The 72,089-nt window shown below is 38.1% G+C and overlaps 1 protein-coding gene across 1 annotated transcript; it reads left to right on the forward strand.

Annotated features, from left to right (window-relative positions):
* The first annotated feature begins 9,188 nt into the window (after positions 1-9,188).
* On the forward strand, positions 9,189-40,925 carry POLA1 (DNA polymerase alpha catalytic subunit). The gene is made up of 23 exons (XM_051211856.1): positions 9,189-9,260; positions 9,296-9,396; positions 9,428-9,524; positions 10,509-10,750; positions 13,747-14,122; positions 14,944-15,264; positions 18,028-18,146; positions 18,941-19,033; positions 19,939-20,087; positions 20,937-21,001; positions 27,252-27,472; positions 28,704-28,788; positions 30,137-30,531; positions 30,876-31,271; positions 31,843-32,116; positions 34,306-34,433; positions 35,205-35,597; positions 36,093-36,557; positions 36,827-37,058; positions 38,387-38,586; positions 38,663-38,812; positions 39,128-39,494; positions 40,405-40,925. Exons 1-23 carry the CDS (start codon positions 9,254-9,256, stop codon positions 40,551-40,553), a joined length of 5,025 nt encoding a protein of 1,674 aa, XP_051071965.1. The 5' UTR covers positions 9,189-9,253; the 3' UTR covers positions 40,554-40,925.
* The last annotated feature ends 31,164 nt before the right edge of the window (positions 40,926-72,089 follow it).

Below are 72,089 nucleotides of genomic sequence, written 5' to 3' on the forward strand. Positions count from 1 at the left end.
GTCTATATATTTTTGTTTTTATTTCAAAGAAAAAACAACACAGTAAAACATATCAGATGGGTTTTGTGGATGTATTATGAAAACCTTTTTATTACGCTATTACGTGTGCATAAGTTTATTTTCCTTTTATTCGCACGCTTTGTGTTTTTACGAGCGTACGAGTGTATTTCGACATGCACTTACATTTTTTTCTTTTCCAGGACGCTGGAAAAGACCAATATAGACAGAATGAGATGTTCTTCAACCACCTTAATTGTGTGCTACACGAACCCTCATATTTTCGGAATCAAAGTGTTGGGGCTGAGTTTGATTATGGAAGGGCTAAGTGTCTATTATAATTCTCCCGGAAACTCAGCACATCGTAGATTTAGAGTGTACCACAATTATCTCAAGATGCATGTGTCAGAAGTGGCAGTTATAGGTCGTAAGAGAGAAGGGACAATCAAATACGTTAGAGATCGACTCATTGCACGATCAAGAACAACATAGACGTACGATAGTAACACACGTAAGGCAGCTGTTTGTATAATCAAATTTAAATATTTATCAGGGACTACTGGAGGAATAAATTGTAGTCTGCATTTCCCTACTGATAACTTTGTCCTAAGTTTTATTCGGACATGGGGCAAGGTTAACTATTGTCTTATCATTGTAGATTTTAACGTGCCACAAACCAAGTGGACAGAGTTTACAACTTTGAGTGAATGTTTTGATCGCCTACCAATAACTATTATTCAGAGCACACATGCACAACATCAAACGAAATCGACACATATTGACTTAGAACATGTATCATAATTGCTAAACCATGACTTTATACACCAGAGGGATCGTGCGCAACTAACAGTTATCGTTAAATTCTGGTGAAAACCAAATTATGGGTACCTCTGAGAATTATTAACGGACTAATATTAAATATACGCGTGCGCTATTTAAAAGGAAAGTAGTATTTTTCCTCGCTGACTATATTTTATTGTTTTGATCGTTTATTACGTATCAAGACTACCGTTTACACTTCAATTGAGTTTATTTCAGTTAAAGTATTCGATAAAAGTATTGTTTTGTTTCTAAAGTAGTTTATCGTCGATAATTTTGAGTACTTCGTTTTCTCTTGTAATTGTTAGTACTTTTGGTTCCACATTTTTTCGTCACAGATCATTTTTTCTCAGGGTACCATTGTATTTAGTTTCTCTTTAGTAACCTCTGTTCAATGACTGGTCGGTGCAAGAAAAGCAATTGCCAAAATAGTTGAAAGCGGCATTCAGTGATATGAGTGCAAAGACAACTAGGTATGACCCGAACTCCGAATCATTCTTACTAGATCTTATATTGATGCATTATGAAGATGAGGTTACGAACCTCGATTACATGCCACCTCTAAGCAAGAAGTGATCATGAAGTTCTGAACTTTGACTTCTATATAACTGTCAAACACGATCACGCGTCGGATCAATCCAGACCTAACGTCTGGGAAGCAAATGTACAAGGCATAATACACTCAATATCGTTAGTAGATTGGACAAAAGAACCAGAGTCCTCAATGGAAACGGCTTGGGACGTATTTCAAAATTTATACTTAGAAGTTACTGCACCCCACATCCATTAGACTACACCAAGGGCGCAGAGAATTTGCCCACCATGGTTCAGTAGGGAAGTCCACATCCTTCTCCGTAAGAGAAGACAAATGTGGGGTAGATTTAGGTCACTGAGGACTGACGAAACAAAATCCCAGTATCCGAAAGCTCGGAATACATGTGCCTCGACCCTCCGTAAGTCTAGAAGGTTGTGTGAAGAGGAAATTTTCAAGGAATCCATAGAATATCCTAAACGCTTGTATTCCTATACAAACCAAAGGACAAAAAGAAGAGAAAATATTTCAGCACTGTGGGCAGACAATACTACTTCATCATTAGTAGAGGATGACTTTGATAAAGCTCAAGTATTCTCAAACTACTTTAGGCATGTACATACCATAGAAACACCCTTCCAGTCAGTCCACACAAACACTAGACAACGTGACCATTGAAGAACTCGATGTCTTTGGTCTGCTAAATAAGCTAGACATAGGCAAATCCACGGTACCCAATGAACGGCATTCTAGGTTATTAAAGGAATTAGCTAACTTCGTTGCTAACCCTTTAAGTATACGCTTTAATCTGTCTGCGACCCAGGGTTGTTTACCAAAAGACAGGAAGGACGCCATAGTAAGTCATGTTTTAAAACCAGGCATGGAACATAAACTTGAGAATTATAGACCCATTAGCCTAACTAGTGTGGTTGTTAAAATCCTAAATAAGATTATTCGGAGGGAGCTGTTTAAGTACCTCGATGAAAATCGGATCCTTTCGGGGAAGTAGCATGATTTCGGAATAAGCCACTACTGTCTCACGAACTTATTAGTCGCTCGTGAAGGCTGGTTTGCTCTTAAGAGCCAAAAGTTACCTGTAGATGTAGCCTATATATACTTCAGTAAAGCTTTTGACAAAGTCTCGCACAACCGGCTGTTGTATAAATTAAGAATTGTCGGGGTTGGGGGTAATCTATTGATGTGGATAAAAGACTTCCTATTTCAGCGCCTACAAAGAGTACGAGTGAAGTCCAGGTTGTCTAGTTGAGAAACTGTGCTTAGTGGAGTGCCAAAGGGCACAGTTTTGGGGCCAGTGTTATTCCTTTGTAATGTGTATAAACTTCCCTGTCTACTATCATCATCGGTCTTGCTATATGCTGACAATGTCAAGATGTGGAGAGCGATATGAAGTAAAGGTGATAGCTTAGAACTTCAAAATGAACTGGGGAAATTATCTGAATGGTTTCAAATCTGAATGTCACTGACAAATACTTCCAGGTGTATTATAATGCATATCAGTCATCAAGGTACAGAATAACCTTAAGCTACCTGTTTTCCAGACACACAGTAATTTAGAGGTCATCGTTAGCCAAGACTCAAAGACTACTGCCGTGCAATAGCCGCCAAAGGTTTTAGAACCTTATGGTCAATACGTACGGCTTTTAGTCATGTCGGCAATTTTGACTTTGTATTCAGTGTCCGTAGGTACTATACTTGAGTACTGCATGCAAGCGGCTAGCCCCTACCTAGGAAAAGACAGTGAGATTTTGGAAAAGGTTCAGAGGACAACAACTAAGTTGATTCCCGGAATAGCGAAGCTGCCGTAGGATGCTTGACTTGCCAAGCTGAATCTACTCCCGTTATAATATCGGAGAACTAGAGGCAACTTGATTACAGCCTTCAAAGTGCTTAGTGATAAATTTGCACCTGATATACCCTCATTTTTCTTGTCTTCCAAAACAGAGAATTTACGAGGACACTCAAAATTTCACAAGCCCAGAAGAAATTACTTGTCAGCTGACTATCGACTTACACATAGAATCATAAACGAGTGGAGTTCATTACCTGGGCACGCGGTTGAGGCTCCATCCGTCAACTCTTTCAAAAGAAAGTTGGATCAACTGACAGACCGTCATTGTCAGGACTAACACAGGCCATCAAGCCTACTCTCCTTTACATACTGAAACTATATACTTATTGTATAAGTATTAAGTGACCACATTGTGTTTATCTATATTCCTCTTATTATAAGCTTCGTTTTGACCTATAGATTATTATTATTATTATTATTATTATTATACTATTTACTGTTCTTAAACTATACTCAGTTTATTAACTTCAGTCTCCCACGTTCACAGCCACATTTTGACTTGATCTTGTATAGATGTTATTTCCTATTTTATGGTGTGATGTGGTCTGTTTGGCTGGTATATAGACCAAGTATGTTTGAAATAAATGATTCGCATGGTGGAATCTGTTATTGGTGTTCTGGACTCAGTTGGATGGGCATTGGTTTGCAACAGTGCTAAGATTGTATAAGTCGTATTTCGATTGACGAATAAATCATGTGATAATAAACCGGGCTTGAATCAGAACAGTTATCATGTTATACAGATTCGGACAATGTTGAGATCCCACCAGAATATTTCAGCGAGTTCTGCCATGTGAACATCGTTAACAATACTATTCACAACCACACCACTGAGATACCATCTATAGCATCACTACATGAGACTGGAAAATGTGTTATCCAGTTACGTGTTAACCTCAGACATGGTAAGTTTCCAGCTCCTAGTGTGTTACATCTGCGATTTCCGTCACCCCTCACGGACACTTTCAGAACTACTCACGATACTGCTTAACATGTTCCTTCGCTAAACTCAACACTCTTGGGATAAGAAGGACTATATTTGGCCCTATATTTACTTATGGGAACAGGTCATGTCTGGCTACCAAGCTGTCAGTCTAACAAGCATAGAGATTAAGTCGCTCCAAAAAATTATTAGGGCTAAATTACTAGGCCACTCAGAATTATACAGTATGTTAATGCTTGAGAAGCATGGGTTTTGAAGTCAGCATTCAAGCCTAATAAGCTTATTAATTGTGAGAAAAGATTAGAGGGTAGTGCAAGGTAACGGTTTGTCCGTCGATGTGATGTCCGTTGATTTTAGCATAGCATTTGATAATGCTTCCCACCCAAGGTGCATGCAGAACCTCTTGAGCTTTGGAATAACTGATGGTGTACAAGTGTGCATCAAGAGCTTCCTGTGTGACCAGAGACCGATGGTTAAGGTGGATTGGAGATTAACTGAATGGAAACCGATTAAAATCGGCTCTGTCTTAAGTCCCATATTTTCACTCCTCCACATCAACGAATTACTAAAACTACTTACGTCATCAGCACTGTTCTTTATAAACGACGACAAATTCTGGAAGACAATTAGTATTGAGGCTGATCATCTAGATTTCTCATTTCATCTGGATGAATTAGTTGGATGGTCCCGAATTTTTGGCCAAGAAACTAATTCTAGAAGGAGTGTACTAATTTCGTGCTGGTGGGTACACCTCGTCTAGGCGATAGAAGTGGTCGGACTAATGGTTCAATAGGTTCTCTTTATCAAATACATAAATCTTTCAACACTCAGTACCAAGCGATAAGAAATATAATGTCTGAGCAAAATGGGGAAATAAACTAATACTTGAGCTACGAAGTCTTGATATTGCCAAAATGTTTTCGGACAGCTCTTAAACAATCGAACTAAGGTGTTGTATCAGTTTTCTTCTAGGATCGATTTCCATATGAATGTCGGTCTGACCAACTTACGAAACAAGAATATATCAGCTCGGTTTCTGCAGCGTAATAAAAACTTCTGACTCTGTCAATGTTTAACTTTCAATCGATGTCGGCTGAATATCAGTCAATATTGTGAAATACTCCGTAGATGTCATATACTTTATTAGCTAGTTATCTTGTCTCGTAGCATTTAACTTCTTGCACAAATGATCGTTCATGACTTGTTGTATGTGTCCTCCGTACGAGGATCAAAACTTGTAATTATCGACCTAAACCGCGCTAGTGAACAACGGGAATTATATAAGTGAAATATGAGAACAGATTTTAAATACGCATATTTCATACACTCATTGATCTAGATAGACAATCAGGGAAACGAGGCGAAGGAGACGAAATGACGCACAGTGGAGAAGGCGAGTGAGCCAACTCGATTCATTCAAGCGTGACCCAATATTTCTAGTCAGATCAAAGTTAGTTACAAACACGCAACGAATAGGACAAGCAGTTGATACACACAAGATCATATAAAAAATAGTCAGGGTTAATAAGTGATAAGATAAAAATGAAACTTCAAATGAATGAATGAACTGGTCTGTCCATATACTAGAATAACCTTTATGGAGTTGACATAGTTCCAGCCACTGCAGCAGATTACAAGGGTGGATGTTCTGTTGGTCATAAATATCGCTAATAATCGATCAATGTAAAATAATATTGCAGTTTGGCCTGCTGTGAGCTGGTGTGATCCAGTGTTCAAGTACGTAACCTGGTACCCAGAAGGATGATAGTTCGAGTACAGGCAAGGGCAGTTCTTTCGTTCGTGAAGCTCACACTCATACGATGTTCGTTGATTTTAAGTCACTCAGACATGAGAAATCAGAAGGATGGGTTGGTACACCAAATCGCCATAACAAACCACAATAGAATGAATAGTGTAAACTGGTGGTTAGCATTTTAAGGTGTGCACATCGGACACAGTGATAGTTACCAATGTAACATCAACAGTGCACAACTTCCACGCATGTAGAAACAAAAGAACTGCGGAGTAGCAGTAAGACATGACTCAGTAGTAAACGCGAATTGCTGATCAGCAGCTGTCGAAGTTTTCTGAGTACTCTGGTCGCTTCATCAAGCATTCAAATGCTTTAACGAAAATACTTTCAGGGCTGCTATTAAACGCAACTCAATTTCGTAAATGTGGCCTTCAGCTTAGCAACCAATCAGAATGAGGCGGGAATTATTATATCCGCCATCTTTGTAAGCAATGTCGGTCGACTTTCTTCGTTCTGTGTTTTTTCAGCTATTTCTTTTGTGTAGCTATGTAATTTAATGTTGCAGTGTGCTAAAATGCCGCAGTTAGTGTAATGTTTTACATGTTGGTGTGAAATTTGTTTCGAATCATCATTGTTTTTTGGGTTTTTGCTGCTTCTACTCAAGTCAATGTATTTCTTCAGCCAAGCTGGCTAGTCTTATGTTTTAAAATGGTAATCAGTTTTGTTTTGACTTGTTTTCTAGATATCCAAAGCCGAAGTTCGTGTTTTTAGCTGAAATAATTGTTGCTGCCGCCTGTGACTAACTGTCCGCATGTTCGTTCCTAACTGTCCTTTATGATGTTATCGGCAAAACGAAAGGAAACAATCTCCGGTTTTCAATTTTCTTCAGTACCACGAACAACACTATCCCATCAATGAGTCAAACTAATACAGAATGCGAAGCAGTAGGGAATATCAGTTTTGTTTTCGAAAGGACTCAGACTTCCGATAACCATAAATGAAGTCCCAAATGCTACCAATCTATTGCATAGGTTTTGTTATTAAAAATATGCCATATAGCAGTAATAAGGGGGTTGTACTTATTACGTCGTGCGTTAAAGCAAGCTTAACATTGAAAAGCCGGAAATGTGCTATCAGTGTGTAGTCTATGTTTTCTGTTTTGGCCATAAAAGCAAGCCGAAGAGTCATGATGAGTGAGTGAAAAGGTAATTAGCTGTTATTAAGCTCACTTTTTTATAGGTCATATTACACCACTCGCAAATTTGTGTTTTTTTACGGTATGATGTCAACCGGTACCTAATATGTTCACCTTTACGATGGAAAGTACCTGCAAATTTTCACCTTCATATTCGAATTATTTTTGAACAACTGTCTTCCAGTTTGAGTGCTTCGTACGCCCTGTGAGACTAGATTCCTACATTATTCGTAGTTCCAGTATAACTTTATCACGCAGCAAGTTCAAAGTAGACACTAGTCTTTTTCAATAAGCCTGTCAAGCTAACGTCCGTATTCTCTATTTCAGTTAATCGATGAAGACATGTACCACCTGCATCTGCTGTATACTGCCATTTTACTCCAATTCTAACTGTTATATCTTCTGAAAAATAAAATTGCTATATGCAGCAAATACAGACTTATTTGTTTTGATGGAGATAGGGGGTTCATGGGATTTTTAGCAGGACTGTTGTAATATTCTCACTAAAGAGCTAAGCGAGTGCGTAAATCAATGTTAGGTACCATACAGGGTGCCTTTGAGTTACTAGTGTTCCATTAGTGCGGGTAGGGCCATTGCTTGCTTGTCACATGGCATTTAAATAAGGAGCTATAAGATTAGACGCAGGTACGGTTAGGATGTGTAACGTGTGTCCATCCATCAGCTGCCGTGACAACTCATAGTGGTTAGAATAAGTTATGAGAGGACCCGAGTCTGTAGGTTTCCCAAGAAAATGACGGAGATATGTACTAAATCAATTCAGTCTACTGCATATGAACTAGATGCTGAGAGGCTCGTATATCACAAGTTTCTTGCAACGATTAAGTAGATTAAAACAAAGTAGCATTAGATTTAAAAATTTATTCAGGAACTTTCATTAAGAATCGAATATCAAACAAAGGTTTAAACGAATTCCCCGTTTAAAAGTTGCACTGGTAATGTTAAGCTGCAGTCTTTGTTGTTTTTTCCCCAAACGAAAGGGTAAAAGGAGTAACTCAAAAAGTACTGGAAGTGGTTGTGAGACTAAAATGGACATCCAGCATCCTTTTTATAATCTGCTGTTGATTGAGTCTCCCATAAACAGTTTCATAGGCCATGGTTCTAAGGGCGAAACAGTTCTTGGGATCTGTGAAGGCTCACTCCTATTGCATTCTAAGTGAGAAAATAGTAATGAATTTAGTCAGAAATGTGGAATAGATAAATCTCCAAATTACATGTTTTTTAGCAAAGAATTTACGAAGTTGTGGCTTACCTTGAAAATTTACCTTAAAAATTAAAAACAGAGCAAAATTAACAACATAATCTAGTTATTTAATTAAAAATACATTATGAAATGACGAAATCTGTGGTTACTTGAACGCACAGATGACCGTTATTACACTGGGCGATACATTAAGTTTACATGGTTGCGTTGCGGATAAATTCACCCTACTTTCAGGATCTTATTTCCTACTTATATGAGAACTCCCCTGGAATGCGCATCCAGGTAGATAATCCATATATTATTGAGGATGATAGCACACACGAGCACGTTTAACGTGTAGGAATCACGTTAGTAATGAGTCTTTCCGAACTTCCTTACGATGAGCCCACCGATCGCCTAAAACTTCTATTCTTATCGTAGGACACGACGTGAACAGATATTAGGATCCCGCATCTTGGATGATAATTTGAGTGTTAAAATTTCTTCACTTCATGCTCCCTTTAGATTTAATCACTGAGGTCACAACAAAAAGGTTTCGAAGACATGATCAAATAAGCTCAGACTTTTCCTCATCGAGTGGTCAGTAGCTGGGACGCTTCATCAGTGAAAGCGGGACTTTCCTGGGAAACAAGCTGTAAGCATTAACAAAAGTCAAGTAACGTACTAACCTTAACAGTGAAGACTGAATACAATATATTCAAACTCACGTTAGTAACCGGTGTTTATTATGGAATTGAGGTATTATTCAAAATTCTTTGTGAATCTTAAGTAAATTAAAACTTATTCGTAGACGAATGTCATTGTTTGCTGAACGAAATACAGAATTCATCCAACACTGTAGCCTTGAAAAAGGTCGCGTTTTGTTTGCTTACACCGAGGTCAGTCACCAACAGCAGAGCCGGTGAATTGAGTCATTTTGAGAATGGACGGTAGGAGTTTTGTTGCTAATGTCACAATGTTATAGGAGTTAAAAATCCACGGAGAGCTAGTTCGGTTAAAGAGTCTAGATTGGCTCTACTGGCAAAGATGCGTGAGGCAAAAGAGAAAGGAGAACGTCTTCGCATTGTGAGTAAATATGCAGCTTATTTCCTTTTAGGAAAGAGATGAGCAACCAGTGTACGAAACTGTTGACGAAGCACAATATGCTGAATTGGTCAGGAAACGTCTGGAAGATGACTGGATTGTTGATGACGGTTAGTTTTTTTGAAAGTGTGATATAGGAAGTAAGGCAGTGCTTGTTTTTTATTTAGTTTAACAGAATGTGAATTCTAATTTAAAACTCATTGATGCCTGTTTTTCCTAGGAATCAATATTTCAATGAAAATTAGGGTGGCAAACTTTAGCATATCTTAATTTATGAATACAGTAGAGCCAGTGTAATCAGTGATGAAAGTAATTTATGCACTTTCACTATATACAGTTTGCCAACTTAACTTGTAATTGTAAACCTAAATACACTAGATTTTCGAGGTCAAGTCTCTGTTTTCCTTTATAAATGCGATTACCTGGGTGTTTGAGATAATTCATTCAAATATAAAGTAACTGTTGGGAAAAGTTGCGTCTAAAATCAACCCACAATAGCTTTTCTAGGATGAAACTTCAATTGTCAACGACTAAGACTCCAAGTCAGTTAGATACTATCTATACAAGGTTAATTTTCGTCTATTGATTAATAGTAACCATTCTTTTCGTACTGTCAGGAGTGCTGTATTCTGTAGTGGGATTTGCAGTCCTCACTTAGGGTAGCCAATGCACTTGTTGATCAGTTTATAGGTTACCCTTTTTTGTAGACAACTAAACGGTCGAAATTCATGTTTTAACATCACAACCCATGCACATCTCATAAAACACGACATAGGCTTTTTTTATTTCCCATTTTCATAAGTTACCTACTTCGTAATACATAGATGCTTTCGTCTGTACGGAATCATAGCAGCACTTACACCGTTACGTAGAAACGACGACAGGAATTTGAGTTGGCTCAACTTGTATTGTCTGAGTAGTAGTTATTTCGAATCGAATAAAATGAAATTGCTCACCAAAGTACTATGACCCACCTATTACTTTTGTCCATATGTTGTTAGGTCCTCTGACTCGACGCGTGTTTCTTTGTGACTTTAATATTTAATCTTAAGTCAGTAAATTAACACCAACTTTCATGTCTAATTGGTATGTAGAAGGTGGCGATTACGCGGAAGATGGGAGGGAAATATTTGACGATAACGATGAAGATGAAGAACAATATGATTTAAGACCGAAGGCGAAGAACAAAGTGTCATCTCAGTCAGCACCAAAGAAGAAACGGCTTAATCCTGATATTCGGGCTAGTGATTCAGCACCGCTGCGTCCTTCTGTTGGGCGTGATATTCGGAGTCTATTTGCTGCTTCCTCAGGTTCAAATTCTAGTAAGAAAAGAAAAGTGAGTTTCTTCGTGTAACATAATTGTAAATATCAGTTTTACTTTCCCTTCCATATTCTTATAGGATTGGTTCATTGTACTCCATACAGAATTCTCTATTGTACTTAAGTATTTTTCGTGTCGTATGCTTCTGTTCTTGCTTATTGTTTTATAATGCTTTGATAAATACATTTATTTGACAAACAGTCGAAGTCGTGACAGCGTTTTTAATATATGGCGGACAAATAATATAGTTGTCTCAACCAATTTCTAAGACTGTCTAAAATTAACCTAATGGAATAATAAAAAAGTTAAGTTTTTTATACACTTGTGCCGTACTGTTGAATTCAGTGTATTGTTCACTTTCTTTGGGTTGAACTTATTTGAACACATAGATATTGGTACAAGGGGGCATCAAACACATATGCGCCACAAAAATCTAATTTGATTTGTGTGAGGGCTATGGTACTGCCCGGGTGCTGAGACCGCAGCAGGTGATATTTTTAGGGGACCACACCAGGAGCCTTCGACCTGAAGGTCTGATCCACAAGGCAGTGGATCATCGTAGGGAGATGCCGTCCCATGGTAGCCGGTGACCAACGATTGGTTCATATTCCATTCGTTCCCTCAGGATACTGGAGCCCATGTGCATCATTGGTTTGGAATCAGGGTTTTCCAACTCCCATAAGTGAACTCTCCATGTCCAGTCAGTCAGTCAGCTACAACGTAGGACCAGGCACATATATGCATCGGTTCAAGTTGTCATACCTCATTAACACAAGATGGACACCGGATTCATAGCAGTGGTTAGGTCAAAGGTGGTAATATATAAGAGAAAGATTGCATATAGTACAAGAAGGAAGAATTGGTTCGTAGAAAAAAAGGTGTGAAGCGATTTTGATCTGTTAGTTTAAGGGAAGACAGAGGGTGAATACACCGACGCCATTGTGATCGATTCTGAGCCATGTCACCAAGAGTCTCCAACTAGTGGTTACGAAAGTCACGCGGACCCACACCAAGTAGTCTGCATCTACCAACATGGCTCAGACTAGAAGTTAGTGACTTCAAGCACTGATGCCACGTTTTGGTTTGGCCGCCCCTAACTTTCTTCCAACCATCTCCAATACCGGTTAGCATTACACATCGTGGTAATCGGTGTTCGGGCATACGTAACACGTGGCCCAACTATCTCAGTCGATGAAGATTCACAACCTCATGAACTGATTTACCATCATTCCCTAATACCCTGTGTCTAACCTCACTATTACTTCGTGTCCACCAACCCGGTTAAAGAGCCAGACATTTACTTTTCATCCTCTCAATTTCGTAAGCAACACCCCGCCACGAGAAGGTAGTGAGTAGGACTTCCCTGGCAGTGGTTGTATGCACGTGGCCATGTGAGAGCATTACGAGATGGAGAGCAAACTCTCCCTACTCCCAGCCGTACCAGGGCATATGGGAGCTTCCTCAGGTCCAAATTCTAGTAAGAAAATAACAGTGAGTTTCGTAGAAGAAGAAGGCCAAAACTGGTCACGAAGCTGTATTTTTAGTGGTTGAATAATGATACAACTCATCAACAGACGATCAGACAAACATTTGGACGATCACCTCAGTATGGTGAGTAATTCTTTCAGGTTAGCTTACTCAAACTCGTTCCACTTTGTCGTTTTGCAACTGCACGTAATTTGTATTCCGAATAGTACAACAATTGGGGACAGAAATCAAGTCGACGGGACAGGAAAATGGGAAATTTGTGAATGGAGCACACATCTAAACTATTTGAAGATTTTTCACTAAGTCTCAAAGTTGTCTAACTTTATCAAATGTTCTTCCAAGTCCACTTTCTTATTATCCTATTTCTTGATAGACTACAGACTCGTTTCCCCAAAATTTTAATGATGATTTAGGTAAATATATGTCCTAGTCATTTCAGATTAAGAAAAGAGACCAGGTCGTCTAAACGTCGAGTAGGATCTAAAATTTATATTATGGTCTTCATCTGTTTCAAAGGCTACTGTGAGACATGACTGGACTCGACTCTTAACACAACTTAAGGTTTATAGTAATTCAGTCCTAGCAGCCCATAATATTATCTTTAGTCTCCTATTAAGAAAGTCCCGAATTGATGTAAGCTCTTGTATACACACTTATCCCTTGGTAGCTATTATCATTGCTTTATAGATTCCTGGAGGATCACAACTCATAGATTTGTGTTCAAGATGTGTGATCACAAAACCACATACTATGACTCATTTATTATAATCACATATAAGTATTATCTGAAGGTGACTTCGTAGGTGTTGTTGCCAGCTAATTCTTGTAGTTTTTAGGTTTAATTTTAGTGGCTAATCACTGCCTACCGTTTGGGGAGTAGTTAAAGGTCCAGACTTTCAACCACCAGGTCGCAGGTTCGAGTCTCGTTCCACCTACTTCGGTTTGGACCGGGCGGTAGAATCATTAGTTTTCACACCTAAATATAGCTCAAACCCAAGTACAGGAATACGTGCTTTGTGAGTTGTAGTACTGTGTAATAATTGTTGTATATGCTGGCCAGAAACGACAACTCAAAATGCAAGTTATCAAATATATTCCAATATTGTAGTCAACGACATGCAGACAAATAATCACTCCCTATCTTCTACATTTTATTGATCCCAGCTTTTTGTGTTGTATACTTAGGAAAATTTTTACAGTGTCTTCCGGCTTACAGTTTGATCGCTCCTATTATAACTAAAATAGTCATTGGTACTTCCTTGCTTTGTTTCATACACACTTGATCCTCACTTAATCTCATACACCAAGATGCTCGATTTCCATTGATTTAGATAACTATCCGCTATTACAGTTGTTGGATAGGTAATTTTGTTATTCACTGTTCGCTCAGTATATTAATACCCAAACTCCTACATGATTTTAGTTTTTTTCATGCTTGACTTATTTCTTTATGAATATAGTATTTGCAATTTCAGACTTTATTCATCTACTCACTTGTCATTCACTCTATTTGCAATCTTTAGGAAATGAAAGAACCCTCTGTGGACCCGAACCTAGATGATTTGTTAGCAGAATTAGAATCCTCTGTAACAGAACCTAAACCTCACCACCATAATTCTGATAATTTGTCGCGAAAAAGTTTCGTAGCCTCAAAACGAAATTCTGGAGTACATGGCAATGTGGTAAATACACCTAGCACATTGAAACGTCGTTCACCTGAACGACCAGAACAGCCTATTCACACAATTAACGGGCCTCGTCTAAAACTTCCCTTAGTATCTGAAAAGAAGCATTTTTCACAGACTCCACTTGACCAGAGATCACGTAACCCTTTCTCATGTCGCGAGCTTGCAGAAACAGAGCAGAAAATTGAGCACAGTAAACCACAAGGTGCTGAAGGTACAACAATACATAACTGATGCTTTATATGTGAAAAGTATTTTTATTGCTTTCTATTTTTTAAATAATTTTGGTCTTTCCCGAAGGAGCTTCGGAACAAGCCGCTGAACAGACCGTCAGGATTATTTTATTACAATCGCTGAGAGACTTACAAACATGTTTTTTCTTTTGATGCCTTTCACACTCTCGAGGTCAAACTATTGAGTAAATTGGAGTTGTTTAGTTGTTGTTACGTAACCATAGTATACCGCTTCTTAATCAGGTGTATGTCAACATGGTAGGAGTAATTAGGATTTCCTAAGTGAGATTTCCACGTCACATCAGTCGTTATTTGTTTTACCGCGTATTTCTTGCTAATCGTTTGCTTCAACTAGTGTCTTGATTTTGCTAGCGTTGAAATATTCATTGAAATATTATTCACTTTTTATTAAATGGTTTTTAAAAACATTGCTTTTCAATCACACCATAAATGTCGTTGTTTTTTGCAATTATCCAATACTTTCTGTACGTATTTTACAATTATTCGCTAAGTTACGTTTTAGCTGACAAGTATAGCTCTTGTTCAAATGCTGCGAAACAGTTTTTAGCAACCTAACGCTGTGGATGGATTTATAGTTTTACTGGGTCACCAAATATTATTCGCAAATGAAAACTGCTTCTGTAAGGGTGATTGGTTGGCATTATGATTGTTTATTATCATAATAGTCCTTATTCATGTCGCCGGAGAAACCCTATGACTTTAGATACTAGGTAAAAGCTGTTACTCAGTAGTAGCGTGGTGTATATTTGAATTGTAATAACCTAAAAAATCGAATTTTCAGCTATTTCTCTTCAACCCGAAGAGGCAACATCAATGGTTTCTGAAGTGGATGAGACCAATTTTTCGGAAGATTTTGAAATGGAGATGATACCAAAAAATGTTCAACCTGCTGTTCAGTCACCAAAATCAACAGATGGATCAAATATACAATCAATAACTAGTGTAACTGCTAACTGGTTAACTGAAGAAAATCTAGCTAAAGCCGATGACACAACATGGATAGATGAAACTAGTCCAGTTTCATTTCCTCCTTCATCAAACAAGGGAAACATTCTTTACTTTTATTGGTTTGATGCTTATGAGGATTTTAAACAACTACCAGGTATGCCACGGTCTTAAATAATTTGTTTAATCATCATAAATATAAATAATCAATTTCATGTTATTACTTTACATATATTTCTGTTTTACGGTTGATTGTAATACTAAACCTGTGTTTTAGATAAATTCAGACTAACTTTGATTTATGGAGTTATGTCGTTCGAGTTGTATGTAGAGTATCTCTTTACTCTTTAGTTTGCGTGCAGTATTTATATTGTGTTTGTAATTCCATTGTTGCATCCAGTAGAATAGGTCACTCAACATGTGTAAATGAATCAACGTACAATAATTAGTGAGAGCAGTACATTTCTTACTTACTTACGCCTGTTACCTCTCGTGGAGGAGCATAGGCCGCCCACCAGCACTCTTTATCCAACCCTGTCCTTGGCAATCCTTTCCAGTTGTTTCCAGTTGCTATTCATCCTCTTCATATCTGTTTCCATTTCCGGACGTAGTGTGTTCTTCGGCGTTCCTCTTTTCCGCTTCTCCTCAGAATTCCGAGCTTGGGCCTGCCTCGTGATGCAGTTTTGATGACTTCCCTAATGTATTTCTCATCTACTTCCAACGTCTTTTCCTAATTTTCTCTTCAACTGGAAGCCATTTTGTCCTCTTCCACAGTAGGCCTTTGTTAATGGTATCCGGCCAACGGATATTGACTATCTTGCGTAGACAATTGTCTAGAAAGACTTATAGTTTCTTGATGGTGGTTGTAGTGTTTTTCCACGTTTCAGCTCCGTACAATGGAACTGTCTTGACGTTGGTATTGAAGATTGTGACTTTGATATTGGTTGAAAGTTGTTTTGAGTTCTATATGTTCTTCAATTGTAGGGATGCGGCCCTTGCTTTTCCGAACCTCGCCTTTACGTCTGCATCTGAACCTCCTTGTTCATCAATGATGCTTCACAGGTACGTGAAGGATTCTACATCTTCCAGAGTTTCTCCATCAAGTGTGATTGGGTTGGTGTTCTCCGTGTTGTATTTGAGGATCTTGCTGTTTCCTTTGTGTATACTGAGGCCTACTGATGCAGAGGCTGCTGCTACACTAGTTATCTTCATCTGCATTTGTTGGTGTGTATGCGATAGGAGGGGTAGGTCATCTGCGAAGTTCAAATCTTCTAATTGATTCTGAGCTGTCCGCATATAACCAATTTGTTGAATGCACATCGATTTGCAAATCTCACCCCATGATATCTTCATATCCGGTGTTATCCATTGCGACTTTGGCGTTTAGATCTCCCATCAGGATGGTGAGGTCCTTTCTTGGGCACTTTGCTATGATTGATTGCAGCCTCTCATAGAACTGATCTTTATTGTCGTCGTTGCCATCATTGGTGGGTGCATAACATTGGATCCGTGAGATTCCCATCCTATAAGTGCATTTCGTGCTTCTTTGGACAGCATTAGAGCAATTCTATGAGTGTGTAGATCATTTTCTTCGTGACCGGAGTACATTAGTGTTGTGACTTTAAGGCCGGCTTTTTATTACGTGATTCATTCACCAATCAAAATACGACTTATACAGTCTTAGCACTGTTGCAAACCAATGCCCGTCCAACTGAGTCCAGAACACCAATAACAGATTCCACCATGCGAATCATTTATTTCAAACATACTTGGTCTATATACCAGCCAAACAGACCGCATCACACCATAAAATAGGAAATAACATCTATACAAGATCAAGTCAAAATGTGGCTGTGAACGTGGGAGACTGAAGTTAATAAACTGAGTATAGTTTAAGAACAGTAAATAGTATAATAATAATAATAATAATAATAATAATAATAATAATAATAATAATAATAATAATAATAATCTATAGGTCAAAACGAAGCTTATAATAAGAGGAATATAGATAAACATAATCTAGTCACTGAATAGTTATGCTATATATATATAACAAGGATATACATATTGTTTGTTCTCTCTTCCCATCTCTGTATGCTTATTGTCTTTTGTTGGCATTTCAGTTATTATCCTTTAACCTTCTTTTTATTGCTTGAGACTATGGGTCATCTATTCATATGTACTTGTATGTGTTCTTGTTTACATTTGATAAATTTCTTCCTGGTAAATGATGAATAGTTCATCAGTTACTATTTTCTTGTTCGATTCTATTTTTGATTGCTATCGTGCAGAGAGAAAAAGAGAAAGCTTTGCTTGTTTCAACGTTTATATATGTATACATTATTGGGATTCATAAACTTAAATCGATAATAAAAGGGATGTATTTGCATATGACTCGATGTTCCGTTTGAATTATTGGCGTGTGTGATGATAATGTACACTTTGAATTTTTTTTGAGTACTTATAGGTGCTAAGTTTTTGTTTGAATTTCTTCATGTGGTTAAAATGAAATAAGAATGCATGCTAAACAGTTTATCTCAATTCTTTTTTCCCCTGTCAAGCATTCTATCATAAATATCAGTGAAAACAACAGGTCAGTGATTGTTTAATCCTGAGGTATCATAATTCTTCCTTCAACTCCGAGGGCGGAGTTTAAATGGTTTAATTTGTTTAATCAGGTTGGCGTTTTTCAGCAAGACTTTTTCTTACATATAGAAATGAAAAATAAATGGAATCGCACCAAATGTATCTGATTTCTCTAGGATATCCTTCACAATTATTCATAAGCTTCACTGGGTCTTTATGCCCACTAAATTTGACCTAACCAGTTTGTGTCAGCTTTTATTCATTGATTGTGTTATGATTGTTTTTTGTCAGTGTAAAAACCTATTTCTTTATGTTTTTCTTACCGTTTCAGGCATTGTTTACCTATTTGGCAAACTTTATGATCATTCGAAGTCTGGGACTTATGCCAGCTGTTGTTTGCGCATTAAAGACCTTGAAAGACGCATATTTTTGCTACCGCGATTATCATCGGTTAGTTATTTGTTTTTAAGAGTAGGATAACTATTTTTCCAACCAACTGTCCTTCACGTACCGCTTATATCATAATGCAATATTCCAGTTGATCTGCTAAGTTGATCGAGCTGTACGAAATTGGATGCTTCGTTGTTAGGTCTTGTACTATCAAGTTAGAAAGCTGTATAACTCTTAGGGATCTATGTTGATATATAAATAACTTCATTGTGATGAACATCTGACATATGGTTCATGCTTCCGTGTAACAAGAGATGTGTTTACCTAGGGTAACCATTGTCTCGATTTTTGTCGTCTTTCTTTGTTGGGAGATAGAATTATAAAAACATCATCTCTGTAACTGATTCGAGAGTATTTCCTGATAGACTTCAATAAAATATCACCTTTCACTACTCATGAGACCACTAAGCATCATCCGACTGGAAGTCTTAGACTTAACGTGATCCTTTTGACTAGTCCTGTAAATTATCTCACTGGATAAAAACATAGCATTCAGGTTCACAAATGTATTCTATATTATCTCTGCTCTCATTCAATATCTAAGTGTAGAATACTTCTTTAGTCAGTCAAAAATGCCAAAAGTTTGCTTATGGAACAATTTTCTAGACCTGTTGCTGTAAATTTGGTTTCTGAGCAGTCTTATCAAGGAAGTATATCTTACCATTGAAAAAAGTTATCTACTTAATTTTAACGTAACGAGAGGCTGTTAGTGCCTTTGATAGCCTGACAAGTAGTTTTTTCATAATTTAAAAAATAGTTTACTTCTGGCTTTATTGTCATTTATTTATTTTCAGCCTGAAGATGGTGAGCTTCCTACTGTTAAGGATGTTTACATGGAGTTTAGAGATTTGACTTCACAGTTTAAAATTGGAAAGTTTAGGTGTAAAGTAAGTATGCTCGTTTATATTTAAAACTTCTGCTCTTGTGCTTTTGTAACTAATAAGTATGAATATATAAATGACCTTTTAACCGTTTACGTTGACGCCTTCTATCACTATGTTGGACCGTCTTTCAAATGTGTTAGATCTGCGTTCAGTTAAAACATGTTTTGTAATTTCCCCATTAAAGTTTACCAATAATATGACTAGTTTTTTACATTAAATTGGGATTTTGTTCATGGCAAGCATGAACTAAAATTATGTCATATCCATACACTTGTCTGAATGCCGTTATGTTAATGTAAAATGCTCTTTAGTTATTTCGTCACCATTAATTGTTTTGGGTGTCAAAAATTCATTTGGGGCCTTTTCATTTGTTAGCTAACTGTAAACATGACCCGATAATTTGTCACTCGAGTGGTTCCCTATCTTTAAGATGCTTTTAGCATGCAACTTGATGTGTATCCTGTATATTGAAAATTTTCAAGCGATTTATTTGAGGAGGACTTGTCATGTGTTGTCCATAAAACTATTGGTTACTAAAGACCATTCTGTCCGTAATTATATCAAATCCAAGTTCTTTGTGAGGCATAATTAACAGTTTAAACCTCCCTTCTATCTCTGAGGGGATACATACCCTTTTAGGAAATTAAGCCATGGCGATCTAGTGCTTCGATGAAGGAAGGTAGCATTGAGTTGTTCTCGATGTGATTAGTTACCGAGTAGAATCAGATAATATAGATTGGTCTTGTTTAATTTTTTTCTGTAAATTTATCATTGTGTATATCTTCAGAGTACAGATGTATTGTCTTGGTGTATTTCTTTTGATAAACTATTCACTTTGACATTTAAGGTTGGTTGATTCGATAACTTGTTTCGTTTGTTGTATCGTTACATCTTCCCTATTGTTTCAGACCACTGAAAAACGCTATGCTTTCGAATATGCCGATGTGCCAGAAACAAGTGACTATTTAGAAGTACGTTATGCTGCGTCATACTCGGCTTTGCCAGCGGATCTTCAAGGAAAAACCTTTTCCCACGTTTTTGGGACAAACACCTCTTTGTAAGTCTTTTCTATTCTCAGTTGACTTTTAACTATGGCGCACGTGCAATTGTATCAATAGATAGGTATCATAGATATTCTCAACTACTTCTTATATCTCGATCCAAAGATTAGTTCTAATCCTATTTTTATGTATATACATTGTAGTAAAACTCTCCTTCATTCAAAATCACCCCTCTCTAACATTGCATCTAATACTTAAAATTTTAACATGCAATACAGACTCCATCCACCTTCGGGTAAAAGACCAGATTTTGAGTAATTGGTTTTCATTTGCCGTGAGTGAAATATTCTAATCGAGTTATGATTGTAAATATAACATTGTTATATCGATCTCCTAGTTACTGATAGGAACAAAAAATTTGCAAATCGAACGTATGGCAAAGTTATGTGTTTTAGTCTACCACTCTCGATCGTTTTTACCATTGATTTTCTGATAATCATATTTGGAAAACGTAAAACAGTAAACAAGTAAAGGTTTCGTACTTGAATTTGAGCCACATTTTTTATATGAGAGCTAATGTTACTGCCCAACCAATCGAACTTTTATAAGTGGGACTGACTTCTAACCTGACACTTGTTGTGTACTTTAACCTCTAAGTTATCACCTACTTTTACAGGAAGTTCCGACATAACCAAGCGTTAAATGTAAATAAATTGGTCTTTGCTATGAACAATTAGTTACGTGGGTACGTCTTAACTAAGGTAGAATACAGAATGTTGAAAGGTTTACCAACTAGATGACTGTTATCTATATATAATTGCTCAAAGATTAGAATATTTACCACGAAGTAATTTAATAGTTTAGTGTACATTTAGTCCTTTTCTCTTTATTCCATTGTTATTTAGTTTGGAGAACTTAGTGCTTGACTTACAGTTACGTGGTCCCTGTTGGCTAGAAATCAAAGATGCGTGTAAGTATTTCTAAACTTTTTTACATTATTGTATACGTAAATTGTCAGTTACACTCATCACTTCGATATCCCCTATCCGTAGAAGTGGTAAATTTTTTAAAACTTTCCCATCTTACAATTGATCCGAATAAGAGAAAATATTTCTCAGACAACCCCTTGGATTGAACTATATTGTAGTTAAGGTAACGTGGTGTAAACATTATGACTTACTGTAGGAGATTGTACACTTAAGGTAATAATACACTTCAGCGAATGGTATATAGAATAATAGTCCTTAATATGCTCTAACCATCCCGGTTTTGTTTGAGTAAAGAACCCTTGGTAGATTTTTCGGTCATATACACTGGTATAAAACCTGTTAAACATGACATCTAGGTTCAAAATCCCTATCATATTTAAACTTCATTGTCTCTGGTTATCACAAGTGTTGTTGTTCTGTCTTACAAGCTTGTGTTATCAGAGATCATGACCAATTTAATGGAAATCCGTTCAAATTTCGGACTGCTTAATGTCTTTGCCATGACTAGGCCTTCATCTCATCATGATTGCTACATTACCTTATTTAAATTGGACACTTTTCGTCTTTTTAAAATAAGTAGACAGTAGTAATGTTACTGTCTTACTTACACCTTTTACCCATTGTGGAGCATAGGGTATCGACCCGAATCCTCCAACTAACTATATCCTCGGTTCTCCTTTCCCGTTGTCTCCGATTGCTGTTCATTGTTTTGATGTCTGACTCCAATACCCTACGCAGTGTCTTCTTTGGTCTTTCTCTTTTCATTTTCCCTTCAAAATTCTGGGTTGGAGGCAGCCTCTTGATGCAGTTTGGTGACTTCCTCAATGTGTATCCTATTCACCTTCAGTGCCTTTGTGTAATTTCTTCTTCAACTGGAAGCTGGTTTGTTCTCCTCTACTTAGGCTGTTGCTGATGGTATCCGACCAACGAACATTGTGTATCTTGCATAGAGAATCGCTAAGGAATACCTGTTTGCTTTTGATGATGGCTGTAGTAGTTCTCCAATTCACAGCTCTTTACAGTAGAACTATATTGATGTTGGTATTGAAGATTCTGACTTTGATGTTGTCTGGCAGTTGTTTTGAGATCCATTTGTTCTTCAATTTTAGGCATGTCACCCTTTGCCAATCCTTACTCTCACACCACTGCATCAAATCCTCCTTATTTGTCGATGATGATGCTAAGGTACGAAAATCTTCATACCTATTACAAAAGTTCACCAAGTATGCTTTGGTTGGTGTTTTCCGTGTTGTATTCGAGGGTCTTGCTTTTTTCTGTGTATTTTGAGACCTACTGCTGCAGAGGCTGCTGTTACACTGTCTGTCCTCACATGCATTTGTTGGTGTATACGGGATAGAAGAGCTAGGTAATCTGCGAAGTCCAAATCGTTTAGTTGCATCCAACCTGTTCACTGTATTCCATGCTTCCCCTCAGATATTGAAATCTTCATAATCCAGTCAACCACCGGAAGAAAGAGAAATGGAGAGAGTAAGCAACCTTGTCTGACTTCGGTTCTCACTTGGGATGCGTCTGTCAGCTTTCCTCCATACACAACTTTGAAGCGTAGTCCGTCTTACAAGTTCCGTATAATGTTGACGATTTTCTCAGGTACCCCATAGTGTCAGAGAAGGTTCCGCAAGGTTTTCCTGTCCACTCCGTTGAATGCTTTCTCATAACCAAGGAAGTTGGTGTTAAGCACTGTCAGGTTGCATCTCCTCATTTCGACAGCTATTTTACTGGTTCCTCCGGTCTCTCACATTGTACGAACATTCTATGTATCTATATTAACTGTTGTTCTGTCTGTTAGATGAGGCGTCGGCCTCGTGACTTCCGAAGAAATTTCGGCTTTCACTATAGAGAGCCATAACTCTACTAAATGAAGATCCTTCAATTCTGAGGGCAGAGTTTAAATTGTTTAAATTGTTTATTCCGGTTCGCGTTTTTAGCAAGGTTGTTTTCTACAGGAGGGGGTTGCTAATCTTATGCCCAACCGCCCTCCTTTGCTCAATGTTCGGACGTGCACTAACCCTAGAAGGGCTACTCGCGGAGTTAGAAAGTAGTAATGTGGAGTATTGAATATAAATAAAAATCCAAAAAATGCGAGATTATTGTCTGTCATATTATTTTGTCAATGTAAAGGATATTAATTTTTTTCTGAATGCCCTGGTACGGCCGAGAGTGGGGAGAGTCCGCTCTCCCTCTCGAAATGCTCTCACATGGCCACGCGTATACAGCCTCTGCCAGGGAAGTCCTACTCATTGCCTTCTCGTGGCGGGGGTGTTGTTTACGAAAATGAGAGGACGAAAAGCGAATGTCCGGCGCTTTAACCGGATTCCAAATCAATGGTGCACATGGGCTCCAGTATCCTGCGGGAACAAATGGCGTATGAACCAATCGTTGGTCACCGGCTACCATGGGACTGCATCTCCTTACGATGCTCCACTGCCTTGTGGGTTAGACCTTTAGGTCAAAGGCTCGGGGAGTGGCCCCTAAGAAAACCACCTGCTTCGGTTTGGGCACCCGGGCAGTATCACAGCCCACACACAAATTGATGAACTCTTTATGCCTATGGAAATTACCTTTCTCGCTTTGAAAAACAAACAATTGATTCAGATTATTATCATTACAATTATTGTCATTATTAATACTATTACTATTATTACTACTATTATTGTAATTATTGTTATTATTATTATTATCATTATTATTATTATTTTCCACATTATTCACCCTCTTTTATACTTATACAGCGGCTCGTCTTTGGTGGAAATTCGACTGTATCTAAACGTTCTCGAGTCACTGTCCGGTTGAAAATTGTATGTTACCACCGAATACGAGGACTGAAGCAGTTTTTCTGAAACCATGTGCACCATTCAAACTGGCTGCCTTCAACGTTCGCACATTTATGCAGGTCGGACAACAGATAGGGCTGGCTATGTCTTTGGAAAGTCTTAATATTGATGTTTGTTGTCTATCCGAGACCCGTATTCAAGACTCTGGCGAAGTACTACAAATTCGATCTCCATCTGTCACTTCGAAAAGCTTGTTTTACGTGCGCTTATCCGGGGACACTGTGGCATCTTCGTCTGGTCTTGCTGGCGTTGGTGTCGCACTAAGCGCTAGAGCTGAGGCAGCACTAGTCGATTGGATCCCCATTAACAGTCAGTTATGCGCTGTTAGATTAGAAAGTTCCATCAAAGTGAGAAGAAATCGGCGTGAGAAACGATGTCTTTTCGTCATCTCCGCCTATGCTCCGACAGATTGCAGCCCGGATGCAATCAAGGATGAGTTTTACCACCAGTTATCAGTTCTTCTCCAGAAAGTGCGTTCGACAGATATTGTAGTACTAGCCGGAGACTTGAATGCCCAGGTCGGGCGTCTAGGCACAGAAGAGAGTCGTTTAGGTGGCCGATGGGGACTCGTTGGTCGCAGGTCAGATAACGGGGACCGTCTACTGCAACTTTGCACAGACCACAACCTGTTTCTGGCTAGCACTAACTTTCGGCACAGTCATCGCCGATGTGCCACCTGGCGTCCTCCCTCTGCATCTCAAGCCTGGACTCAGATTGATCACATCGCGATCAGCTACCGCTGGCGTGGTTGTGTACAAGACTGCCGCTCCTTTTGGAGTACCTATCTGGACTCTGACCATACCTTGGTCTGCGCCAATCTTGCCTTACTTTTCAGTGGCCAACGAAGTGACCACCACCAAAAGATTGATGTTAGCAAGCTGGTTGCAACTTCTGTTGCAAGTAAGTATCGAACCGAGCTAGCCTCTAGGCTAGCTACCACTCCACCGAAAAGTATAGACGAGCATTGGTTGCAATTGCATGACGCCATGAAAATGGCGGGATCAGTCAGTTGTGGGTTTGCGAAACGTCCCGCTTTTAAGCACTGGGTTTCTCCAGGTTCCTTACAACTCATTGAAGCCCGTCGGTCTACTCCGGGTGACCGTGAGTTTGACCATAAACGAAGGATGTTACGTAAGGAAATTGGGCAAAGCTTGCGTAAGGACCGAGAAGCCTGGTGGTCGATGCGTGCTAATGAGCTGGAAGCAGCAGCTGCATCTGGTAACTACTGGAAGCTCTTCCAGCTCATCCGAGCCACTAGCAGCAAGAAGTCTGGTGTGAGTGAAACAATCTGTGGGGATGATGGGATGCCAATCACTAACATCTATCGACGTCTTGGACGATGGGCAGAATTTTTCGAAGGGCAGTTCAACTGGCCTGCTGCTCCGGCAACATCGGTCAGACTGTCCTGCCCTCCATGGCCGGTGACGACTGATCCACCAAATGAGGCGGAAGTCCGCAAGGAACTCCAACTCTTGAAGCGTTACAAATCACCTGGCTCAGATGACTTACCTCCGGCTCTTTTTAAAGATGGTGGTGACTTTTTGACTAAGGAATTGACGACGTTGTTTACAAAGGTTTGGGAACTAGAGAGTGTACCAACGTCATGGAATGAGTCGATAGTTGTCCCTATCTTTAAAAAGGGTTCACGTCGTTCCTGTAACAACTATCGGGGGATAAGTTTACTTCCGATTGCGTCCAAGCTATTGGCTTCCGTCATTCTTCGTAGGTTGTTCAAAACCCGAGAAAGATTGACTCGCGAGGAGCAGGCTGGGTTTCGTTCTGGTCGAGGATGTATTGATCATATATTCACCCTCCGCCTAATGTTAGAACACCGCCATACTTTTCAAAGGCCAACAATCGTAGTGTTTCTTGACATCAGGGCTGCCTTCGATTCGTTGGACAGGACTGTTCTCTGGGATTGTCTATTGAAGAAAGGTGTGCCTGAGAAGTTTATTAACATCCTAAAGGCCCTATATACAAACACCTCAGGCAGAGTGAGGGCATACAACTACCTCTCTCCATTGTTCCATTCGAGCAGTGGGGTTAGGCAGGGTTGCCCAATCTCACCATTCCTCTTCAACTTTGCCATCGATGACATTCTGGAAACAGCTCTGATGGATGTAAGTAATGGTGGTGTGGATCTGTTGCCTGGAGAAAGACTTCTCGACCTTGAGTATGCAGACGATATTGTCTTACTGTGCGATAATGCCCAAGGCATGCAATCCGCACTTAATCAGTTGGCAATCAGTGTCCGTAGGTATGGTATGTGCTTTGCACCTTCGAAGTGCAAAGTACTTCTACAAGACTGGCAGGATTCTAATCCTGTATTCAGCCTGGATGGTGAGCAGATAGACGTAGTTGAGAAGTTCGTGTATCTGGGTAGCTGCATAAGTGCTGGTGGGGGTGTGAGTGATGAGATCAATGCACGAATAGTGAAAGCCAGAGCGGCTTATGCCAATCTGGGCCACCTTTGGCGCCTTCGTGATGTTAGTCTGGCTGTAAAAGGTCGGATCTACAACGCGTCGGTGAGAGCAGTTTTGCTCTATGCTTGTGAAACCTGGTCTCTCCGAGTTGAGGACGTTAGACGACTCTCTGTGTTCGATCATCGCTGTCTCCGAAGGATTGCTGACATTCAGTGGCAACACCATGTCAGTAATGCAGAGGTTCGGCATCGTGTGTTCGGGCACAGAGATGATAATTCAATTGGTGTCACCATCTTGAAACACCGACTTCGGTGGCTTGGACATGTTCTACGAATGTCGTCCCAGAGAATTCCACGTCGTGCATTATTTGCCGACTCTGGGACTGGTTGGAAGAAGCGGAGAGGTGGTCAGTGCATGACATGGTGTCGTGGTATGAAAGAAAGCTGCAAAGGACTGGCTTCTGTTGGTCCTTCACGACTCCCTGGTTGGGGTCTGAGAGATGGTGCTACACAGTGGCTAGAGACGTTATCAGATATGGCTCAGAATAGAAGCCAGTGGCGATCCTGCTGTAACCTTCTTTTACTTTCTTCATAAAAAGTGGTTGTGTCTCCTTTACCTGAAAGATTTCTTCTGATTGTACCTTTTCGTTCCGTCGTTACTTCCACACTACCTTACTCCAATCTCTTCGTCATTGTTCTCTTTTTCTTTTGCGCTCCTTAGTTTTTTTTCTACTTCTCTTCGAATTCTCATTGTTTTGTGTGGCGCATATATATTGGCGCTCTCTTGTACCAATATTCATATGTTCAAATAAATAAAAATAATTTTTTTCTGAATACCAACTTCTTGTTCAAAGTAAATCAGGAAATTTTTGTACTTGTCGATGAATGCTATTTTTAGTTCAAAATATTACTGCTATAGTCACATTTTTAAAATTTTCTGCTGTTTTTTGTTCTTAGCACAGGTTCAGCCTCAGATAAGTTGGTGCCAAATTGATTATGAAGTCATTTGGAGGTCAGGAAGTGGTTGTCCGATCACGAAATTGTCCACTGTTATTGAAAGCCAAAAATTATCATCAGACAATACGCCAGATTTAATGAAAGTTCCACCAGCACCACCTCTGTGCTTAGCCGCTATAAATATCAAGTCAGTTACACAAAAACATTCAAGTCATTCTGAGGTATGCGTTATTTTTAGATCTAGGATACAGTTGGTTTGTAGACATGTTATTGATATTGAATTTCGTGGTTAAGTAATTTTACTTTGATAGTTCTGCTTTAAGTGATATAATTTAGTAATATTCGTAATAATAATTTATCAAAACTGTAATATCCACTATCCTACTGCATATACTTAGAAACGGGAACCAATGTGATTACCATTACACAAAGTAAGAACACAAAGACTTACAAATAATGATTTATTAACTCCACAAATACACAAACACAAAGTAATTCGTCCGAAATCCCGTAATTGATAAACCAAACACGTCCATCTACATATTGGTTTAGATAAGATAGTTGTTGGAGGTAGTCAACAGAAAACCTTGGACCTACTGGTTCCTACAAATCATCTACACAGGGTTGCTGTAAACATACGAATTACACGCAAAACAGTGCAAGGGATATAATTGTCATACTGGGAGAAAGTTCACACCTGTCATATGGAAAATAAACTAATGTTATACTGAATAAAATGCTATATTGAGAATAAAGACAATGTCACACTGGGAATAAAGCGTTGTCATGAATTGTTGCACTGAGTTAGAAAAAAAGTAGATTTACCGACTTGCCAAAAATACATATATACATTTCAAAGACACATTATTTCAATCACGTTTTTTCTATTTTACAGTTTCTGTTGTGATTATATTTCCTTTGCCAAATTCAAAGATTTTTATTTCATTGTCTTTTGCGTCAGTTCCTTTTTTAAAACATACATTTTTTTCATGCGAATCAGATAATAAATTTCACGGGACTAGTATTGTAGTTGTTACACTATTTTTCCCTTTACGGAAGATTTTTATAGAGTCATTGTTCACATTGGGGTATACAATAGTTATACTCTGCTTACTATCCAATGAAGTCAAACGACGACCTACTGTATTGTTTACAATTATCATCACTTTTTATTCAGATACCCAGTCCTTGTTTATGATGGTGGTTTTCCTTGAGTTTCTGTATCTCTAACTACAAAGATAGTCGATAAACATCACTAGTTTCCTTCAGAACAATATTATCCTTTATTCTCATTTTAAGGACAAATATCAGTTGTTCTTTAGCAAAGCAATCTATCATATAATGATATGATAGAAAGTAACAAATGATGATTTAGAATAATTTTTATTTATTCTGATAACAAAAGTTGTTAAATGGTGATTACGACTTTATTGTTTTGTGTTTTTTTTCTAGGTAATTTCAATTGGGTTGCTGATTGATAATGCTTATCTTCTTGATAAACCGATAGAGAAGAGCCTTTTTCAAACACATTATTTAGGTAAGACTTGAATGCAAGCTTCGTATGTCTTATTACCATTTCATAACTTACATAACTTATTTTAATTTTCCGAATATTTGTGCGTTGCACCTTTCTTATTCTACTAGTTTTACTTGTATATTCTTGTGGTGTATAATAATGTCTACATATTATTTTAGATTCATCAACACTTTTTCTGCGTCTAGATAATAATACATTTGATTTTTTAATCATACTATCATCAAAATCTTGAGAACTAATTGGTGATACTTCGAATGATTGCATGTTTATTAATAAAACTGAAGTTTTCGTTTCTCACTGTACGAATATTGAGGAAATAAAATTGTTAATTTACTTTACGAACTTATTCTGACGTTCTTTTTTATATGTTCTTAAAGCTAATCAGGATAATTCTTCGTCAACTTCAAATAGAGTACATTATTCTCCAAATTATTTGACTTTAGTTCGATCTACTAATATCATTTGATATTTAATAAAGTTATTCCTAAGTAATGAAAAGTAATACAAGTGACTTGCTAGTCCTGTACTTGATACATAACTATCTAATACAAAAACAGACATTAACATGAAGCCTGGCACAGATGTGCGCTAGCCCAAGTTGCCAGACCAGATTAGTACGACAAAATGAAAGTAACAAAAGAGATTAAAATAATATGGTAGCAATGACAAAAAAGGTTGATCCTTGGGGATATGATTTAAAAACACTAAGTAGAAAGGTATGTATAAAGGTATACTGGAATTCAAGATCGAGGGGAAAATAAAGAGTACATGCATTTGCACCATTGTGAACTATCTTGAACCATGTAACTGTCTCCAACCAAAACACACGAATTGCAACTAGGCACTCTGCTTCTACCATCAAGTTTCAGACCGACAGTCAATGATTTCGTGGACTGGTTTCAAGTTTTAGTTTGGCCGCCCCCAGCTTTCAACTTTCATCTGTCGTTGAGGTAGGCCGTGGTCAGACTCTTGTGATACATGTCCCAACCCCTTCCGTCAATGAAAATTTACAACCTTATCAACCGATTTATTGCTTTTGTCAAGTATTCTATGTCTAGCATTGCTCACTCGGTTATTTCATGGGGCGCAAGCAATAATTCGATGGCCCTATGTTACATTGATCTATTAAAATAAAATATCTGTTTTTGTAAAGTTTTAGTTTGTGTGTAATTTACTACTTTATTGCTGTGTGTATAATTAGTTCTCTAATTAACACAGTTTTATTACTAGATTCCTGCCAATTTTATGAGGTAGTATATTATCTGAGTAATCTATTTGATCAATCACTTTCCATAAAAAATATGAGTTATGGCGATTGAAATTTAACTTGTTTTCACTTTCACTTTAGTTTTGGCACCTCCTAAAGATGCAGCTTTACCGTATGATCTTCGAACAAAATTGCCAGCCTATGGAGCTCAGTACAGTCCTCCTTCTTCCACTTGGTTATCTTCGAATTCAGGAGTTTCATCAACGCCTTCTACTGTAGAAAAATATAAGAACCGTTCCAATGGAGATTCATCAGGAGCTGGTGGAGTTGATGTTGAACCTAATGAGCGTGCATTGTTAGGTAGATTCTTGACTCGCCTACATAAACTTGATCCTGATATAATTATTGGACATGATTTGTGGGGACATCAAATTGAATTACTAATCCAAAGGTTGAATGCTAATAAAGTTCCTCATTGGCACCGTGTAGGACGGTTACGACGTTCTGTCAACTTCCCAATGAATTTAAACAGTCGAGTTAGTTTTCTTGTTTTATTCATTTGATCATTATTTTATCTTCCATAACAAGTCACAAATTAATATCACTTTGTATAATGGTTTCTGGTATTTGGACGTAAAAATTTTACGTTACTTCACCTTTTATGTTTAAACGAAAAGATGACTGAAGTTTTGATTCAAACACAGAATTTCCAGTTTATCCCTTGGACCTCTAAACTACTTTATTTTATGTGTATTTTTAAATGATATTCATACCGTTCAATTAATCAAATTTTCAGTACCTAAAAGGCTTAGAACAGTCTGCCTTATATCACTTTATCTAATTAGTACTTCTTTATTATTCGCACTTTTCTTCATTTTAGCCTTGGATTATTCGTCATTCAATGCCTGGTCGTCTTGTTTGTGACACTAAAGTATCTGCTCGTGAATTGGTTCGATCAAGAACATACAACCTTTCTGATCTAGCCAGTCAAGTTTTAGGAGAAGTTACTTCTAAAAAGGACGACAAATCCTCGCAAATTAGTTTACTTCCAAAACGTCAAATTCCACCCATCCTAATCAGTCGACTGAATGGAAACACTAAACTTGTTTGTGATAACGATCTTTCAATATTGGGTTTTGGTGCAGAATTAGCAGACATTGAAATAGATTCTGCTGATTTACGATGTTTGTTCTCTAATTCCGACTTAGTACGACAGCTTATTGATTTTTGTCTTTCTGATGCACATCTTGTCCTTAGACTATGTCATCAGTTACAGGTTAGTAATTCTCAAACATTTAATACCTGCCTGTATATTTTTATATTATGATGAGGATCATTTTGCTGTTAAATAATCTTTCCAGTTCCACGTCAGAAAAAAAGTTGAACTTGAATCAATTTAATACACTAGAGCTTTACACTATCCCGATCTTTGTGACGTAAGTTAAAATTAAAGCCTAAAATTCATTGCTTGAATTTCACATAGTAACAGTGTACTTGGAAAATCATTTTTAAGGAAACTAAGTAAAATTAGAAGTCACAGGGATGAATGGTCGATTATATTTCTGACTAATATGTAAAAACGGTTAATACCTTTAAAAAGTCGAAATACTTGAAAGGATCACAGTAACAGATTTATATTTTGTTCACTCGTGTTCAATTTATTTATATTTTTGTCAATGTGATGTTTAATCTAATCTCTTGGTAAGCTATTGTTGCATTTTGTGTAAATACGTACTAATTTTTACTGTGCGAAAACTAAACTGTTATCTAAATATCTCTTTCTAAATTTTTACACTGATGTTTCTTTACAAAATGTTTTGAATTCTGTTGTTACCTTTTTCCTTTAGGTTTTACCTCTTGCAATGCAGATTACCTCTATTTGTGGTAACGTACTTAGTCGCACTTTGTCAGGTGGTCGTGCTGAGCGTAACGAGGCCTTACTTCTTCATGCCTTCACTCAACACGGATACATTGTCCCAGATCCACCTGTATCTCATCGCGGTCCACATAGTAATCGTCATGATGAATGGGATGGTATTCAAGACCAAGCAATTGAAGAAGCAGGAACTGGACGTAGGAAACCAGCCTATACTGGTGGATTAGTGCTTGAACCAAAAAAAGGTAGTTGGTATGTTATTTTTAAATGTTCTCATGTTTATCACAATCACCTTTTCTTTCGGCTTTCGTTTTTGTGCTTCAATTTGAAGTGTTCAGAATAGTAATATTAAATATTATCAATCTTTAGATGCTCATAGTTGTTTAACTCTAACTTTGTTATGCAAATATAGTATTTTTGTGTCCGTTTACTTTGATAATCAACTTGTATATTTGAGATTTGCATCAGTTACTTTAATGAAAGGTATGAGACTTTGTTCGTCTTGAAGCTTATAAATTACGTTATTTATATTCTAGATGTCTCTATTCCACTCAGAAGCAGGGTAATTTTTCCTATCATATTTATTTTGAGTCGCTGTATAAGTTCGTTGTCAACTTGTTTTAGTGATATGTAACTCAGTTATCTCGAAAATACTTCTCTCAAGTACTAACGCTAATAGCTATCCGATTTCATCCGTATTTAGCTAAATCTGTTTATTAAACCTGAATTTGAGACATGATTGTTGAGTACTATGGCCTTAAGCTGTTATTTTATTAGGTATGTTTTACATCTCCTTTCAACAGACACTAAATAAAGGCATGTATGAACAATATCTAATTTAGTGCAGATATTTCCAAGTCCAATTTTTCCCACTTTATATCATAATGATTGGTAATCAACGAATTAAAAGTAGATATACCGGGCATGGTGATTCATCAAAAATAATCAGAAAATAAAGATATCAAAAGAAGCAAATGAAATTGAGGAATAAGTGGTATGAAAAATTGCTATCATATCATGAACAGTTTTCAACCATAGGGATAGTTATTTCACTGACCCTAAACTAGAACTTTCCAATTCGTATACTATTCAAACCAATAGTTGTTGTTTTTATTTACCAATACCATATGTATGTTTGGTCATCCATATCCTTTTTTCAACTTATTGATCTACTTGCTACTATACCACCTCAGCATAGACAGCGGCTTAACTTTCATGCTGTTTATTTAACCAATTCAGTGGAGTTAACAAACTAATCTCCCCTTGTATAGTATTGTACGGTTATTATTAGTGTTGCACTCTATTTGTTGACACTTAAAAGTTTTTCCTATACCTTCAAAAAGAACGTCAAAATTAAACCGAATATTAGCCAGTAATGAGAAAGATGTACGTTTATTTTAACTCTTGGCTTTCCGATGGAATTAACTAGGGTAAGAATTTTTTTTTCTTAATCATCTGTGTTTTATTTCAGTGTCCGTTAATTTGGCGGCTTGTTCAAAATCCCTATCATTTATTCCCATAGATCGAACAAGTCGTTGACTCGGGCACTGTCAAATACTACTGAAAATCGGAAAATAGTTGTTTCACAGGTTGAAATCATGAGTCGATTGAAGCTAGACCACCATGGAAAACCTGGAAGCACTGGACGGCCGTTTCGTCCTAGTATGGAACTCCTCAGCAGTGCGCATCCACGATCCCGCACCACGTGGGGCTCGAACCCAGGACCTACTGGCCTCGCGCGCGAGCACTTAACCACTAGACCACTGAGCCGGCATCTAACGGTGTTAATGTCTAACTTCAACCAATCCACGAAGTTGCGCCACCGTACACCATTGTCTTCAGTGAGTTACTATCTCACAACAGACCTGAAGTTAAGTGCTCGCGCGCGAAGCCAGTAGGTCCTGGGTTCGAGCCCCATGTGGTGCGGGATCATGGATGCGCACTGCTGATGAGTCCCGTACTAGGACGAAACGGCCGTCCAGGTTTTCCATGATGGTCTAGCTTCAATCGACTCATGATTTCAACCTGTGAAATTTCTATAACTCTCCACAAAACCCATTCTGAAAATAGTTGTTTGTTTTAAAGTTTCTGTTGTTTACGTTCGGGTTTAAAAATTATGTAACTTAAGATCAATAAAGTATTCACTGTATTTCATTTGTCTGTTTCTTTCTAGTATATTTCGGATGTTTTCGTTTTAACTTATGTACTGTTAAATTACCTTCATGGTTCATTACATCGTTCTGTTGTCTACTAGATTCGTCCAAAAATAGTGATTTTTCTAACTACCAAAAATATTCTTAGTTATGCCTGATTATATTCCTTAAATATAGGGCTTTTTTATTCGTCACTGTTTATATTTTAAAGTGGCTCGTGTCTTTTCACCTACAATTGCTATTTACATATTTTTAACCCATCAACTTTTTTCCTCAAAAAGGATTTTATGACAAATACATCCTACTTCTGGATTTCAACTCTTTGTACCCATCTATTATACAAGAATTTAATATTTGCTTTACTACTGTTGACCGTGATCTTGTGGCAACTACTTCATCTGACAAAGAGGTATGTCTAAATTTAGTACCGTTTTTCTAATTGGTAAGTTATCCGGTGCTGTGATTTTGTCAAACTCAAAGTTCGATAATCGAGATGTTTGTGATATGATTCGTTCTGCTTTAAGTTTTCAGAGTCAATTCATTGAGGAATGGGGTTTATGATTAATCATGAATTGGACATTCGTACCGTTACTTTAGAAACTAGATTCAATATGAATTAGTTGTGTGATGAATAATTCAAGAAAATTTTCACTTCAAATGTGTAAATAAAGTATTTTTAAAATGCTCTTTATGTTGAATTTCATCATGCTTTCATGCTGAATTTGTAGTTGCGTTTTGAAACGTCATCCCTGATGTCATACTTTTTTCCTTCTGTGACCAGCCTGAGGTTTGTATATTTTCGTTTTTATCTAGTGATTATATCTGCAAATTGAGATTAGTAGAACTTTTGCTTTAAACAATTCATTGTCATTTAGTGATGTGATTATTGATAATTTTTAAATATGCGTTGTTTTTCTACTATTTGCTTAGTTTATCTGTACAGAGTAATCACCGTTATTTCATGTCTATTACCGTTAGTCAATTAAATGAATGGCTGTTATTTTCGTCTAAATAACTTGTCCTAATTTTTTTTCTAGTTGTTGTACTTACTAGTGAGTGTATCGTATATTATTCATATGGCCAAGAATAACTCACTATGATCTTATGAATAGCAAGATGTATTGTCGTTTTAACATATTTTAGATTGCTAAATAAATTTTCATAATCATTTCTTTTATAGCCTTTAGATCTCGATACCATTGTTACCACTCTATTAGCTACAGTTCATGGTGATTCTAATAATTTATCTGTTGTAAAATCTGATAATGACAAAAAAATACGCCTTCCAGTCGATCAAGAACCTGGTTTATTACCTGCAGAAATTAGACGTTTAGTTGAATCACGTAAAGAAGTAAAAAAGTTGTTGGCAAATACATCATCTGGTGATGCTGCACAACGTGCACAATGGAATACTAGACAAGCTGCACTAAAGTTAACGGCCAATAGTGTTTATGGTTGTTTAGGGTTTGCTGCTTCTCGATTCTGTGCTCGAGGTTTGGCTGCCTTAGTTACTGGTTTAGGACGTGCAGTACTTATGAACACTAGAGACCTAGTGGAAAATATGAACATGGAAGTAAGTTGACTATTTTTCGATTATTTATTTATGCCTAAATATCGGTTAAAATAAGTTTTTTACACAATTATTGATTTCCTAAACTCTTGGAGTTTAAACACGTATTGAGTTAATTATTTGCTACACACCACGTATCCATTTCTTTGTACATACTCAATGCTAGAATCGACGTTCATTGTGTATGAAGGTAACGGGGAACATGAGCAATAGTTCTCAAAGGACAACAAAACTGTTTCTCAGTACTGCTCGATCTCCAGTTGTCCTCATTTTGTTATTCCATTCCTTCAAAAATCACCTAGATAAATATATTGGCTTTACAGTACTATAAAAATTATCAAATATCCTAATATTATGTTAGTTTGGATACCCATTTTTATAATTCTTCATATACACATCTGAATACTTGTCTGTTGCTTATCTACGAAGAATTCTTATGTATATTTCTATTGACAGATTATTTTATTGGATATTTTTCAAATTTATTTTTATAATAAGGTTATTTACGGTGATACCGATTCCATTATGGTTAATACTAATACAACCGATTTATTAGCTGCATTAGCTATTGGTGAAAAAATACGCCAAGAAGTCAATAAACACTATCGTCTTTTAGAGCTTGACACAGATGGTGTTTATGCTGCTATGTTGCTTTTAGCTAAAAAGAAATATGCAGCCTTATCAGTTATAAATCCTGTTCAGTGGGCTGCAGCCGCAAAAATATCAATTAATCAAGGACTAACACCAAAAGTTGTTTGTACAAAACAAGAAATGAAAGGTTTGGATATTGTTCGACGTGACTGGTCAGCACTTGCTATATCTGTTGGTCGACGATGTGTGGCTGCTTTGTTGTCTGGTGAACCTAAAGATATCATTTTAGATCGCATACATGCTGATTTAACTGAAACAGCTGAAAAAGTGCGTCAAGGAAACTTACCTATTTCAGAATTTATTATAACTAAGGTAAGTTTATCTGAAGTTGATGAATTTCTAAATCTGAAACGCTTGTATACTTTAAACGTCTTATATTATTCTACCTTCCATAGTGTATTCAGTTAACTGTTTTCTTTTCTAGTTTGGATCATTTTCTATTCACAGTTGATTTGTCTTCCATAAATCCAGTGAAATTATCTGTTAATCTTTACAGAAATCTGTATGCTTACGTAATTGTTTATAACATTGATGCTTATCCGCATATTCTTTTGTTTCATTTCTTGTTTGAAACGTTACAGATGCTAACTAAAAATCCGGAGGACTATTCTGATACAAAAAGTCAACCTCATGTACAAGTAGCTTTACGTCTCAATGGTTCTACTGCAGATGATAAGAAAACTGGCACGCGTCGACTTCGTGCAGGAGATACTGTCGAGTATGTAATCTGCGAAGATGGTTCCGGACAACTTGCGACACATCGTGGTTACAGTCCAACGGAGCTTACCAGTCGTTTGTATAAAGTATCTGACGGTATGTATTGTCTTATAATATTTATTGCACTTCAGGTTAACATTAATATTATTTTTAATGTACATTACTTGGAAGAAAATTACTGATAATTTTCTACTGGGGTTACTAAGTGTTCTAATGAACTTTGGTACAACTGTATCTGTTGTTTTGTGAAAATATTGTTCTAATATTATTGATTAGGCTTTTTTATCATTATGTTAAATGGTATCTGAAAGGAAAAGGGCCCTAAAACCTTATTTGATCATGAACTAGATCAGTGTATATTCTATGTACATGAAATGTATTCAAAAATATTAAGTATTAGAATCATTTGAAAAGAAGTGTAAGCATTTTCGTTGTGTTACTTATGGTTCAGTTACTTGGCGATTACTAATCAAAATAATTTCATTTTTTGTTATTCTCTTCCAAATGGGCAAATCCTTTTTTGATATAGCGGACATCACTTGTTAACATGTCGAGGAAGTTAAATCTTGCGACTTAGGTTTATGGTGATTATGGGTGTTAATTGAAAAGTCATTTCGTTAAAACAATTAAACTGATTAACTAGTCAATTTGTCTTAATTCACAGTTTAACATGTAGCTAAGTTCAATCATCTTTGACTTTTGTTTTCAGTGTATTCCGTTCGTCATGCATAGTATGACTGAATAAATATGATTAAAGCATCAAGATTATATTTATGTGTTGCTGACTAAATAATCTTCATACATCCAAATATTCCATTATTATCAAATTATTGTTTATTTCTCAAAACTCGGTCATGGGTCGTAGGAATCTAAAAAACTTGAGTAGGAACATTTAATGTATGCATTACCAGAAATTTTTTTAACATGTTCACCTAAAAGCAATACTAATAAGTACATTAACTTTTTATTCGTGATCCTCATGCAATCTGTTTTCGGTTGATATATTTCATCAGTTTGATATCACATCAATGGAACAATTCATAATCTGAACTTAATAATTTGTCCTTATTGTATTGTTTACCATATCAGTTTATATGCTGCAAAATACATAATTTGATTAGTTATTTTCCGATAATGCACCTATATACATCGTATTACATCTTCATTCACATGGTTATCTTCAAAATTTGACTCATCCATTCTCCAAATGGGTATAATTGAGTTATTTACATAATATCAGAAAATATATCTTACCTTATTTTGTTTATTATCCGGATCACGAAATATCTATAATGACTGATTTAATTATACGAGTGGGTTCATAATTAGTTTCGGTAATTTACTTTGTATTGTTTACTTTATTGCCGCCATCTTTAATTCTTTGATGTCCGCTTGTTGTCTTCTTTTTAATTTTTCTTTTCTAGATTCGGAACCATCTACAAAAGCAAGTCTTTCAATCGATGTGAATTACTACTTAGCTCATCAAATACATCCTGTTGTTAGTCGACTAGTTGCACCTATTGACGGTACTTCTCCTGCTCGTATTGCTGATTGCCTTGGACTTGATCCATCAGGTTATCGTCGTTCTAATGTAACTACTGTTGTAGATGAAGATGATGAAAATGTGAGTTCTCATCGTACTTTCTGCATAAATTTCATATTCTTTCCGGCTACCTAATAATTTGTTTTTATTTTTCCAGAACCCAGATAGTGGCTTTTCCTCTGGATTCTCTAACTTCACTAATTGTGGAGATGTTGAACTACTTTACATCAATTGTCCACGAAATTGTGATGGTCCTCCAATCGCAATTAAAACATCAGCTTTCAGTGTGGTTGGTAAAACTTGGTTTGTGAGTTTTTATTCTAATTATTTTTCATTATTGTTAAATTTACTTTGGTTGCATTTTCTACTGTTTATCTGTACATAACCAGATGTTTTTATCGTGTAGATGTATGCAAATGTGTTTGATATACTTTACTTAGTGAAGTTGAGACAGTTTTTTGAAAATTAGTCTGGCACTATAATAAGAGGAAGGAGATACAAAATAGGTTATTAAAGTTATTTAAGATTTATATTGGGTTAGAGCGAATAAATCTTGTTTTCCGTGGTTTTTTTTCAAATTTGTAAAGAAAATCAAATGTATAAAACTACTTTTTTATTTTAGTGTCCTACATGTTCGCACAATTTATTGCTTTCACAAGATTCTTCTCGCCTTGTTACTAATCGCTTGGTTTTTGAAGCGCGTCGTCTTATTGTCCGCTATCAATTAGGTTGGATGACTTGTGAAGATCCTGCTTGTGCTGTAGTCACACGTTCGTTACACTGTCCTCCAAGTTCTGGTCATCATACTACTGGTGAGTCCGACGGTCTTTGGGCTCGTGGTGGACGTCCTCTCTGTGGAGTATGTGGAGGACAGGCAGCACTCAAGTCCAATTACTCTGAGGCAAAGCTCTATAGGCAGTTATGCTTTTTCAGATACCTAGTGACTCCACCAAACAATAAGAATGCTGGAAGTAATGCTGATATGGAAAGTTAGTCACAAAATGAATTTGTTGTTCTTGTATTATTGTTTCTTATTTATAGTGCCTCATTATTATATTGATATAAAATAATTCTTACTGATTCTTTAGGTATGTTTTGTGTTACGTATTTGTTGTACCTCATTGGATCGGACATATTTTGTAACGCTCTTGGAGTCAGTACTCACAATAAGCTGTTGTTTTGTCTAAGAACTATCAGTGTCTTTGTCTTAAACATTCTCAATCTTGAATAGTTCGTCTCATTTTCGATCCTGATAGTGTTAAAACCACATTATTTACTTAATTTTTCGGAGACATCTAAAATTACAGAGGGAAAATAAACTCTTCTAACCATTTGAAGTTGATACCACTTACGGTTTTTTATGACAAGTTCGCTACACCGGTTATATGGGTACTTACTCTACTGTTATTTATTATATTAAAAGACGTTATTATGAGTTTGAATACTTCAATAGAAACTTAAATTCCGTCATAGTATGCGTGTAATCTACTTGTTCATACTAATTCGTGTTCTCTATTCCATTTTTCTTCCGTCTTCCCTCTCTCAAAGCCTGTGATTTAAGCCTAATGGATTTTTACTTCCATTTTGTTTAATTATAAATTATTTTACATTTGTGATGCGACGATACGCATAGATCTACTTCTGAGTTAGATATTTAGCATTCATATTATTTAAATAGATAGATTTAAACTAGCGAAAGCGGTTTGTTATTCTATCACATTCACAATGTATGAAAACTTCAATGAGTTTTGAATGATCACCGATACTTATAAATTTAAACCTGCCTAGTCTCTTCTCACTTTCATCCGACTGATCAACTCCTTACTCTTTTTTTACATAAAATAATTATGACTCTATGAACTAATTACTAGATTGTTTCTTTTACTCATTTTCTAATAGTTACTCTACCTCCAGTGGTTTCCAGCATTCTTTCGCAATGCCGAATTCATTTTGATCGTCTTTTATCTCATTCTGCATTTGCAATGGTAGACTTGGGTAAATTATTTTCCGGTCTCCGTACAACTTGCACTGGACCTGGATTCCGTTAACTTAAAAGATCGCTTCTCACTACAGTATTTGTATTATTTCTGTTTATTCGTAAATGTAAATATTTATTTTTTCTATACTAATAACTTTTATGTATCGAGTTTTATGGAATAAACGAATTCGCTTCTAATTTCTTAACGAGTAAATTCTAAATATTGTTGTTTAGTTACCGTGAGCGTTTACTTCTCGACCAGCATAAATAGCATTAACAATGATTATGTATACACTAATTATGGGTATAAGATAGTTGAAAAAAGGCTGGAAAGCTAGACCATGTATTTATTTTAAATCATGCAGACATCGTGCAGATTATTGGTTGTTCATGAGCGTTCCTTGTAGAAAAGAGAAGATGTCAATCTCACGTATTAAGAGTCGCACTAGCATTGTAAGCAACCATTATCATCGCATACAATATTCGTCACCGGCTGACATCCGTTAACATGTAGAAAATTAGTTTCTAATAAAACGAGTGAGGTAAATCCTACAAAACTTCGATATTCAAAATCGAGCACAACCATAAGAAGTGAAACGCCAATTCCAATTTCTCCCTAAGCACGCAGTGAAAACAACACGAGAAAAACGAGGGCAAAACGAATATAGCAGATATCAAAGAATCGGACTTCATTCCGGAGGTTGCGGGTTCGAGTCCCGCCCGGGATGGGCGCTTTTGAAAGGCCCAATCTACTCAGTCATATGTGGTGAAAGTACACCTCGTGCCATCCACACACTGCCAGTTCGGACAGACGGTACCGACCCGACGCACGCTGTGTGTGCGTGTCTCCGACATCGTCCGCCACTCCACTCGTGTTGATGATGCGACTGGGTGGAGCTGACCGAATTCCCGGTACGCAGTAGACACTCAGCTTGTTGTTTGACTGTCCGTGTGTCGTGGTGCATATGACGGATGTCACAGCAGATCCACTTCGTGACACTTGAGCTGGCATCGATTTGTGCGAGTGGAGGATATGTTCGACCAACGCTATACATACCACAATCGGTCCTGTTCCCTGTCAGTTATCGATACCAGACTAGTGTGATTTGGTGGGGCTGCCGGACCACATCGATAACTGGGCGCCGACACAGCACGAGGTGTCCTTCAAGCCAACATCACGAATGTCTGCACACATGATGAGTGTGCGCTGACGCACACAACTGTCTGTCATCAGCACGTGTGAACCGACAGTGATTGTTCGTCATTGGTCGATGGCAGGTGGTTTGAGGGTCGGATTAGACTGATTATTGTAGCTGACATAGAAATCACAAGATCACAATCTCCACTTGATAATTTAATAGAGATCATTTGGAATTGCTGAAAAGAAGAGAGATTTGTCTCAGCAGACGGGTAGTTTGATGGAAGTGCTCAAGTGAATGTATATTACAAGATTGATTGTTCAGTGTAAGTAAGCACACACATAAATACTTATGCACTGGTGACAAGGCAACTTGTATTGTTGTGCAATCGGACGTATACTTCGACAGACATTGCGGTTGAGAAGAGTAGTGGAGGATGTATGGATTGGTGATAGTGTAGGCAGTGTGTAGACTGTTTGTTGTGTTGGCGTAGGTGTATGAGAAGTGGTGTTGATATTGATATTGGTAGTAGAATTGGTGGCATTATTATTGATAATAATAGTATTAGTAATAGTACTGCTAGTATTATTGGTAGTAGTGAAAATAGTTGTTGTGGATGCGGAAGAATAGACCAATAATTATCATGTTAAGTCCAATAGTGTCCTTGAAATTTAAATGCACATTTCCTATTGGTCGATATCTGTTCACTTGTTGAGTATTGTACAAAATGTTGTTTTCTATTTTTATGGTACGATGTGGTATGCTTGGTTAGTATATAAATAGAGTATGTTTGAAATATAATGATTCATATCTCCGAGGCTGTGGCTTGTGTTCTGGACTCAACTGACTGGGCTAGACAGGGGAGCGAGACCAATCGAGACTCTAGGCCGTCCGTTCGTGTTTACGTGTCACTGTAATCGATCGATATAAACGCTGCGTATCAAAACCTGCAGTCTCACCCGTTACAACAATTGGCAACCTAAAGTCATAACAATTGGCGACGGGGTGGAGAAAAATTTTGAACCTTGTAATTGGACGAGATTCAGGCTAGTTGTTTCGACCAATCAGAGTCCAGATTTATCATCAGCGTCCTTCAGCAACATTTGTCATTATCCCTACAGTTAATTTTCATTGCTGGTGCAGAAAAGAAAAAATGACTACCTTTTCCGGTGAATTACAGCTTCTACTTGAGCAACAACAGCAGTGTTTCAAAAATAGCCAGTTAAATGTTTTAGAAAAGTTACGCACACTGTCGGTAAATCTTCCATGTTTCGGAGATGCAACAGAAGTTGGTAATTTCATTTCTCATCTGCAGACTGAGCTGGAAGACAACTGCAGAACATATGAAGCTGCCTATAAAAGCCTCTGTGAATCCCGGACGACCAGTGATGTAAACGAGACAGTTATTCATGATCCGCCCAGTTGTCCAGAAATGTCAAATTCAGAAACATTCCCTGTCGTGGGTTTAAATCCCACTGTTGTTGAAATTAACCAACCATACCATATCGTGCCATGAAAATAGAAAACAACATTTTGTACAATACTCAACAAGTGAACAGATATCGACCAATAGGAAATGTGCATTTAAAGTCCAAGGACACCATTGGACTTAACATGATAATTATTGGTCTATTCCTCCGCATCCACAACACCTCCCCTTTTTTTGAAGATCCGGAGTTGATATCCGGATTTTGAAATTTTCTGGGTTCATCCTCCCCCACGAAATAATGTTGGGTCCTCATATTCCCAAGTTAGAATTAATTTGACTTTATTTAACACATAATTGTCACATGGAACAGAGAAGTCACTAAAAGTGATTAAGTAGTGTGGACCAACGTCGCTTGATATGAGGTCATCAACGTTCGATTCTTCTGGAACATTATCATAGAATTCCTTGAAAATCTCATTTGTGGATAGTTGATCACTGGGATAATTAACATCCATCAAAATTGTATTAAACTTCTGATCATCATTTGGTGCATTTAACACATTTTCTGGTACAAGAGGATCTAGATAATAAGATTCATCAGAATCTCCTGTTGTTGACTGGTGAGGACCGTTTGGAGCAGCTAGACTCAGTATACTGCACGATTTGTTTCCTGTTTCCTTGTGAGAGGGTACTGTAATTAATTTATGAGCATTTAATAAGTGATCTTCTTCCTGTGAGCTGGGTACATCACTGTCTGTACACGTTTCAGGAACAGTGGGATTTGAACCCACGACAGGGAATGTTTCTGAATTTGACATTTCTGGACAACTGGGCGGATCATGAATAACTGTCTCGTTTACATCACTGGTCGTCCGGGATTCACAGAGGCTTTTATAGGCAGCTTCATATGTTCTGCAGTTGTCTTCCAGCTCAGTCTGCAGATGAGAAATGAAATTACCAACTTCTGTTGCATCTCCGAAACATGGAAGATTTACCGACAGTGTGCGTAACTTTTCTAAAACATTTAACTGGCTATTTTTGAAACACTGCTGTTGTTGCTCAAGTAGAAGCTGTAATTCACCGGAAAAGGTAGTCATTTTTTCTTTTCTGCACCAGCAATGAAAATTAACTGTAGGGATAATGACAAATGTTGCTGAAGGACGCTGATGATAAATCTGGACTCTGATTGGTCGAAACAACTAGCCTGAATCTCGTCCAATTACAAGGTTCAAAATTTTTCTCCACCCCGTCGCCAATTGTTATGACTTTAGGTTGCCAATTGTTGTAACGGGTGAGACTGCAGGTTTTGATACGCAGCGTTTATATCGATCGATTACAGTGACACGTAAACACGAACGGACGGCCTAGAGTCTCGATTGGTCTCGCTCCCCTGTCTAGCCCAGTCAGTTGAGTCCAGAACACAAGCCACAGCCTCGGAGATATGAATCATTATATTTCAAACATACTCTATTTATATACTAACCAAGCATACCACATCGTACCATAAAAATAGAAAACAACATTTTGTACAATACTCAACAAGTGAACAGATATCGACCAATAGGAAATGTGCATTTAAAGTTCAAGGACACCATTGGACTTAACATGATAATTATTGGTCTATTCCTCCGCATCCATAACACCTCTCCTTTTTTTGAAGATCCGGAGTTGATATCCGGATTTTGAAATTTTCTGGGTTCATCCTCCCCCACGAAATAATGTTGGGTCCTCATATTCCCAAGTTAGAATTAATTTGACTTTATTTAACACATAATTGTCACATGGAACAGAGAAGTCACTAAAAGTGATTAAGTAGTGTGGACCAACGTCGCTTGATATGAGGTCATCAACGTTCGATTCTTCTGGAACATTATCATAGAATTCCTTGAAAATCTCATTTGTGGATAGTTGATCACTGGGATAATTAACATCCATCAAAATTGTATTAAACTTCTGATCATCATTTGGTGCATTTAACACATTTTCTGGTACAAGAGGATCTAGATAATAAGATTCATCAGAATCTCCTGTTGTTGACTGATGAGGACCGTTTGGAGCAGCTAGACTCAGTATACTGCACGATTTGTTTCCTGTTTCCTTGTGAGAGGGTACTGTAATTAATTTATGAGCATTTAATAAGTGATCTTCTTCCTGTGAGCTGGGTACATCACTGTCTGTACACGTTTCAGGAACAGTGGGATTTGAACCCACGACAGGGAATGTTTCTGAATTTGACATTTCTGGACAACTGGGCGGATCATGAATAACTGTCTCGTTTACATCACTGGTCGTCCGGGATTCACAGAGGCTTTTATAGGCAGCTTCATATGTTCTGCAGTTGTCTTCCAGCTCAGTCTGCAGATGAGAAATGAAATTACCAACTTCTGTTGCATCTCCGAAACATGGAAGATTTACCGACAGTGTGCGTAACTTTTCTAAAACATTTAACTGGCTATTTTTGAAACACTGCTGTTGTTGCTCAAGTAGAAGCTGTAATTCACCGGAAAAGGTAGTCATTTTTTCTTTTCTGCACCAGCAATGAAAATTAACTGTAGGGATAATGACAAATGTTGCTGAAGGACGCTGATGATAAATCTGGACTCTGATTGGTCGAAACAACTAGCCTGAATCTCGTCCAATTACAAGGTTCAAAATTTTTCTCCACCCCGTCGCCAATTGTTATGACTTTAGGTTGCCAATTGTTGTAACGGGTGAGACTGCAGGTTTTGATACGCAGCGTTTATATCGATCGATTACAGTGACACGTAAACACGAACGGACGGCCTAGAGTCTCGATTGGTCTCGCTCCCCTGTCTAGCCCAGTCAGTTGAGTCCAGAACACAAGCCACAGCCTCGGAGATATGAATCATTATATTTCAAACATACTCTATTTATATACTAACCAAGCATACCACATCGTACCATAAAAATAGAAAACAACATTTTGTACAATACTCAACAAGTGAACAGATATCGACCAATAGGAAATGTGCATTTAAAGTCCAAGGACACCATTGGACTTAACATGATAATTATTGGTCTATTCCTCCGCATCCATAACACCTCTCCTTTTTTTGAAGATCCGGAGTTGATATCCGGATTTTGAAATTTTCTGGGTTCATCCTCCCCCACGAAATAATGTTGGGTCCTCATATTCCCAAGTTAGAATTAATTTGACTTTATTTAACACATAATTGTCACATGGAACAGAGAAGTCACTAAAAGTGATTAAGTAGTGTGGACCAACGTCGCTTGATATGAGGTCATCAACGTTCGATTCTTCTGGAACATTATCATAGAATTCCTTGAAAATCTCATTTGTGGATAGTTGATCACTGGGATAATTAACATCCATCAAAATTGTATTAAACTTCTGATCATCATTTGGTGCATTTAACACATTTTCTGGTACAAGAGGATCTAGATAATAAGATTCATCAGAATCTCCTGTTGTTGACTGATGAGGACCGTTTGGAGCAGCTAGACTCAGTATACTGCACGATTTGTTTCCTGTTTCCTTGTGAGAGGGTACTGTAATTAATTTATGAGCATTTAATAAGTGATCTTCTTCCTGTGAGCTGGGTACATCACTGTCTGTACACGTTTCAGGAACAGTGGGATTTGAACCCACGACAGGGAATGTTTCTGAATTTGACATTTCTGGACAACTGGGCGGATCATGAATAACTGTCTCGTTTACATCACTGGTCGTCCGGGATTCACAGAGGCTTTTATAGGCAGCTTCATATGTTCTGCAGTTGTCTTCCAGCTCAGTCTGCAGATGAGAAATGAAATTACCAACTTCTGTTGCATCTCCGAAACATGGAAGATTTACCGACAGTGTGCGTAACTTTTCTAAAACATTTAACTGGCTATTTTTGAAACACTGCTGTTGTTGCTCAAGTAGAAGCTGTAATTCACCGGAAAAGGTAGTCATTTTTTCTTTTCTGCACCAGCAATGAAAATTAACTGTAGGGATAATGACAAATGTTGCTGAAGGACGCTGATGATAAATCTGGACTCTGATTGGTCGAAACAACTAGCCTGAATCTCGTCCAATTACAAGGTTCAAAATTTTTCTCCACCCCGTCGCCAATTGTTATGACTTTAGGTTGCCAATTGTTGTAACGGGTGAGACTGCAGGTTTTGATACGCAGCGTTTATATCGATCGATTACAGTGACACGTAAACACGAACGGACGGCCTAGAGTCTCGATTGGTCTCGCTCCCCTGTCTAGCCCAGTCAGTTGAGTCCAGAACACAAGCCACAGCCTCGGAGATATGAATCATTATATTTCAAACATACTCTATTTATATACTAACCAAGCATACCACATCGTACCATAAAAATAGAAAACAACATTTTGTACAATACTCAACAAGTGAACAGATATCGACCAATAGGAAATGTGCATTTAAAGTCCAAGGACACCATTGGACTTAACATGATAATTATTGGTCTATTCCTCCGCATCCATAACACCTCTCCTTTTTTTGAAGATCCGGAGTTGATATCCGGATTTTGAAATTTTCTGGGTTCATCCTCCCCCACGAAATAATGTTGGGTCCTCATATTCCCAAGTTAGAATTAATTTGACTTTATTTAACACATAATTGTCACATGGAACAGAGAAGTCACTAAAAGTGATTAAGTAGTGTGGACCAACGTCGCTTGATATGAGGTCATCAACGTTCGATTCTTCTGGAACATTATCATAGAATTCCTTGAAAATCTCATTTGTGGATAGTTGATCACTGGGATAATTAACATCCATCAAAATTGTATTAAACTTCTGATCATCATTTGGTGCATTTAACACATTTTCTGGTACAAGAGGATCTAGATAATAAGATTCATCAGAATCTCCTGTTGTTGACTGATGAGGACCGTTTGGAGCAGCTAGACTCAGTATACTGCACGATTTGTTTCCTGTTTCCTTGTGAGAGGGTACTGTAATTAATTTATGAGCATTTAATAAGTGATCTTCTTCCTGTGAGCTGGGTACATCACTGTCTGTACACGTTTCAGGAACAGTGGGATTTGAACCCACGACAGGGAATGTTTCTGAATTTGACATTTCTGGACAACTGGGCGGATCATGAATAACTGTCTCGTTTACATCACTGGTCGTCCGGGATTCACAGAGGCTTTTATAGGCAGCTTCATATGTTCTGCAGTTGTCTTCCAGCTCAGTCTGCAGATGAGAAATGAAATTACCAACTTCTGTTGCATCTCCGAAACATGGAAGATTTACCGACAGTGTGCGTAACTTTTCTAAAACATTTAACTGGCTATTTTTGAAACACTGCTGTTGTTGCTCAAGTAGAAGCTGTAATTCACCGGAAAAGGTAGTCATTTTTTCTTTTCTGCACCAGCAATGAAAATTAACTGTAGGGATAATGACAAATGTTGCTGAAGGACGCTGATGATAAATCTGGACTCTGATTGGTCGAAACAACTAGCCTGAATCTCGTCCAATTACAAGGTTCAAAATTTTTCTCCACCCCGTCGCCAATTGTTATGACTTTAGGTTGCCAATTGTTGTAACGGGTGAGACTGCAGGTTTTGATACGCAGCGTTTATATCGATCGATTACAGTGACACGTAAACACGAACGGACGGCCTAGAGTCTCGATTGGTCTCGCTCCCCTGTCTAGCCCAGTCAGTTGAGTCCAGAACACAAGCCACAGCCTCGGAGATATGAATCATTATATTTCAAACATACTCTATTTATATACTAACCAAGCATACCACATCGTACCATAAAAATAGAAAACAACATTTTGTACAATACTCAACAAGTGAACAGATATCGACCAATAGGAAATGTGCATTTAAAGTCCAAGGACACCATTGGACTTAACATGATAATTATTGGTCTATTCCTCCGCATCCATAACACCTCTCCTTTTTCTTGAAGATCCGGAGTTGATATCCGGATTTTGAAATTTTCTGGGTTCATCCTCCCCACGAAATAATGTTGGGTCCTCATATTCCCAAGTTAGAATTAATTTGACTTTATTTAACACATAATTGTCACATGGAACAGAGAAGTCACTAAAAGTGATTAAGTAGTGTGGACCAACGTCGCTTGATATGAGGTCATCAACGTTCGATTCTTCTGGAACATTATCATAGAATTCCTTGAAAATCTCATTTGTGGATAGTTGATCACTGGGATAATTAACATCCATCAAAATTGTATTAAACTTCTGATCATCATTTGGTGCATTTAACACATTTTCTGGTACAAGAGGATCTAGATAATAAGATTCATCAGAATCTCCTGTTGTTGACTGATGAGGACCGTTTGGAGCAGCTAGACTCAGTATACTGCACGATTTGTTTCCTGTTTCCTTGTGAGAGGGTACTGTAATTAATTTATGAGCATTTAATAAGTGATCTTCTTCCTGTGAGCTGGGTACATCACTGTCTGTACACGTTTCAGGAACAGTGGGATTTGAACCCACGACAGGGAATGTTTCTGAATTTGACATTTCTGGACAACTGGGCGGATCATGAATAACTGTCTCGTTTACATCACTGGTCGTCCGGGATTCACAGAGGCTTTTATAGGCAGCTTCATATGTTCTGCAGTTGTCTTCCAGCTCAGTCTGCAGATGAGAAATGAAATTACCAACTTCTGTTGCATCTCCGAAACATGGAAGATTTACCGACAGTGTGCGTAACTTTTCTAAAACATTTAACTGGCTATTTTTGAAACACTGCTGTTGTTGCTCAAGTAGAAGCTGTAATTCACCGGAAAAGGTAGTCATTTTTTCTTTTCTGCACCAGCAATGAAAATTAACTGTAGGGATAATGACAAATGTTGCTGAAGGACGCTGATGATAAATCTGGACTCTGATTGGTCGAAACAACTAGCCTGAATCTCGTCCAATTACAAGGTTCAAAATTTTTCTCCACCCCGTCGCCAATTGTTATGACTTTAGGTTGCCAATTGTTGTAACGGGTGAGACTGCAGGTTTTGATACGCAGCGTTTATATCGATCGATTACAGTGACACGTAAACACGAACGGACGGCCTAGAGTCTCGATTGGTCTCGCTCCCCTGTCTAGCCCAGTCAGTTGAGTCCAGAACACAAGCCACAGCCTCGGAGATATGAATCATTATATTTCAAACATACTCTATTTATATACTAACCAAGCATACCACATCGTACCATAAAAATAGAAAACAACATTTTGTACAATACTCAACAAGTGAACAGATATCGACCAATAGGAAATGTGCATTTAAAGTCCAAGGACACCATTGGACTTAACATGATAATTATTGGTCTATTCCTCCGCATCCATAACACCTCTCCTTTTTTTGAAGATCCGGAGTTGATATCCGGATTTTGAAATTTTCTGGGTTCATCCTCCCCCACGAAATAATGTTGGGTCCTCATATTCCCAAGTTAGAATTAATTTGACTTTATTTAACACATAATTGTCACATGGAACAGAGAAGTCACTAAAAGTGATTAAGTAGTGTGGACCAACGTCGCTTGATATGAGGTCATCAACGTTCGATTCTTCTGGAACATTATCATAGAATTCCTTGAAAATCTCATTTGTGGATAGTTGATCACTGGGATAATTAACATCCATCAAAATTGTATTAAACTTCTGATCATCATTTGGTGCATTTAACACATTTTCTGGTACAAGAGGATCTAGATAATAAGATTCATCAGAATCTCCTGTTGTTGACTGATGAGGACCGTTTGGAGCAGCTAGACTCAGTATACTGCACGATTTGTTTCCTGTTTCCTTGTGAGAGGGTACTGTAATTAATTTATGAGCATTTAATAAGTGATCTTCTTCCTGTGAGCTGGGTACATCACTGTCTGTACACGTTTCAGGAACAGTGGGATTTGAACCCACGACAGGGAATGTTTCTGAATTTGACATTTCTGGACAACTGGGCGGATCATGAATAACTGTCTCGTTTACATCACTGGTCGTCCGGGATTCACAGAGGCTTTTATAGGCAGCTTCATATGTTCTGCAGTTGTCTTCCAGCTCAGTCTGCAGATGAGAAATGAAATTACCAACTTCTGTTGCATCTCCGAAACATGGAAGATTTACCGACAGTGTGCGTAACTTTTCTAAAACATTTAACTGGCTATTTTTGAAACACTGCTGTTGTTGCTCAAGTAGAAGCTGTAATTCACCGGAAAAGGTAGTCATTTTTTCTTTTCTGCACCAGCAATGAAAATTAACTGTAGGGATAATGACAAATGTTGCTGAAGGACGCTGATGATAAATCTGGACTCTGATTGGTCGAAACAACTAGCCTGAATCTCGTCCAATTACAAGGTTCAAAATTTTTCTCCACCCCGTCGCCAATTGTTATGACTTTAGGTTGCCAATTGTTGTAACGGGTGAGACTGCAGGTTTTGATACGCAGCGTTTATATCGATCGATTACAGTGACACGTAAACACGAACGGACGGCCTAGAGTCTCGATTGGTCTCGCTCCCCTGTCTAGCCCAGTCAGTTGAGTCCAGAACACAAGCCACAGCCTCGGAGATATGAATCATTATATTTCAAACATACTCTATTTATATACTAACCAAGCATACCACATCGTACCATAAAAATAGAAAACAACATTTTGTACAATACTCAACAAGTGAACAGATATCGACCAATAGGAAATGTGCATTTAAAGTCCAAGGACACCATTGGACTTAACATGATAATTATTGGTCTATTCCTCCGCATCCATAACACCTCTCCTTTTTTTGAAGATCCGGAGTTGATATCCGGATTTTGAAATTTTCTGGGTTCATCCTCCCCACGAAATAATGTTGGGTCCTCATATTCCCAAGTTAGAATTAATTTGACTTTATTTAACACATAATTGTCACATGGAACAGAGAAGTCACTAAAAGTGATTAAGTAGTGTGGACCAACGTCGCTTGATATGAGGTCATCAACGTTCGATTCTTCTGGAACATTATCATAGAATTCCTTGAAAATCTCATTTGTGGATAGTTGATCACTGGGATAATTAACATCCATCAAAATTGTATTAAACTTCTGATCATCATTTGGTGCATTTAACACATTTTCTGGTACAAGAGGATCTAGATAATAAGATTCATCAGAATCTCCTGTTGTTGACTGATGAGGACCGTTTGGAGCAGCTAGACTCAGTATACTGCACGATTTGTTTCCTGTTTCCTTGTGAGAGGGTACTGTAATTAATTTATGAGCATTTAATAAGTGATCTTCTTCCTGTGAGCTGGGTACATCACTGTCTGTACACGTTTCAGGAACAGTGGGATTTGAACCCACGACAGGGAATGTTTCTGAATTTGACATTTCTGGACAACTGGGCGGATCATGAATAACTGTCTCGTTTACATCACTGGTCGTCCGGGATTCACAGAGGCTTTTATAGGCAGCTTCATATGTTCTGCAGTTGTCTTCCAGCTCAGTCTGCAGATGAGAAATGAAATTACCAACTTCTGTTGCATCTCCGAAACATGGAAGATTTACCGACAGTGTGCGTAACTTTTCTAAAACATTTAACTGGCTATTTTTGAAACACTGCTGTTGTTGCTCAAGTAGAAGCTGTAATTCACCGGAAAAGGTAGTCATTTTTTCTTTTCTGCACCAGCAATGAAAATTAACTGTAGGGATAATGACAAATGTTGCTGAAGGACGCTGATGATAAATCTGGACTCTGATTGGTCGAAACAACTAGCCTGAATCTCGTCCAATTACAAGGTTCAAAATTTTTCTCCACCCCGTCGCCAATTGTTATGACTTTAGGTTGCCAATTGTTGTAACGGGTGAGACTGCAGGTTTTGATACGCAGCGTTTATATCGATCGATTACAGTGACACGTAAACACGAACGGACGGCCTAGAGTCTCGATTGGTCTCGCTCCCCTGTCTAGCCCAGTCAGTTGAGTCCAGAACACAAGCCACAGCCTCGGAGATATGAATCATTATATTTCAAACATACTCTATTTATATACTAACCAAGCATACCACATCGTACCATAAAAATAGAAAACAACATTTTGTACAATACTCAACAAGTGAACAGATATCGACCAATAGGAAATGTGCATTTAAAGTCCAAGGACACCATTGGACTTAACATGATAATTATTGGTCTATTCCTCCGCATCCATAACACCTCTCCTTTTTTTGAAGATCCGGAGTTGATATCCGGATTTTGAAATTTTCTGGGTTCATCCTCCCCCACGAAATAATGTTGGGTCCTCATATTCCCAAGTTAGAATTAATTTGACTTTATTTAACACATAATTGTCACATGGAACAGAGAAGTCACTAAAAGTGATTAAGTAGTGTGGACCAACGTCGCTTGATATGAGGTCATCAACGTTCGATTCTTCTGGAACATTATCATAGAATTCCTTGAAAATCTCATTTGTGGATAGTTGATCACTGGGATAATTAACATCCATCAAAATTGTATTAAACTTCTGATCATCATTTGGTGCATTTAACACATTTTCTGGTACAAGAGGATCTAGATAATAAGATTCATCAGAATCTCCTGTTGTTGACTGATGAGGACCGTTTGGAGCAGCTAGACTCAGTATACTGCACGATTTGTTTCCTGTTTCCTTGTGAGAGGGTACTGTAATTAATTTATGAGCATTTAATAAGTGATCTTCTTCCTGTGAGCTGGGTACATCACTGTCTGTACACGTTTCAGGAACAGTGGGATTTGAACCCACGACAGGGAATGTTTCTGAATTTGACATTTCTGGACAACTGGGCGGATCATGAATAACTGTCTCGTTTACATCACTGGTCGTCCGGGATTCACAGAGGCTTTTATAGGCAGCTTCATATGTTCTGCAGTTGTCTTCCAGCTCAGTCTGCAGATGAGAAATGAAATTACCAACTTCTGTTGCATCTCCGAAACATGGAAGATTTACCGACAGTGTGCGTAACTTTTCTAAAACATTTAACTGGCTATTTTTGAAACACTGCTGTTGTTGCTCAAGTAGAAGCTGTAATTCACCGGAAAAGGTAGTCATTTTTTCTTTTCTGCACCAGCAATGAAAATTAACTGTAGGGATAATGACAAATGTTGCTGAAGGACGCTGATGATAAATCTGGACTCTGATTGGTCGAAACAACTAGCCTGAATCTCGTCCAATTACAAGGTTCAAAATTTTTCTCCACCCCGTCGCCAATTGTTATGACTTTAGGTTGCCAATTGTTGTAACGGGTGAGACTGCAGGTTTTGATACGCAGCGTTTATATCGATCGATTACAGTGACACGTAAACACGAACGGACGGCCTAGAGTCTCGATTGGTCTCGCTCCCTGTCTAGCCCAGTCAGTTGAGTCCAGAACACAAGCCACAGCCTCGGAGATATGAATCATTATATTTCAAACATACTCTATTTATATACTAACCAAGCATACCACATCGTACCATAAAAATAGAAAACAACATTTTGTACAATACTCAACAAGTGAACAGATATCGACCAATAGGAAATGTGCATTTAAAGTCCAAGGACACCATTGGACTTAACATGATAATTATTGGTCTATTCCTCCGCATCCATAACACCTCTCCTTTTTTTGAAGATCCGGAGTTGATATCCGGATTTTGAAATTTTCTGGGTTCATCCTCCCCCACGAAATAATGTTGGGTCCTCATATTCCCAAGTTAGAATTAATTTGACTTTATTTAACACATAATTGTCACATGGAACAGAGAAGTCACTAAAAGTGATTAAGTAGTGTGGACCAACGTCGCTTGATATGAGGTCATCAACGTTCGATTCTTCTGGAACATTATCATAGAATTCCTTGAAAATCTCATTTGTGGATAGTTGATCACTGGGATAATTAACATCCATCAAAATTGTATTAAACTTCTGATCATCATTTGGTGCATTTAACACATTTTCTGGTACAAGAGGATCTAGATAATAAGATTCATCAGAATCTCCTGTTGTTGACTGATGAGGACCGTTTGGAGCAGCTAGACTCAGTATACTGCACGATTTGTTTCCTGTTTCCTTGTGAGAGGGTACTGTAATTAATTTATGAGCATTTAATAAGTGATCTTCTTCCTGTGAGCTGGGTACATCACTGTCTGTACACGTTTCAGGAACAGTGGGATTTGAACCCACGACAGGGAATGTTTCTGAATTTGACATTTCTGGACAACTGGGCGGATCATGAATAACTGTCTCGTTTACATCACTGGTCGTCCGGGATTCACAGAGGCTTTTATAGGCAGCTTCATATGTTCTGCAGTTGTCTTCCAGCTCAGTCTGCAGATGAGAAATGAAATTACCAACTTCTGTTGCATCTCCGAAACATGGAAGATTTACCGACAGTGTGCGTAACTTTTCTAAAACATTTAACTGGCTATTTTTGAAACACTGCTGTTGTTGCTCAAGTAGAAGCTGTAATTCACCGGAAAAGGTAGTCATTTTTTCTTTTCTGCACCAGCAATGAAAATTAACTGTAGGGATAATGACAAATGTTGCTGAAGGACGCTGATGATAAATCTGGACTCTGATTGGTCGAAACAACTAGCCTGAATCTCGTCCAATTACAAGGTTCAAAATTTTTCTCCACCCCGTCGCCAATTGTTATGACTTTAGGTTGCCAATTGTTGTAACGGGTGAGACTGCAGGTTTTGATACGCAGCGTTTATATCGATCGATTACAGTGACACGTAAACACGAACGGACGGCCTAGAGTCTCGATTGGTCTCGCTCCCCTGTCTAGCCCAGTCAGTTGAGTCCAGAACACAAGCCACAGCCTCGGAGATATGAATCATTATATTTCAAACATACTCTATTTATATACTAACCAAGCATACCACATCGTACCATAAAAATAGAAAACAACATTTTGTACAATACTCAACAAGTGAACAGATATCGACCAATAGGAAATGTGCATTTAAAGTCCAAGGACACCATTGGACTTAACATGATAATTATTGGTCTATTCCTCCGCATCCATAACACCTCTCCTTTTTTGAAGATCCGGAGTTGATATCCGGATTTTGAAATTTTCTGGGTTCATCCTCCCCCACGAAATAATGTTGGGTCCTCATATTCCCAAGTTAGAATTAATTTGACTTTATTTAACACATAATTGTCACATGGAACAGAGAAGTCACTAAAAGTGATTAAGTAGTGTGGACCAACGTCGCTTGATATGAGGTCATCAACGTTCGATTCTTCTGGAACATTATCATAGAATTCCTTGAAAATCTCATTTGTGGATAGTTGATCACTGGGATAATTAACATCCATCAAAATTGTATTAAACTTCTGATCATCATTTGGTGCATTTAACACATTTTCTGGTACAAGAGGATCTAGATAATAAGATTCATCAGAATCTCCTGTTGTTGACTGATGAGGACCGTTTGGAGCAGCTAGACTCAGTATACTGCACGATTTGTTTCCTGTTTCCTTGTGAGAGGGTACTGTAATTAATTTATGAGCATTTAATAAGTGATCTTCTTCCTGTGAGCTGGGTACATCACTGTCTGTACACGTTTCAGGAACAGTGGGATTTGAACCCACGACAGGGAATGTTTCTGAATTTGACATTTCTGGACAACTGGGCGGATCATGAATAACTGTCTCGTTTACATCACTGGTCGTCCGGGATTCACAGAGGCTTTTATAGGCAGCTTCATATGTTCTGCAGTTGTCTTCCAGCTCAGTCTGCAGATGAGAAATGAAATTACCAACTTCTGTTGCATCTCCGAAACATGGAAGATTTACCGACAGTGTGCGTAACTTTTCTAAAACATTTAACTGGCTATTTTTGAAACACTGCTGTTGTTGCTCAAGTAGAAGCTGTAATTCACCGGAAAAGGTAGTCATTTTTTCTTTTCTGCACCAGCAATGAAAATTAACTGTAGGGATAATGACAAATGTTGCTGAAGGACGCTGATGATAAATCTGGACTCTGATTGGTCGAAACAACTAGCCTGAATCTCGTCCAATTACAAGGTTCAAAATTTTTCTCCACCCCGTCGCCAATTGTTATGACTTTAGGTTGCCAATTGTTGTAACGGGTGAGACTGCAGGTTTTGATACGCAGCGTTTATATCGATCGATTACAGTGACACGTAAACACGAACGGACGGCCTAGAGTCTCGATTGGTCTCGCTCCCCTGTCTAGCCCAGTCAGTTGAGTCCAGAACACAAGCCACAGCCTCGGAGATATGAATCATTATATTTCAAACATACTCTATTTATATACTAACCAAGCATACCACATCGTACCATAAAAATAGAAAACAACATTTTGTACAATACTCAACAAGTGAACAGATATCGACCAATAGGAAATGTCCATTTAAAGTTCAAGGACACCATTGGACTTAACATGATAATTATTGGTCTATTCCTCCGCATCCATAACACCTCTCCTTTTTTTGAAGATCCGGAGTTGATATCCGGATTTTGAAATTTTCTGGGTTCATCCTCCCCCACGAAATAATGTTGGGTCCTCATATTCCCAAGTTAGAATTAATTTGACTTTATTTAACACATAATTGTCACATGGAACAGAGAAGTCACTAAAAGTGATTAAGTAGTGTGGACCAACGTCGCTTGATATGAGGTCATCAACGTTCGATTCTTCTGGAACATTATCATAGAATTCCTTGAAAATCTCATTTGTGGATAGTTGATCACTGGGATAATTAACATCCATCAAAATTGTATTAAACTTCTGATCATCATTTGGTGCATTTAACACATTTTCTGGTACAAGAGGATCTAGATAATAAGATTCATCAGAATCTCCTGTTGTTGACTGATGAGGACCGTTTGGAGCAGCTAGACTCAGTATACTGCACGATTTGTTTCCTGTTTCCTTGTGAGAGGGTACTGTAATTAATTTATGAGCATTTAATAAGAGATCTTCTTCCTGTGAGCTGGGTACATCACTGTCTGTACACGTTTCAGGAACAGTGGGATTTGAACCCACGACAGGGAATGTTTCTGAATTTGACATTTCTGGACAACTGGGCGGATCATGAATAACTGTCTCGTTTACATCACTGGTCGTCCGGGATTCACAGAGGCTTTTATAGGCAGCTTCATATGTTCTGCAGTTGTCTTCCAGCTCAGTCTGCAGATGAGAAATGAAATTACCAACTTCTGTTGCATCTCCGAAACATGGAAGATTTACCGACAGTGTGCGTAACTTTTCTAAAACATTTAACTGGCTATTTTTGAAACACTGCTGTTGTTGCTCAAGTAGAAGCTGTAATTCACCGGAAAAGGTAGTCATTTTTTCTTTTCTGCACCAGCAATGAAAATTAACTGTAGGGATAATGACAAATGTTGCTGAAGGACGCTGATGATAAATCTGGACTCTGATTGGTCGAAACAACTAGCCTGAATCTCGTCCAATTACAAGGTTCAAAATTTTTCTCCACCCCGTCGCCAATTGTTATGACTTTAGGTTGCCAATTGTTGTAACGGGTGAGACCGCAGGTTTTGATACGCAGCGTTTATATCGATAGATTACGGTGACAAGTAAACGAGAGGTGTTAGGTGGTATGCGGAGGAATAGACCAATAATTATCATGTTAAGTCCAATGGTGTCCTTGAACTTTAAATGCACATTTCCTATAGGTCGATATCTGTTCACTTGTTGAGTATTGTACAAAATGTTGTTTTCTATTTTTATGGTACGATGTGGTATGCTTGATTAGTATATAAATAGAGTATGTTTGAAATATAATGATTCATATCTCCGAGGCTGTGGCTTGTGTTCTGGACTCAACTGACTGGGCTAGACAGGGAAGCGAGACCAATCGAGACTCTAGGCCGTCCGTTCGTGTTTACGTGTCACTGTAATCGATCGATATAAACGCTGCGTATCAAAACTGCAGTCTCACCCGTTACAACAATTGGCAACCTAAAGTCATAACAATTGGCGACGGGGTGGAGAAAAATTTTGAACCTTGTAATGGACGAGATTCAGGCTAATTGTTTCGACCAATCAGAGTCCAGATTTATCATCAGCGTCCTTCAGCAACATTTGTCATTATCCCTACAGTTAATTTTCATTGCTGGTGCAGAAAAGAAAAAATGACTACCTTTTCCGGTGAATTACAGCTTCTACTTGAGCAACAACAGCAGTGTTTCAAAAATAGCCAGTTAAATGTTTTAGAAAAGTTACGCACACTGTCGGTAAATCTTCCATGTTTCGGAGATGCAACAGAAGTTGGTAATTTCATTTCTCATCTGCAGACTGAGCTGGAAGACAACTGCAGAACATATGAAGCTGCCTATAAAAGCCTCTGTGAATCCCGGACGACCAGTGATGTAAACGAGACAGTTATTCATGATCCGCCCAGTTGTCCAGAAATGTCAAATTCAGAAACATTCCCTGTCGTGGGTTCAAATCCCACTGTTCCTGAAACGTGTACAGACAGTGATGTACCCAGCTCACAGGAAGAAGATCACTTATTAAATGCTCATAAATTAATTACAGTACCCTCTCACAAGGAAACAGGAAACAAATCGTGCAGTATACTGAGTCTAGCTGCTCCAAACGGTCCTCATCAGTCAACAACAGGAGATTCTGATGAATCTTATTATCTAGATCCTCTTGTACCAGAAAATGTGTTAAATGCACCAAATGATGATCAGAAGTTTAATACAATTTTGATGGATGTTAATTATCCCAGTGATCAACTATCCACAAATGAGATTTTCAAGGAATTCTATGATAATGTTCCAGAAGAATCGAACGTTGATGACCTCATATCAAGCGACGTTGGTCCACACTACTTAATCAATTTTAGTGACTTCTCTGTTCCATGTGACAATTATGTGTTAAATAAAGTCAAATTAATTCTAACTTGGGAATATGAGGACCCAACATTATTTCGTGGGGAGGATGAACCCAGAAAATTTCAAAATCCGGATATCAACTCCGGATCTTCAAAAAAAAGAGAGGTGTTATGGATGCGGAGGAATAGACCAATAATTATCATGTTAAGTCAATGGTGTCCTTGGACTTTAAATGCACATTTCCTATTGGTCGATATCTGTTCACTTGTTGAGTATTGTACAAAATGTTGTTTTCTATTTTTATGGTACGATGTGGTATACTTGGTTAGTATATAAATAGAGTATGTTTGAAATATAATGATTCATATCTCAGGCTGTGGCTTGTGTTCTGGACTCAACTGACTGGGCTAGACAGAGCGAGACCAATCGAGACTCTAGGCCGTCCGTTCGTGTTTACGTGTCACTGTAATCGATCGATATAAACGCTGCGTATCAAAACCTGCAGTCTCACCCGTTACAACAATTGGCAACCTAAAGTCATAACAATTGGCGACGGGGTGGAGAAAATTTTGAACCTTGTAATTGGACGAGATTCAGGCTAATTGTTTCGACCAATCAGAGTCCAGATTTATCATCAGCGTCCTTCAGCAACATTTGTCATTATCCCTACAGTTAATTTTCATTGCTGGTGCAGAAAAGAAAAAATGACTACCTTTTCCGGTGAATTACAGCTTCTACTTGAGCAACAACAGCAGTGTTTCAAAAATAGCCAGTTAAATGTTTTAGAAAAGTTACGCACACTGTCGGTAAATCTTCCATGTTTCGGAGATGCAACAGAAGTTGGTAATTTCATTTCTCATCTGCAGACTGAGCTGGAAGACAACTGCAGAACATATGAAGCTGCCTATAAAAGCCTCTGTGAATCCCGGACGACCAGTGATGTAAACGAGACAGTTATTCATGATCCGCCCAGTTGTCCAGAAATGTCAAATTCAGAAACATTCCCTGTCGTGGGTTCAAATCCCACTGTTCCTGAAACGTGTACAGACAGTGATGTACCCAGCTCACAGGAAGAAGATCACTTATTAAATGCTCATAAATTAATTACAGTACCCTCTCACAAGGAAACAGAAACAAATCGTGCAGTATACTGAGTCTAGCTGCTCCAAACGGTCCTCATCAGTCAACAACAGGAGATTCTGATGAATCTTATTATCTAGATCCTCTTGTACCAGAAAATGTGTTAAATGCACCAAATGATGATCAGAAGTTTAATACAATTTTGATGGATGTTAATTATCCCAGTGATCAACTATCCACAAATGAGATTTTCAAGGAATTCTATGATAATGTTCCAGAAGAATCGAACGTTGATGACCTCATATCAAGCGACGTTGGTCCACACTACTTAATCACTTTTAGTGACTTCTCTGTTCCATGTGACAATTATGTGTTAAATAAAGTCAAATTAATTCTAACTTGGGAATATGAGGACCCAACATTATTTCGTGGGGAGGATGAACCCAGAAAATTTCAAAATCCGGATATCAACTCCGGATCTTCAAAAAAAGGAGAGGTGTTATGGATGCGGAGGAATAGACCAATAATTATCATGTTAAGTCCAATGGTGTCCTTGGACTTTAAATGCACATTTCCTATTGGTCGATATCTGTTCACTTGTTGAGTATTGTACAAAATGTTGTTTTCTATTTTATGGTACGATGTGGTATGCTTGGTTAGTATATAAATAGAGTATGTTTGAAATATAATGATTCATATCTCAGAGGCTGTGGCTTGTGTTCTGGACTCAACTGACTGGGCTAGACAGGAGCGAGACCAATCGAGACTCTAGGCCGTCCGTTCGTGTTTACGTGTCACTGTAATCGATCGATATAAACGCTGCGTATCAAAACCTGCAGTCTCACCCGTTACAACAATTGGCAACCTAAAGTCATAACAATTGGCGACGGGGTGGAGAAAAATTTTGAACCTTGTAATTGGACGAGATTCAGGCTAGTTGTTTCGACCAATCAGAGTCCAGATTTATCATCAGCGTCCTTCAGCAACATTTGTCATTATCCCTACAGTTAATTTTCATTGCTGGTGCAGAAAAGAAAAAATGACTACCTTTTCCGGTGAATTACAGCTTCTACTTGAGCAACAACAGCAGTGTTTCAAAAATAGCCAGTTAAATGTTTTAGAAAAGTTACGCACACTGTCGGTAAATCTTCCATGTTTCGGAGATGCAACAGAAGTTGGTAATTTCATTTCTCATCTGCAGACTGAGCTGGAAGACAACTGCAGAACATATGAAGCTGCCTATAAAAGCCTCTGTGAATCCCGGACGACCAGTGATGTAAACGAGACAGTTATTCATGATCCGCCCAGTTGTCCAGAAATGTCAAATTCAGAAACATTCCCTGTCGTGGGTTCAAATCCCACTGTTCCTGAAACGTGTACAGACAGTGATGTACCCAGCTCACAGGAAGAAGATCACTTATTAAATGCTCATAAATTAATTACAGTACCCTCTCACAAGGAAACAGGAAACAAATCGTGCAGTATACTGAGTCTAGCTGCTCCAAACGGTCCTCATCAGTCAACAACAGGAGATTCTGATGAATCTTATTATCTAGATCCTCTTGTACCAGAAAATGTGTTAAATGCACCAAATGATGATCAGAAGTTTAATACAATTTTGATGGATGTTAATTATCCCAGTGATCAACTATCCACAAATGAGATTTTCAAGGAATTCTATGATAATGTTCCAGAAGAATCGAACGTTGATGACCTCATATCAAGCGACGTTGGTCCACACTACTTAATCACTTTTAGTGACTTCTCTGTTCCATGTGACAATTATGTGTTAAATAAAGTCAAATTAATTCTAACTTGGGAATATGAGGACCCAACATTATTTCGTGGGGAGGATGAACCCAGAAAATTTCAAAATCCGGATATCAACTCCGGATCTTCAAAAAAAAGGAGAGGTGTTATGGATGCGGAGGAATAGACCAATAATTATCATGTTAAGTCCAATGGTGTCCTTGGACTTTAAATGCACATTTCCTATTGGTCGATATCTGTTCACTTGTTGAGTATTGTACAAAATGTTGTTTTCTATTTTTATGGTACGATGTGGTATGCTTGGTTAGTATATAAATAGAGTATGTTTGAAATATAATGATTCATATCTCCGAGGCTGTGGCTTGTGTTCTGGACTCAACTGACTGGGCTAGACAGGGGAGCGAGACCAATCGAGACTCTAGGCCGTCCGTTCGTGTTTACGTGTCACTGTAATCGATCGATATAAACGCTGCGTATCAAAACCTGCAGTCTCACCCGTTACAACAATTGGCAACCTAAAGTCATAACAATTGGCGACGGGGTGGAGAAAAATTTTGAACCTTGTAATTGGACGAGATTCAGGCTAGTTGTTTCGACCAATCAGAGTCCAGATTTATCATCAGCGTCCTTCAGCAACATTTGTCATTATCCCTACAGTTAATTTTCATTGCTGGTGCAGAAAAGAAAAATGACTACCTTTTCCGGTGAATTACAGCTTCTACTTGAGCAACAACAGCAGTGTTTCAAAAATAGCCAGTTAAATGTTTTAGAAAAGTTACGCACACTGTCGGTAAATCTTCCATGTTTCGGAGATGCAACAGAAGTTGGTAATTTCATTTCTCATCTGCAGACTGAGCTGGAAGACAACTGCAGAACATATGAAGCTGCCTATAAAAGCCTCTGTGAATCCCGGACGACCAGTGATGTAAACGAGACAGTTATTCATGATCCGCCCAGTTGTCCAGAAATGTCAAATTCAGAAACATTCCCTGTCGTGGGTTCAAATCCCACTGTTCCTGAAACGTGTACAGACAGTGATGTACCCAGCTCACAGGAAGAAGATCACTTATTAAATGCTCATAAATTAATTACAGTACCCTCTCACAAGGAAACAGGAAACAAATCGTGCAGTATACTGAGTCTAGCTGCTCCAAACGGTCCTCATCAGTCAACAACAGGAGATTCTGATGAATCTTATTATCTAGATCCTCTTGTACCAGAAAATGTGTTAAATGCACCAAATGATGATCAGAAATTTAATACAATTTTGATGGATGTTAATTATCCCAGTGATCAACTATCCACAAATGAGATTTTCAAGGAATTCTATGATAATGTTCCAGAAGAATCGAACGTTGATGACCTCATATCAAGCGACGTTGGTCCACACTACTTAATCACTTTTAGTGACTTCTCTGTTCCATGTGACAATTATGTGTTAAATAAAGTCAAATTAATTCTAACTTGGGAATATGAGGACCCAACATTATTTCGTGGGGGAGGATGAACCCAGAAAATTTCAAAATCCGGATATCAACTCCGGATCTTCAAAAAAAGGAGAGGTGTTATGGATGCGGAGGAATAGACCAATAATTATCATGTTAAGTCCAATGGTGTCCTTGGACTTTAAATGCACATTTCCTATTGGTCGATATCTGTTCACTTGTTGAGTATTGTACAAAATGTTGTTTTCTATTTTATGGTACGATGTGGTATGCTTGATTGGTATATAAATAGAGTATGTTTGAAATATAATGATTCATATCTCAGAGGCTGTGGCTTGTGTTCTGGACTCAACTGACTGGGCTAGACAGGGAGCGAGACCAATCGAGACTCTAGGCCGTCCGTTCGTGTTTACGTGTCACTGTAATCGATCGATATAAACGCTGCGTATCAAAACCTGCAGTCTCACCCGTTACAACAATTGGCAACCTAAAGTCATAACAATTGGCGACGGGGTGGAGAAAAATTTTGAACCTTGTAATTGGACGAGATTCAGGCTAGTTGTTTCGACCAATCAGAGTCCAGATTTATCATCAGCGTCCTTCAGCAACATTTGTCATTATCCCTACAGTTAATTTTCATTGCTGGTGCAGAAAAGAAAAATGACTACCTTTTCCGGTGAATTACAGCTTCTACTTGAGCAACAACAGCAGTGTTTCAAAAATAGCCAGTTAAATGTTTTAGAAAAGTTACGCACACTGTCGGTAAATCTTCCATGTTTCGGAGATGCAACAGAAGTTGGTAATTTCATTTCTCATCTGCAGACTGAGCTGGAAGACAACTGCAGAACATATGAAGCTGCCTATAAAAGCCTCTGTGAATCCCGGACGACCAGTGATGTAAACGAGACAGTTATTCATGATCCGCCCAGTTGTCCAGAAATGTCAAATTCAGAAACATTCCCTGTCGTGGGTTCAAATCCCACTGTTCCTGAAACGTGTACAGACAGTGATGTACCCAGCTCACAGGAAGAAGATCTCTTATTAAATGCTCATAAATTAATTACAGTACCCTCTCACAAGGAAACAGGAAACAAATCGTGCAGTATACTGAGTCTAGCTGCTCCAAACGGTCCTCATCAGTCAACAACAGGAGATTCTGATGAATCTTATTATCTAGATCCTCTTGTACCAGAAAATGTGTTAAATGCACCAAATGATGATCAGAAGTTTAATACAATTTTGATGGATGTTAATTATCCCAGTGATCAACTATCCACAAATGAGATTTTCAAGGAATTCTATGATAATGTTCCAGAAGAATCGAACGTTGATGACCTCATATCAAGCGACGTTGGTCCACACTACTTAATCACTTTTAGTGACTTCTCTGTTCCATGTGACAATTATGTGTTAAATAAAGTCAAATTAATTCTAACTTGGGAATATGAGGACCCAACATTATTTCGTGGGGAGGATGAACCCAGAAAATTTCAAAATCCGGATATCAACTCCGGATCTTCAAAAAAAAAGAGGTGTTATGGATGCGGAGGAATAGACCAATAATTATCATGTTAAGTCCAATGGTGTCCTTGGACTTTAAATGCACATTTCCTATTGGTCGATATCTGTTCACTTGTTGAGTATTGTACAAAATGTTGTTTTCTATTTTTATGGTACGATGTGGTATGCTTGGTTAGTATATAAATAGAGTATGTTTGAAATATAATGATTCATATCTCGAGGCTGTGGCTTGTGTTCTGGACTCAACTGACTGGGCTAGACAGGGAGCGAGACCAATCGAGACTCTAGGCCGTCCGTTCGTGTTTACGTGTCACTGTAATCGATCGATATAAACGCTGCGTATCAAAACCTGCAGTCTCACCCGTTACAACAATTGGCAACCTAAAGTCATAACAATTGGCGACGGGGTGGAGAAAAATTTTGAACCTTGTAATTGGACGAGATTCAGGCTAGTTGTTTCGACCAATCAGAGTCCAGATTTATCATCAGCGTCCTTCAGCAACATTTGTCATTATCCCTACAGTTAATTTTCATTGCTGGTGCAGAAAAGAAAAAATGACTACCTTTTCCGGTGAATTACAGCTTCTACTTGAGCAACAACAGCAGTGTTTCAAAAATAGCCAGTTAAATGTTTTAGAAAAGTTACGCACACTGTCGGTAAATCTTCCATGTTTCGGAGATGCAACAGAAGTTGGTAATTTCATTTCTCATCTGCAGACTGAGCTGGAAGACAACTGCAGAACATATGAAGCTGCCTATAAAAGCCTCTGTGAATCCCGGACGACCAGTGATGTAAACGAGACAGTTATTCATGATCCGCCCAGTTGTCCAGAAATGTCAAATTCAGAAACATTCCCTGTCGTGGGTTCAAATCCCACTGTTCCTGAAACGTGTACAGACAGTGATGTACCCAGCTCACAGGAAGAAGATCACTTATTAAATGCTCATAAATTAATTACAGTACCCTCTCACAAGGAAACAGGAAACAAATCGTGCAGTATACTGAGTCTAGCTGCTCCAAACGGTCCTCATCAGTCAACAACAGGAGATTCTGATGAATCTTATTATCTAGATCCTCTTGTACCAGAAAATGTGTTAAATGCACCAAATGATGATCAGAAGTTTAATACAATTTTGATGGATGTTAATTATCCCAGTGATCAACTATCCACAAATGAGATTTTCAAGGAATTCTATGATAATGTTCCAGAAGAATCGAACGTTGATGACCTCATATCAAGCGACGTTGGTCCACACTACTTAATCACTTTTAGTGACTTCTCTGTTCCATGTGACAATTATGTGTTAAATAAAGTCAAATTAATTCTAACTTGGGAATATGAGGACCCAACATTATTTCGTGGGGGAGGATGAACCCAGAAAATTTCAAAATCCGGATATCAACTCCGGATCTTCAAGAAAAAGGAGAGGTGTTATGGATGCGGAGGAATAGACCAATAATTATCATGTTAAGTCCAATGGTGTCCTTGAACTTTAAATGCACATTTCCTATTGGTCGATATCTGTTCACTTGTTGAGTATTGTACAAAATGTTGTTTTCTATTTTTATGGTACGATGTGGTATGCTTGATTAGTATATAAATAGAGTATGTTTGAAATATAATGATTCATATCTCCGAGGCTGTGGCTTGTGTTCTGGACTCAACTGACTGGGCTAGACAGGGGAGCGAGACCAATCGAGACTCTAGGCCGTCCGTTCGTGTTTACGTGTCACTGTAATCGATCGATATAAACGCTGCGTATCAAAACCTGCAGTCTCACCCGTTACAACAATTGGCAACCTAAAGTCATAACAATTGGCGACGGGGTGGAGAAAAATTTTGAACCTTGTAATTGGACGAGATTCAGGCTAGTTGTTTCGACCAATCAGAGTCCAGATTTATCATCAGCGTCCTTCAGCAACATTTGTCATTATCCCTACAGTTAATTTTCATTGCTGGTGCAGAAAAGAAAAAATGACTACCTTTTCCGGTGAATTACAGCTTCTACTTGAGCAACAACAGCAGTGTTTCAAAAATAGCCAGTTAAATGTTTTAGAAAAGTTACGCACACTGTCGGTAAATCTTCCATGTTTCGGAGATGCAACAGAAGTTGGTAATTTCATTTCTCATCTGCAGACTGAGCTGGAAGACAACTGCAGAACATATGAAGCTGCCTATAAAAGCCTCTGTGAATCCCGGACGACCAGTGATGTAAACGAGACAGTTATTCATGATCCGCCCAGTTGTCCAGAAATGTCAAATTCAGAAACATTCCCTGTCGTGGGTTCAAATCCCACTGTTCCTGAAACGTGTACAGACAGTGATGTACCCAGCTCACAGGAAGAAGATCACTTATTAAATGCTCATAAATTAATTACAGTACCCTCTCACAAGGAAACAGGAAACAAATCGTGCAGTATACTGAGTCTAGCTGCTCCAAACGGTCCTCATCAGTCAACAACAGGAGATTCTGATGAATCTTATTATCTAGATCCTCTTGTACCAGAAAATGTGTTAAATGCACCAAATGATGATCAGAAGTTTAATACAATTTTGATGGATGTTAATTATCCCAGTGATCAACTATCCACAAATGAGATTTTCAAGGAATTCTATGATAATGTTCCAGAAGAATCGAACGTTGATGACCTCATATCAAGCGACGTTGGTCCACACTACTTAATCACTTTTAGTGACTTCTCTGTTCCATGTGACAATTATGTGTTAAATAAAGTCAAATTAATTCTAACTTGGGAATATGAGGACCCAACATTATTTCGTGGGGGAGGATGAACCCAGAAAATTTCAAAATCCGGATATCAACTCCGGATCTTCAAAAAAGGAGAGGTGTTATGGATGCGGAGGAATAGACCAATAATTATCATGTTAAGTCCAATGGTGTCCTTGGACTTTAAATGCACATTTCCTATTGGTCGATATCTGTTCACTTGTTGAGTATTGTACAAAATGTTGTTTTCTATTTTTATGGTACGATGTGGTATGCTTGGTTAGTATATAAATAGAGTATGTTTGAAATATAATGATTCATATCTCCGAGGCTGTGGCTTGTGTTCTGGACTCAACTGACTGGGCTAGACAGGGGAGCGAGACCAATCGAGACTCTAGGCCGTCCGTTCGTGTTTACGTGTCACTGTAATCGATCGATATAAACGCTGCGTATCAAAACCTGCAGTCTCACCCGTTACAACAATTGGCAACCTAAAGTCATAACAATTGGCGACGGGGTGGAGAAAAATTTTGAACCTTGTAATTGGACGAGATTCAGGCTAGTTGTTTCGACCAATCAGAGTCCAGATTTATCATCAGCGTCCTTCAGCAACATTTGTCATTATCCCTACAGTTAATTTTCATTGCTGGTGCAGAAAAGAAAAATGACTACCTTTTCCGGTGAATTACAGCTTCTACTTGAGCAACAACAGCAGTGTTTCAAAAATAGCCAGTTAAATGTTTTAGAAAAGTTACGCACACTGTCGGTAAATCTTCCATGTTTCGGAGATGCAACAGAAGTTGGTAATTTCATTTCTCATCTGCAGACTGAGCTGGAAGACAACTGCAGAACATATGAAGCTGCCTATAAAAGCCTCTGTGAATCCCGGACGACCAGTGATGTAAACGAGACAGTTATTCATGATCCGCCCAGTTGTCCAGAAATGTCAAATTCAGAAACATTCCCTGTCGTGGGTTCAAATCCCACTGTTCCTGAAACGTGTACAGACAGTGATGTACCCAGCTCACAGGAAGAAGATCACTTATTAAATGCTCATAAATTAATTACAGTACCCTCTCACAAGGAAACAGGAAACAAATCGTGCAGTATACTGAGTCTAGCTGCTCCAAACGGTCCTCATCAGTCAACAACAGGAGATTCTGATGAATCTTATTATCTAGATCCTCTTGTACCAGAAAATGTGTTAAATGCACCAAATGATGATCAGAAGTTTAATACAATTTTGATGGATGTTAATTATCCCAGTGATCAACTATCCACAAATGAGATTTTCAAGGAATTCTATGATAATGTTCCAGAAGAATCGAACGTTGATGACCTCATATCAAGCGACGTTGGTCCACACTACTTAATCACTTTTAGTGACTTCTCTGTTCCATGTGACAATTATGTGTTAAATAAAGTCAAATTAATTCTAACTTGGGAATATGAGGACCCAACATTATTTCGTGGGGAGGATGAACCCAGAAAATTTCAAAATCCGGATATCAACTCCGGATCTTCAAAAAAAAAGGAGGTGTTATGGATGCGGAGGAATAGACCAATAATTATCATGTTAAGTCCAATGGTGTCCTTGGACTTTAAATGCACATTTCCTATTGGTCGATATCTGTTCACTTGTTGAGTATTGTACAAAATGTTGTTTTCTATTTTTATGGTACGATGTGGTATGCTTGGTTAGTATATAAATAGAGTATGTTTGAAATATAATGATTCATATCTCCGAGGCTGTGGCTTGTGTTCTGGACTCAACTGACTGGGCTAGACAGGGGAGCGAGACCAATCGAGACTCTAGGCCGTCCGTTCGTGTTTACGTGTCACTGTAATCGATCGATATAAACGCTGCGTATCAAAACCTGCAGTCTCACCCGTTACAACAATTGGCAACCTAAAGTCATAACAATTGGCGACGGGGTGGAGAAAAATTTTGAACCTTGTAATTGGACGAGATTCAGGCTAATTGTTTCGACCAATCAGAGTCCAGATTTATCATCAGCGTCCTTCAGCAACATTTGTCATTATCCCTACAGTTAATTTTCATTGCTGGTGCAGAAAAGAAAAAATGACTACCTTTTCCGGTGAATTACAGCTTCTACTTGAGCAACAACAGCAGTGTTTCAAAAATAGCCAGTTAAATGTTTTAGAAAAGTTACGCACACTGTCGGTAAATCTTCCATGTTTCGGAGATGCAACAGAAGTTGGTAATTTCATTTCTCATCTGCAGACTGAGCTGGAAGACAACTGCAGAACATATGAAGCTGCCTATAAAAGCCTCTGTGAATCCCGGACGACCAGTGATGTAAACGAGACAGTTATTCATGATCCGCCCAGTTGTCCAGAAATGTCAAATTCAGAAACATTCCCTGTCGTGGGTTCAAATCCCACTGTTCCTGAAACGTGTACAGACAGTGATGTACCCAGCTCACAGGAAGAAGATCTCTTATTAAATGCTCATAAATTAATTACAGTACCCTCTCACAAGGAAACAGGAAACAAATCGTGCAGTATACTGAGTCTAGCTGCTCCAAACGGTCCTCATCAGTCAACAACAGGAGATTCTGATGAATCTTATTATCTAGATCCTCTTGTACCAGAAAATGTGTTAAATGCACCAAATGATGATCAGAAGTTTAATACAATTTTGATGGATGTTAATTATCCCAGTGATCAACTATCCACAAATGAGATTTTCAAGGAATTCTATGATAATGTTCCAGAAGAATCGAACGTTGATGACCTCATATCAAGCGACGTTGGTCCACACTACTTAATCACTTTTAGTGACTTCTCTGTTCCATGTGACAATTATGTGTTAAATAAAGTCAAATTAATTCTAACTTGGGAATATGAGGACCCAACATTATTTCGTGGGGGAGGATGAACCCAGAAAATTTCAAAATCCGGATATCAACTCCGGATCTTCAAAAAAAGGAGAGGTGTTATGGATGCGGAGGAATAGACCAATAATTATCATGTTAAGTCCAATGGTGTCCTTGGACTTTAAATGGACATTTCCTATTGGTCGATATCTGTTCACTTGTTGAGTATTGTACAAAATGTTGTTTTCTATTTTATGGTACGATGTGGTATGCTTGGTTAGTATATAAATAGAGTATGTTTGAAATATAATGATTCATATCTCCGAGGCTGTGGCTTGTGTTCTGGACTCAACTGACTGGGCTAGACAGGGAGCGAGACCAATCGAGACTCTAGGCCGTCCGTTCGTGTTTACGTGTCACTGTAATCGATCGATATAAACGCTGCGTATCAAAACCTGCAGTCTCACCCGTTACAACAATTGGCAACCTAAAGTCATAACAATTGGCGACGGGGTGGAGAAAAATTTTGAACCTTGTAATTGGACGAGATTCAGGCTAATTGTTTCGACCAATCAGAGTCCAGATTTATCATCAGCGTCCTTCAGCAACATTTGTCATTATCCCTACAGTTAATTTTCATTGCTGGTGCAGAAAAGAAAAAATGACTACCTTTTCCGGTGAATTACAGCTTCTACTTGAGCAACAACAGCAGTGTTTCAAAAATAGCCAGTTAAATGTTTTAGAAAAGTTACGCACACTGTCGGTAAATCTTCCATGTTTCGGAGATGCAACAGAAGTTGGTAATTTCATTTCTCATCTGCAGACTGAGCTGGAAGACAACTGC

Source organism: Schistosoma haematobium, chromosome ZW, assembly GCF_000699445.3.
Source record: "Schistosoma haematobium chromosome ZW, whole genome shotgun sequence".
NCBI classification, from domain to species: domain Eukaryota; kingdom Metazoa; phylum Platyhelminthes; class Trematoda; order Strigeidida; family Schistosomatidae; genus Schistosoma; species Schistosoma haematobium.

Excerpts from the sequence above, each read along its gene's own strand:
- POLA1 (XM_051211856.1), top strand. Across the intron at positions 28,789-30,136 it reads TTTTCAAACACATTATTTAG|TTTTGGCACCTCCTAAAGAT; the intron begins GTAAGACTTGAA and ends CTTTCACTTTAG. Across the intron at positions 32,117-34,305 it reads AGTGCTTGAACCAAAAAAAG|GATTTTATGACAAATACATC; the intron begins GTAGTTGGTATG and ends TTCCTCAAAAAG.